This window comes from Saccopteryx leptura, chromosome 4 (assembly GCF_036850995.1).
Source record: "Saccopteryx leptura isolate mSacLep1 chromosome 4, mSacLep1_pri_phased_curated, whole genome shotgun sequence".
NCBI lineage: Eukaryota > Metazoa > Chordata > Mammalia > Chiroptera > Emballonuridae > Saccopteryx > Saccopteryx leptura.
Window position 1 is genome coordinate 179,884,554 of NC_089506.1, and position 72,089 is coordinate 179,956,642.

General features: G+C 37.4%; 1 protein-coding gene and 1 pseudogene across 1 annotated transcript; both read left to right on the forward strand.

The window, feature by feature from the left end:
* Positions 1-4,830: 4,830 nt before the first annotated feature.
* On the forward strand, positions 4,831-5,550 carry FTMT (ferritin mitochondrial). Its single transcript, XM_066379920.1, has one exon. It carries the CDS (start codon positions 4,831-4,833, stop codon positions 5,548-5,550), a length of 720 nt encoding a protein of 239 aa, XP_066236017.1.
* Positions 5,551-8,966: 3,416 nt separating this feature from the next.
* LOC136404289 (transmembrane protein 126A pseudogene) lies at positions 8,967-48,414 on the forward strand (annotated as a pseudogene).
* The last annotated feature ends 23,675 nt before the right edge of the window (positions 48,415-72,089 follow it).

Consider the following 72,089-nt stretch of genomic DNA (forward strand, 5'->3'; position numbering starts at 1 on the left):
AATGCTATTAAAAATACCAAAATATAAAATATTTTTTTCTGCTACAGACGCTTTTGACTTGTCACTGTGTTATTTTTTTATTTAATGTCATTCTAAGTTTTAAAAATCTTAAAATTTTAAGTTATAAGCATTGATTTCACTGTCTTACATCATGCAATACCTGTTTTAAACACAAATATGAGCAATTAGTTCATGAAAAATATCACTGAAATTAGATGACATCTATGCCTTTAAGGACATACATACACACACGCTCTTAAAGAATTATAACACGGTGTACTCTCAATATAAACATAGTACTTTGTCAAACAACAACAAAATGTAGTGATTTCCAAATGAGGTGATATAAGACCTTACAGAAGAGGTAATATATTTGATGAGACATTTAAAGATGATACAGATTTCATGAGGAAGTTAAAGGAGGAAAGGAAGATGAGACATAGAACCCCAGAGATTCATAAAAGCTCAGGGAGGTGTTCAGGGAAGAGAAGGAGCCATTAAAACTGAGGAAGAAATGAATTGTGAAGAGTGTGGGTTGCGGTCTACATTTGTATTTTTGGTAGAACAACATTTATTTTACTATGAATCCTAAAAATCAAAATTTTCAATAAAATAAAAATAACACCTACCCGATCCTTGCATTTTCAAAGTCTAGCAAAATAAATAATAAACATTATAATGGGAAGAAGAAACATTTTTGACAAATTAACATCGGATATCTAAATGTGTATTGTGTTTTATGGCATTGTTTTGCCTTACATTTCATCTATTGCATTGGCATTATATCTATGCTTTTTATTACCTTGGAGAAAGCATTTATATGAAGAGCATCATTTCTCCCAACACTAGTAGCAGTAGTTGGCATTTAATACTACTCTAAAGAATCATTTTCATAACCTCTCTTTAGGGAACTATATTTTAAGAATAGCAAAAGTTTGGGGGAAATAAAAGCAAAAAAAATATTAGGTATATAGAAGTAAAAAAAAAAAAAGAAACTGTTTGGTGAATATCAAGCCCATTCTACAAGCAGAATTTAAGTGCAACTAGATCTTAGGCATCAACCATTATTTATAGCACACTTTAAGAAGCTCATTTGAGACCAGAGAGCTTACTACAAAACTACAAATTTGCTATGTCCATATAATAAAAGAATTTCTACCTCACTATTCATACATAATAGCAACAATATAATATATTCTTTGTAAGTTGTGTGGTTTTTCCCATATGCAATAATATTGCTTACTGAATAATATAAAGTTATTGGTTTTGAATAATTAAATAGAAATTATCCAATAAAAAAGAACATTTTGAGTGTTTATTCTGCATCAAGCACTGTGAGAGTATTCTGCATACTTTCTCTTACTTAACTCTTTCAACCACCTACTGGAAGTATGTAGGATTCTTAATTTCCAGTTGAGGAAACTGGCCTAGAAAGGTAATCTGACTTGCCAAAAGAACTATAAGAAAGTAGTATAGAGCATAGAGCAGTTAATCTACAGATAATATGAAGAAATGAATAAAAGCAGCACTAATATCAAAGACCCAGATATTAACCATAAGAAATCAAACATCATAGAAAAGAAATGATCCAACATACAAATGGAAAAAGGATTTGAACATATTCTAGATCAAAGATATACAGTTGGCAAAGAAGCACATGAAAATATACTCAGCATCATTAGTTATTCTGGTAATGCAAATTAAAAAGGAAGTACCAGTGTATACCTAGTAGAGTGGCTAAAACTTATATTTTAAATTAAACTTAAATAATTGGCAATACAAAGTGTTTAAAAGGCTGTAAAGGAACCTAAACTCTCACACACTACTGTGGGAATGCAAAATGGTATAACCACTTTGGAAAACAAATTGAAGTTCCTTAAAGAGTTAAAAACACAGTTACCATACGATCTAGCCACTCTATACAGAACATTTATCCAAGAGAAATGAGAGCATATAACCACACAATGACTTGTACAGAATATTCATAGCAGCTTTATTTTATTTATTTCTTTTTTATTGAATTTATTGGGGTGACACTGGTTAACAAAATTATAAGGTTCCAGCTGCACAATTCTATCTACATCATTTGTACACTGTATTTTGTGTTTACCACCCCAAGTCAAGTCACCTTCCATCATTATTATAACTCCCTACCCTTTTTTTACATGCCCCTGAGTAATCACCACACTGTTGTCCATGTCCATGAGCTCTCTTTTTCCTTTTAGCTCAATCCCTCCAAACACGTACCACATTCAACGCCCATCCTCCACAGCTAGCTGTTAGCCTACTCTCTAACTACAAATCTGTTTCTGTTTTGCGTGCTAGTTCATTAGATTCCACATATGAGTGAATCATTTGGTTCTTGGCTTTCTCTGACTGGATTATTTCACTTAGCATAATGCTCTCCAGGTCCATCCAGGCTGTCTCAAAGGATAAAATTTCCTTCTTTTTTACGGTCACGCAGCATTCCATTGTGTAAATGTACCACAGCCTTTTATCCATTCATCTACTGATGTACACTTCGGCTGCTTCCAAATCTTGGCTATTGTAAATAATGTTGCAATTAACATACGGGTGCATATATTTCTTCAAATTAGTGTTTTGGGTTTCTTTGGATAAATTCCCAAAAGTAGAATCATTGGATCACTTTAGTTTTTTTTAAGATAACTCCATACTGCTTTCCACAGAGGCTGCAAAAATCTGCATCCCCACCAACAGTGCATGAGGGTTCCCTTTTCTCTACATCAGGGGTCCCCAAACTTTTTACACAGGGGGCCAGTTCACTGTCTCTCAGACCGTTGGAGGGCCAGACTATAAAAAAAAACTATGAACAAATTCCTATGCACACTGCACATATCTTATTTTAAAGTAAAAAAACAAAACGGGAACAAATACAATATTTAAAATAAAGAACAAGTAAATTTAAATCAACAAACTGACCAATATTTCAATGGGAACTATGCTCCTCTCACTGACCACCAATGAAAGAAGTACCCTTCCAGAAGTGCAGCGGGGGCCGGATAAATGGCCTCAGGGGGCCACATGTGGCTCGTGGGCCGTAGTTTGGGGACCCCTGCTCTACATCCTTGTTAACACTTGTTTCACAGTAGCCTGATTTTAATAGCAAAACTGTACACAACCAAAATGAATATCAGCAGGTGAAAGGATAAACAAGTTTACTATATACATACAATGAAATATTTCCCAGACATAAAAATGATTGAGATATATGAGATAAATATATGTGTGTGTGTGTGTGTGTGTGTGTGTGTATATATATATATATGCTGATATATATATACTGTGTGTGTGTATATACACTGATTAGTGGGTACCTGGAAAGACATGGAACAGAGAGATGCAGAAAGGAAAGATCACAAAGGGGCATGAGGAAACTTTGGGAGGTGATGAATGTGTTCATTATCTTGATTTGGTGATGGTTTCACAGATGTATTAATAAGTCAAACCCTATCAAGTTGTACACTTTAAGTATCTGCAGTTTATTTTATGTCAGTTATACCACTCTAAAGCAAATAAAATACATATGCTTGTTTTGTGTGTCTGTGATATATATACATTTTTGTTTTTTTAATCTGTGAAAATAACAATGGTTCTGAGTAGAGGAAGAATTAGGAATGTTTTGAATTTTCTTCTGTGAGTTCTCATTCTCTTAACAAACTATAATTATATTCTTTTAAAGTCAAACGCTATTTTAAATTTAATGTTTTAAAAGTTGCCTTTTAAAAAATACGTATCTGCACTAAAAAAAAGACAGAAAAGTAACAGTTCAGAGGTAGTTTATACATTCTTCCCTCTTTCCTACAATATCTGATTACTTTACTGCAAAGTTATCTTTGTATTTAAAAATAAAATAAATATCTTTGCCTGACCAGGTGGTGGTGCAGTGGATAGAGCCTCGGACTGGGACGCAGAAGATCTAGGTTAGAAACTCCAAGATTGCCGAGTTGAGCGCTGGCTCATCTGGTCTGACCAAGATTTACCAGTTTGAGCCCAAGGTCGCTGACTTGAGCAAGGAGTCATTAGCTCTGCTGTAGCCCCTACCCCACCCCACCCCCACCCGGCCAAGGCACATATGAGAAAGCAATCACTGAACAACTAAGCAGATGCAGCGAAGAATTGATGCTTCTCATCTCTCTCCCTTCCTCTGTCCCTATCTGTCCCTCTGTTTATCTCTGTAACCAAAAAATAAATAAAATGTCTTTTTGAAAGAAAGCACTGTCTTAATACAGACTCTTGAAAATCTGCCCATTATCCTGGTAATTATTTCCATACTGTAATCTGTTAAAATAATCAGAAAGTCAATTTATAAAAATCACTGTGGATATGGACTTTTGCTCAGAGATAGATTGGTCGTGATTTCCGTTTTACCCTATTTCACCGCCTTGCCGCTCTCATCCCTCAGTCCTAGGCAGAAAAAGATGGGGAAGGGTGGGCAAGCAGAGCTTGACTTAGTCCCTTTCTTGGCAAGTCCCGCCAGTGCCTATTTCTTTTTTTTTTTTTTTTAACAGCATTTTAACTTGGTTAAATAATAAATTACAAACGCCCAAGAGCAGAAATCTTTCATCCACGACAGGAGCAACGTTTACATAAGTGCAATTGTGTAACTGTCATCTGTCTGTGCCCAGCCGCGCGGCAGGCGCACGGCCTTGCAGCCACTCGCGTGGAACTCCGTCTCTAGGAGGACAGGGGCGTGTGACGCAGTCGCAGTTGCCTAGGGCCTTGTTCGGATTCACAGCTGACTCCCGGGGACACTAACCGGGCGCGGAACCGGCCTGGCCTCCGTTTTCCCACTTCTGAAGAGAAGAAGCTATGCTGTCTTGTTTCTTGTTCTTTTCCAAGCATATCAGCACTTCGCTGGGGGCCCTGAGCAGCGCGCGCTGTGGCTTCGCTTTCCCGCCGCGCTGGGCCACCCGGAGCCCCTGGGTGCCCCGGCCCGCCGCGCCGCGCCGCCCGCTGGCCGCAGCCGCCTCCAAGGGCACCACCGGGTCCTGCGCCCCCTCCCGGGTACGCCAGAACTTCCACCCGGACTCCGAGGCCGCCATCAACCGCCAGATCAACCTCGAGCTCTCTGCGTCCTACGTGTACTTGTCCATGGCCTATTACTTCTCCCGGGATGACGTGGCCTTGAACAACTTCGCGAGGTATTTCCTTCGCCAGTCCCGGGAGGAGACCCAGCACGCAGAGAAGCTGATGAGGCTGCAGAACCAGCGGGGAGGCAGGATCTGCCTGCAGGACATCAAGAAACCCGACCGGGACAACTGGGAAAGCGGTCTGAAGGCCATGGAGTGGGCTCTGCTCTTGGAAAAGAGTGTGAACCAGTCGTTGCTGGAATTGCACACTCTGGCTTCAGACAAAGGTGACCCCCATTTGTGCGACTTCCTGGAAACCCACTATCTAAATGAGCAAGTGAAGTCTATCAAAGAACTAGGTGACCACGTGCACAACTTGATTAAGATGGGGGCCCCAGCCTGTGGCTTGGCAGAGTACCTTTTTGACAAACATACCCTTGGAAATGAAAATCAGAACTAAGCCACACGCTGACTTCGCCATCACCCACGGGCTGCCAGTACTCAGAGTCAGCTATCTTCTTTCTGGCCCTTAAAATGCACTTTCCACCTTTATATTTCTCTGTTATACTGTTCCCCCAATAAAGTGATTTACAGAGAAAATGAATTTAACCCATGTTAACAAGGGCTTTTTGCCCAGCAATTTTCCCAGCTGGAAAGGTAGCAGAAGATACTATGATATACAAAAGATGGCAAAAAAGCTATTGAAAGCAGATGTAAACTAACTTTCTCCAGTTTCCAACTATATTCCAGACCACAAACCCTCACTAAAAGTCCATGATTTTTCAACTCAACAAGTGCCTGTTATTTTCAAGACTCTATGCTAAAGCTAAAGTGGAAAAATGTGTAAGATAAATATACAAATAGCCATAACAAGATGAAGCATACATATATTAATAGTACTGTCACAATCAGACATGCAAAATTCGGTGACAACTTACTCTTTTCCAAAGTATGTTCCAAAAAGTAGTAATGTCTGGAGATCTGTTTTTAAAAAGATTTTGTGATCAAATAAATTCAAGACGAGCTACATAAGTCACAGCGTATATTAATTAGTATTTTAAGGGCTCTGGGAAGGTTTGCAATTAAAAAAAAATTTGTTGTTGTTTAGCTCAATGTTTTACAAAGACATCCAATCTCAGCTAGTTGTCTATATTTTTATGTTAATATATTCAGATCTGTTTGGTTTTAGACTATGCACTTTTTTTTTTTTTTTTTTTTTGTATTTTTCTGAAGCTGGAAACGGGGAGAGACAGTCAGACAGACTCCCGCATGCGCCCGACCGGGATCCACCCACCAGGGGCGACGCTCTGCCCACCAGGGGGCGATGCTCTGCCCCTCCGGGGCGTCGCTCTGCCGCGACCAGAGCCACTCTAGCGCCTGGGGCAGAGGCCAAGGAGCCATCCCCAGCGCCCCGGCCATCTTTGCTCCAATGGAGCCTTGGCTGCAGGAGGGGAAGAGAGAGACAGAGAGGAAGGAGGGGGTGGGGGTGGAGAAGCAAATGGGCGCTTCTCCTGTGTGCCCTGGCCGGGAATCGAACCCGGGTCCCCCACACGCCAGGCCGACGCTCTACCGCTGAGCCAACCGGCCAGGGCCTAAACTATGCACTTTATCACTGAATTATACAACCTCCTTTTTTACATACCGAAAACAGTAACTATACTGCAGAAAACACTCTTCTCTGGCCTTTAAAATGGGGAGGAAAAAAACATCATAGGCTAGAAAAGTCAAGAAGGGATCCAGAATGATGGAGGCATCAGCTGGGCAGATGTTTTCTTGAGTGAATGGGAGAAGGGGCCATGATAAAATGAGTGGGAGAATATTCAATCAGGAGGCCAGACTAGACTAAGAGCACTGGATGGATGTCTGGGAAAGACAGGTTGGAGTGGAGCATGGATGTGAGAGTATGGGTTAGCCTTAACTTACTGAGCAATGGCAGGGAATTGAAGTGTTCTCAACAGAAGCATGCTGTGCTAAGAGCTGAGCAAATGGAAGTTTGGTTGTACACAATAAAAACCTGTGAACAACCTAAATGTCTGTGTTAGTTTGGGTCCACCATAAAACAGATGTCAACATAGGATATGAGTACAAGAAATGTATTAGGGAAAACAGAAAAGCCCTTGAGAGAAAATGGGGAAAAGAGCTAGAAGAAGCAGGTAAGAGTCTTCAGAATCCAGGAAAGCCTGATCCTGAGAGAAGGAAGAAAGGAAACGTTGTACATAGGGCTAATGAAAGTTCTGCAAGTCTGCAAGGCTACATGGGAGACCTCTAGCCAAAGGTGCTCAATAGAGGAATCCTAGGTCTCCAAGAAATGGGTCTGCCTAAGCACATTTCCAGTGCTCAGTTATTGACTGGGAATGATTCCGAGGAAGTGCAACTTTGCAACAAACTATTGTATGAGACAAATTGATTTTAGAGCAGCTAAGGTCCTTGGCAAATTGTGCTCCTTGTAGTCCAAGATCTGAGAGACTCATTCACATGACTGCACAAACTCAGCAAATGGTTTAGAATAGATTGAAATACTATATATGGAACACTCTGCAGCTATTAAATTGATTTCATCAAATGCATAACAATGTGGGCAGAAATTTACAATTCAGTGATGAGAAAGTGTAAAGTTCTATGATTACTTCTACATTCTCAGTGAAATAGAATTTTCAACTGACAATAAGAGGGGAAGTCTTAGAAGACTTGAGATGAGAATGTATAAAATAATTATCTAGGAAAATGGCTGTTAAATGTTTTTGACAGTGACACAGAATAAGAAATATTACTATTCAGGATGCGAATACATGAAAACACACACACACACACACACACACCGGGAATTTCAGGAAACAATGCCCTTACTTCACTTTCACTTCAATTCAGTTCTGTTTTACTAACAAAGGGTGGGTTGTGACTCGCTAAGTGATTTTATGACACCCTAACAGGTTGTAAACTATAGTTCAAAAAACACTCATCTAAAAGAATTAAAGAGGAAATTTTCTGAAGAGCTATAATAGGATTCCATGCAACAAACAAAGCCAACTTAAGGAATGTGTAGTAAGAGTGATCAGCATAATTAAAAGCAAATTATTTTTCAGTCTCGCTTCCTTCAGATTCCTGCTCAAGCGACATTTTAGACAGACTTTACTGATTATCCAATCTAATTAGTCACCACATTTCCCATCACTCTCTATCCTCTTACTTGCTTTGGTTTTTTCTATAGCACTTACCACCACCTGACACCTTATTTTTTTTAATAAACTTTTTAAAATGTGTATTTGTATTTTACTGTGTTTAGAGAGAGAAAGGGAGAGAGCAGGAGAGATACAAGAACATCTGTTCCTGTATGTCCCCTGACCAGGTATCAAACCGGCAATCTCTGTGCCTCGAGGCAATGCTCTAACCAACTGAGCTATCCAGACAGGACACCTTCTTTTATTTGTTTATACTTTCTTCTTTCCCCAGAACTTTAGCTCTGTGGGAGAGGGAGTTTGTTTTGCTCGTTGCTGTCTCCACAGCTCTAAAGCAGTACTTATTTTTTAGTGAGTTCTCAATGAATGTAAGTGAATGAGTGAGTGTGAATGAGTGTGAGTGACTGAGAGAGCAAGAGAGTGAGTGAGTAAAGATATTGAGTGAAGATATTCAGAAGCCAGTTGAAAGTGCTGGTGTGTATCTCTCAAAAAGTTAGTATCAGATAAGTGAATCGGGTAGTTATCCATATAGAGATGTTAAGTAAAACTGTGGAGAGGTTGTACTAATAAAGAAGAAAGAAGAGAGGCAGAGAGGGGTCCAAATACAGAAACATGAAATATGGAAGCTGTATATTAGGGAAGATTAGATAAAGAACCTTTGACAGGATACAAAAAAAAGAATATAAAAACAGCAAGACCAATGAAACAACGCTGGTCTTACAAGCCACGAGAGGAGAGTTTCCATGAAATGCTGAAGAACGTAGTGAGGTTATGGTTGAAAGGCCCTCAGAGTTGGAGTCAGGAAGTCATTGGTGATTTCAAAATAGTGGCTTTAGGAGTGGTGGTGCTAGGAGGCCAAATTCATAGGGCGAAGGTAAATAAGATGGAAAATACAGAATTCTCTTTTGAAAGTGTTTCTTTGTTAAATAATTGAAGGTGCAAAAGGGTTGAGGGTGAGTGTGAGTGGTGGCAGGGCGAGGAGAGAAGATGTACAAGAGGGATTTGAGAAGTAATAGAAAGACACCCTGCAGGGGGGTGGAGCATGAGATGAAGAGCACAGGAATGACCAGGAAGGATACGTCCTCCAAACCTGCAAGGACATTAAGATGGGAAGAGGGCAAACTGAAGGTGCTCAACATTGGCTGAGCCCAAATTTCTGAACAAAGTAGCAGATGAGATCCCCTACTGAGCTATGGCTACCTCTATGTACACATATTTCAATTAATTTTATTTATCAGATAGTAAATATAAGTTATTTTACAGACAGGATATAATCTTTACTCTCTCTAGTATATATTTAAAACAAAGACTGGAGCTTTCACAAATTAAGGATCATGCACCTAGAGTTGAACCAAGTGGAGGCTAGATTTCTTAACAAAAACCTGGTATTCAGAAAGAAACAGCCCCAAAGCCCTAAATATCATGACCGATCTTATGACTGTACTCTTGAACACAAACACCCAGTAATGTCAAGATCCAAGGCCTCAGATTTGCAGAAAAATATAGCATATTTCTTTCCCCACTACCAGCCCTTGAAAATCATCATCCTTCATATTTAACTGTTTATCAGGTTTTGAACAGAGTTCATTTAAATGGGGGGTGAAGGGAGGTAGAGAAGGTGGAGGAGGAGGAAGAGGACGAAAAGCAGGAAGGGAGGAAGGGAAAGAGAGAGAGAGAGAATTTCTTATTAAAGGCAAAGAAGGTTCACTTGACATTTTAAAAATCAAAATTTACCTTCAAGCTTTCCACTCTCTACAGCACTGTAACAAAGAGGTGAACGGTACACATGTGGGCAAAAGGGAGCAACGCAGGCTGCTCAGGAGACATACTTCATCCACTCGGAGAGAGATATTCAGGAAGCAGACAACTAGAAAACATGCACAATTGCTAACCAGAACTGACAAGGGCAGTATCTATGCCTACTACAGACTGCTAAACATAAACTGTCAGGCAGCACTCAGTTTATGAAATCAGAAAGGGGCAGAGGCTTTGGTATACATTGTTAGATTTCCTAAGCTTTATATTTCTATTGTGAATGATTATGACACTTAATTGGTATATTTGCTTTGAATGAATATATGAACAAATGATGTGTATGTGCACACACGTGTGCACACGCATACTCACACTCTGAGGGTCAGATGGAATTCTAATGCCTAACAAGAAGAGGCACTGCCAGGCAGAACCTGGGAACAACCCATAGACAGACACTAGGAATTGGGCTCCTTCCAAGCAACCTGGCCAATTTCCCAGTACAGATGGTGGCCAGACAGTGTCCTGAGAGATACCTAATGCTTTTGGACATACCTTAGTCTCTCGCTAACCCCCTGAGCACTATATTTTCATAGACTGGATTATCAAAAAGAATTTCCAGTACCATAAAAGGCTGTTAGACTAATAAAATGTTATTGCATGACCTATACAAAGATCCTAGACAGTGTGGTCCAGTCATTAAGAAAATTCTTAGGTGATAATAGCTATTCTACCACATACCAACTGCATGATTTTAGGAAAATTTAAACTCTCAGAGACTAATTTTCTTCTGCTGCTGTAATAATAACTTACCTCAAAGTTTATTGGGGGATTACACGAGCTAAAGCACAAAAGTTCAGCCCATTGTCTAGAATATAGGAAATGCTCAATATTAGTTGCTTAAACTTGCATTTTAAAAGGGGGGAAATTATGTGAGTCTGTTTGTAAATATGTTTGCATATGCAAAGACTACCTCTGGGAGGACAATATCAATTGCCCTCAATGAAAGGAACCTGCTACCTGGGAAAGAAGCACTAGTAAGGCTTTTTCTCATTTTTTTAATTAATTATTTTGGGAGTGACACTGATTAACATAATTATATAGGTTTCAGCTGCCCAATTCTAGAACACATCTCTGTACACCATATTGTGTGTTCACAAGACTTTCTTTCATTATATAGTGTAAGGTATTTTTCCCCGCCGAGAAGAAAGGAAGGGGCCTGGAGCCGCAAAGTGTGAAATAACAAAAAGGCTTTATTCAGTACAGAGCGTGCATCCCGCCCGGCAAGGTTCCCTGACCCCGAGGTAAGATGGAGGCCAGGGAAGTTGCACGGATTAAACCACGTGGGAGATATTTAAAGGGGTCCCTCTAGGGAAGTTGAGCTAACATGACATGGTGAAATCCCACTGGCTGGTAGATGGTCGCTTTTTTCCTAACGGTTCCTGTGAAGCTTCTTTTGGTGCGCTTGGTTGTGGGCGGTCCTAGCTAAAGTTCGCGGTCTGAGTTCCCCACGTGACCATCCCCCATTATCCACCGACCTTACATATAGCATTTCCTATCTCGTGAAAATGTCAACTACTTGAAATCATTACTTTTTGAAAATTCATAAAATTTAAATATGTATAAGCAAATAAATGGGAGCTGCTATAAATTTACTCACTTCTAAGCAGTACACATATGCTGTATTTTTCTATGTGTTCCCGCATTAAATTAAGAAGTAATACAAGTACAAAGTTAGAAGAGGACTCAGATTTCTCTTCTTTTTATCTAGCCTAAGACATTTCCCATACTTGCTTGCTTTGCTCTCTCCTTAGGCATTGGTTGAATATACAGACAGTCCTTACCTCACATGGTTTTAATTTGCATGAATTTCAATTACTAAAGTTTAGTTAAATAATAACAGTCCCTCAACAACATGGTTTAAATTTCAACTACTATGGTATAATTACTGTGAGTAAATTATATAAATATAAACAAAGTTTGCTGCTAGCCTTTTAATCCACAAATCACTATATAAATAGCAGACGGACAATACAACCACTTCTTTCAAAGTCTGTCCATGATTAATCATTGTGAATCTGTTATTCAGTTTTTCTCCAGACAGGTGTGTTGTCTTCTTATCTCTTGGTGATAAACCCAGGAAACATTTTATAACATTGAATAATCCGAAGAGAGAATTGGCCAAAAGATGAAAATGTTAACGAAAAGTGAAAAGCAATACTGCTGGGAATGAAATTGTATATTATTAGAATTTACTGACCTAAGTGAGCCACAATGATGAAAAGGATAAAGATATCCCAGAGAAGTGACACCTGCAAAAATTTCACATTAATGGAATTCTTGGAGATATTTCACAACATTGAAACCGTAAAAGATAAAATTTTGGAAGTGAATATAAATTTTGAAATGAGTATGACAATTCACAAAGACAAAAAAAATGCTGACTCCATATATTATAAGGAGAAAAAGGCAAGCACAGATCCAATTATGCTTGAATTTTTTTCAAAAAAATATAAAAACTTTAATTCTCAATGGTTCTAGTGTTTTAATTACTGTACTAAAAATATTAGTTTTATTATTTTTTTACCTTCATAGTAAAAGAGTATTCAATATTTTGACCGAAAAATAAGGCCAAACAAAAATCATAATTTTTCCCAATGATTATTAAGATTACTTTGCATGATTTTAGCTTGCAACGTCATTTTTACAGCTCTGCACTACTCTGCAAAACAGGAAGTGTCTGTATATTCACTAAAGTAGAAAACAGATTTGTCTGTTAAGAATATCATTCTAAAGATTAATTTTATGATCTTTGACAGGCATTTCCTCCACTTAAATAAACATCTTTGAATTATAATAGGTAGTAATACAGGAAAAATTTATTGTGAATGCAAAAGAACTAGAATTAGGAACAGTGTTACTGTTTAAAGTTTAATAATAGGAAGTATAATAACATTGAACTATACAATTTATAATGTATCTTTACGTACATTAACTTATTTCTCATAACAATCCCATAATGTAGGTCTTATTTTCATCTCACTGATGAAGAAATTGAGACTCATCAGTGATACTAGTAGCCAGTGGTTAAGCCAGACTTAGACACTGAGATTTCAATTTCAGGTTCTGGAAATTTTTATTATATCATTTTGCCTTCCTAGGAAAGGATTAAAGACCAAATCCATGCAGAGTTCTTCATCTGATGAATTATCTACAGTGTACTTCTTTCCCACCAGTGAATGTACACTTCATGCTTAATTTTAAAGAATAAATGATCTATTAATCCAATTAAAGTCATTAATGTAATGTGATGATGTCACACTCTTAATTATAACTTGCATTATCAGTCTCATAAATTGGCCCTAACAATGTCACATATGTCAACTGTAGCTGAGTTCAATTTCTTGATTTTTAATATTTTATTGCCAATTTAGAGCTATTCCACTGGATTATATGGTCATCTGAAAAAAATGATTTTCCACTAATTGAGAAGGATCCACACTTAAGGTCCTTTATTTTCTTCTGTATTGACATGAGTTCAGGAGAGCCTACCCATCAACAAACCAAAAAAAAATGTTTGATAGACTTGTTTCAAACATTTTGTTTACATAAAAATACAAAATATGAGGAATAACTTAACAGTTTTAGGATGGACTATGTTATTTCTGGCTACTCTGCATTTTGAAAGAAAGTAAACAAGAGCAAGATAATGGGAACTATACCTGGGTGAATTCAATGTCACAAACCTGAAGGAATTTTAATGACAACAAACTTCTGGTTGGCAGCACGCTACTTCCATCTATAACTAATTCACACAGACTGCATCCAAAGGAAAGGGTCATTAGGAAGAAGTAAGGTGCTATGTGAACAAACCTAGAGGAAGAAACTCTTGGGTGGAAATCAGTGAAATGTAATGATTTAGTAAGGAAGGAGATATATTCATTGTGCAACACAGTGAAACTGGTCAAGCGTAGATACAAAATGATGATTAAAATAAATGAGAACTTGAAAGAAGAGTTAGTGGGACTAAAAAAAGAATTAGAATAGTTGGGGGGTGCAGTCAGAAACCTAATAATTATGTTTAACATTTCTCTTTCCCTCCCTCAACTTCCATGTCCAAACTGTCACCAATGTCTGTTGGTTTTTTACCTCCAGCATATTTCTTGATAGTGTTTATTCTCTGCATCTCCACCTAGGACAAACCACCATGATCTCTCTCCCCAACCTCTGTTATCATCTTCTAAGTTGTCTTCCTGTATCCACTCTGTCCCAGTCAGCTGTCCAAGAGGATAGTGATTTTTACAAAACAGATATCTGATCCTGTTACCCACAATCAGACTTTTCTCTGTTGTTGCATTGCAATGGAATAAACACAAAATTATTCAATTTGGCATAAGAGGTCCAGAATGATCCGCCTCTGCTACCACTATAACATCATGGCCCACCTCTCCACTGGTTGCCCTGGCATTATTTTACTCTCTAGATTCACCATGCACCCTCCTGCTGCTTTGTTCCACCTGCTTGGAAAGTGCTTCATCACTTCTTCAGCTACTTATCTTCTACTTAATCTTTAATTCAGCAACTGCTACTTACACTGGGAAGAGATCTTCTGTTTGCCCCTCCCTAACCACTCTCCACTCTTCACCACCTTTCTCCATTCTTCAAGACACTAACTAGAAGAGACATATTAATGGGCTTACATGCCTGTGGTTTTATCAAAGTATTTATTCTCCCACCATACACCTTCCAATGTCATTGCAAGTTAGCAGCATCCTCCAAGGACTTAATGCCTCCTGTGAGGAAAGAAGCTTCCTTCACTAATCCCTTTTCTTTCCAGGTTCTAGTAACTTCCCCAACCTCTTGCTGCCATTAGGCCTGGGATAGAAATGCCCAACCCTTGCTTACTCTCCCACCACATCTTCGTAAAAAGCTGATTTATTACACTTTTTTCTAATTATTCTATTTGACTACGCCCATGTTTCTTCTCAGAAACCTATGATCTTGTCCCTGATTCTTTCTTCAAGATGATCTCCTGATGCCTGTGCCCTCATCCTAACCTCTACAGTTTACAGTCTTGACTACCACATATTAGATAATTACATCCCTGAGTGTACCTATATCACATTTAGAACTTCTACCTTAACGTTCACTTGCCCCAATACCTGCCCCCCAAATTCATACGTTTCCTCTGCCATGAACCTTTGACATCCTCAACCTAAACCCTTGGGTTTGTGTCTGGGTAATCATTTGTGCTCCCTTGGCACTCTGTCTATAGCATAGCTTTTATCACTCTGGCTGCCTCTTTATTCTACAAGGTACTGTTTATTTTCTAGTCCCCAATGCCTAATAAACTATATGGCATATAATAGCTATTCAATAAATGAATCAAACTACAAAGCTGTATGTATAGTCTAGCTAAAGTAGTTCAGAGCCTTAACGTAATACACTAAGGCACAGTATATTACGAAACAATTTTTTTTTTTTTTGCCAAACACAGCATCTGAATAATAGCCAAAATACAGTAATAAGTTTACAAAATGAGATAACCTCCTTCATCAACCACTTAGGTCACAGGAAGCAGAGGGACAGCTGTCAGAGGGAAGGGGGACGAGGGGACGATATCAGAGAAGGTGAAGGGATTAGTGAAATTATATATATATATAACACATAGATACAGATAACAGGACAGCAAATCCCAAAGGGAAGGGGGGAGGGAAACAAAGGGGGGGGGTAATGGGGGACAAGGGGGTGGGGTGAAGGAGGTATATTGAGTGGGACACTTGAATCCATGTTAACACAATAAATTAAAATTAATAAAAATGTAAAAAAAATAAAATCTTTAAGTTTACTTCTCAATACTCCTTTACTGAGAATTTTATCCTATGTTGTCAAAGAAAAGCAAGCATATTGAAAAGTAAAGATAACCCAGAAAATTGGGTCAAAGGTTTTGCAGGGTTTCACCAGGTAAAGCAATATGAATTTTTCATAGTATGTTACTCCTATAACACTTGTTTGTTGTATTGCTGCACATTTAAACCACTTGTTTAAATGCTTTTATAAAAGTTATTTTTTTCTTTTCCTGGGCGGCTATCTCTTTCTTTCTTCTCCCCCAATTCAACCACATTATTCCTCACCCGGTTTTATAAAGTATGTTATGGTACGCTGCCTAGATTTCCTTCCTCCTTTCAGGACTAATGTGCTTATCCCTCCAGCTGCTGGGAATGTTGACAGTTGATGACTCCCAGCTGAATCCTCCCTTGTAAGGACTATGCTCAGCCTCAGAGAGCTGCAGCTACAACCTCACACCCACTTCTCGGAAGCAGTCCTCATCCAATGACTAGTCAATGTAAAGAGTTGAGTGGATGGGGTGCAAAACAGAGAGGGGAGAGCACAAACACCCTCTGGCTCCAGTTTGGAATGACTGCAGGAACATTCCAGTTCCAGGGGTCCCCATATGATCACCTGAGCTACTGTTGTGATGGTTTCACAGCCCAGCCACTCCCTCAGCTTAATCTATTTTCCTGTAAGGGTTGATTTTAGGAGCACTCCCCCATAAACTTCCTGCATGCCCATCTTTACCTCACGGTCTGCCTTCCAGGGAACCGCACTCTGAGAGCCCTCAGGAAGGATCTCGTGTAGATGTTGGGCAGATAAAATGTATTATGCTCACTTTGTTAAAGATAACACGAGGAGGCCGTCGCCCAGGTGATATTAATGTGTGTTGGGGTGGGCTAAAGGCAGGCAGAATCCTTGTAGCCTGGGGCTTGGTTTTGGGATTAAGCCTTTCCTACCCTTTTTGATGTGGGGTGGTACAATCCAATCATGCCTCAGAAAGTGACTTTGTATTAGAGACTTCCCTATTTTGTATATTGGATTAAGGGTTTTGAATCTACACTATAAAATAGGGGTAGAACGGGAGCTTGCCCTCTTGGTTCCTGAGATTTTCAGCAGAGGAGAGAGTAGAGCCAGCAGCGGGAGGAGGCCACGTAGAGGAGGCCAGGAAAAGCAGCCAAGATGGCGGAGTGCTGAGTGAGATGCCAGTTTGTGTAGAGTTTGTATCTGGGATAAGGAAGGAGATGGGGAACTGAGGAGAATAAGGCTGGTGAGCTAGAAACCTTTGATTCTAGGAAACTCGGATAAGTCAGTAGCTTTGTGAGCACTGAATGTGAATGGGTTTTGGAGCCCAGTGTGTATTTTTACTTGCCCGCCGAATGCAAGCTAGGATTAAAGACTATGGCCCATCAGCTTTTGGCTCCATTGTTTCTTTGCCGACTGTCCGAATCCAATGGGAACCTTCATGTGAATGGCCACGATGGTGGCTTCTGGCTTTACAGTAGATAAACTAATATGAATTCTTTTATGACTATTTGGTCCTAGGCAAACATATAAAGACATATACATGTGCATATGTATTATAAATATATCTGATTTTTCTCATTTTAAAATGAGTTCTTATTATAAACTCTTTAACTTTCCTATTCTACACTACATAGTATAAATTTCGCTATGTAGTATGTATAGCTTCATAGCTTTAGTTCATTCTTTGAGCAGCTGAGTAATAATCAGGATGCAGGCACATCATAATGTATTTAAGCATTCACCTTTTAAAGGTTGTTGGTCAAATAAGTTTGTAAATATAATATATATGTTTGCTCGCTTGTGACTTATATTGGGTGTGGGGGACAGGCTATAAGCAGGCCAGGTCGTTGTAGCCTAAGGTTTGGTTTTAGGACTAAGCTTTTCCCCACACCCTTGAATGGTTGTATGATCTGGGTGGTGCACTCTCATGAGGAATCCAATTATGCCTTGGATAAGTGACTTTGTATCAGAGACTTCCTTGTTTGTATATTGGATTAAGGGATTTTGGTTTTCTACACTATAAAGTGGGACAGACCAGGAGCTGGCTCACCCAGTTCCTGCTATCACGATTGCAGGGGCTTCCCTGATCCCTTGCCCTTAATGGGAAGAGCTGGTTTTCTGCTTTTCCCTTGTCTTCTTTTGTGGTTTGCCTGTCTTGGTGAGACACCAATAAATAGGATGGCCCCCCCATCCTCTGACTCCGCCATTTCTTTATCGTCTGCCAGAATCCAATGGGAACCTGCATGTGAATGGCCACGATGGCAGCTCCTGGCCTTAAAAAGGTCATTCATTTTGTTTACAGTACTCTTTTGTTTTTATTTTGGCTTCCATGAACAATACTGAAGTAAATATTACCAAGCACCAAGGCCTGGTACTTCTACTTCTGTATAATAGGTTTCAAAGTTGGAATTATTCCAAAGGTTCAAAAATGTATTATGCTCACTTTGTTAAAGATGACGCTGCCCACGTGGAGGCCGTTGCCCAGGTGATATTAATGTGTGTTGGGGGCAGGCTGTGGGCAGGCAGAATCCTTGTAGCCTGGGGCTTGGTTTTAGGACTAAGCCGTTTCCACCCTTTTTGATGTGGGGTGGTACAATCCAATCATGCCTCAGAGAAGTGACTTTGTATTAGAGACTTCCCTGTTTTGTGTATTGGATTAAGGGTTATGAATCTACACTATAAAGTGGGGGCAGAACGGGAGCTTGCTCTCTTGGTACCTGAGATTATCATTAGAGGAGAGAGCAAAGAGGAGAGCAGAAAGAGGCCATGTGGCCAGGAAAAGCAGCCAAGATGGTGGAGTGTTGAGTGAGAGGCCAGTTAGTGCAGAGTTTGTGTAGAGAGAAGGAAGGAGATGGGGAACAGAGGTGAATAAGTCTGGTGAGCTAGAAATCTTTGATTCTAGGAAACTCAGATAAGTCAGTAGCTTTTTGAGCACTGAATGTGAGTGGGTTTTGGAGCCCAGTGTGTATTTTTTACTTGCCTGCCAGGTGCAAGCTAGGATTAGACTATGGCCCACTAGTATTTGGCTCCGTTGTTTCTTTACCGACTGTCCGAATCCAATGCGAACCTGCATGGGCCAGGCGGCTGTGATGGCAGCCCTGGCTACTGGCTTTACAATTGCCATATTTATTTCTAAAATTCTATAAACTTCGCAGTTGGACCATTAATGGAGAGAATAATTTATGAATGAAGTGATTCTATATATCACGTTGATAACATTTCTTTCTTGTCCTTTGACATTTTTTATAAACTTTCTTTTCCAGGATGAAAATATACAAAAGTTTTCAAAAACACTCTTTTTAACAACTCATGGTCTGGTAGAAGTAGAGATAACAAAAATGAAAAATATCCCTTTAAAAACAAAAGTGCTACTTTCAATTGTAGAGTAAGTTTAGATTTCTTATAAGCTAGTGTTAAAATGAAGTTAGAAGTTATTATTAGTCTACTTGATTTTCTCTAAAACCATATTTTTAATTCAGACTTTCTTTTTTTTTTTTTTTTTTTTTTTTTTTTTTTCATTTTTCTGAAGCTGGAAACAGGGAGAGACAGTCAGACAGACTCCCGCATGCGCCCGACCGGGATCCACCCGGCACGCCCACCATGGGGCGGCGCTCTGCCCACCAGGGGGCGATGCTCTGCCCATCCTGGGCGTCGCCATATTGCGACCAGAGCCACTCTAGCGCCTGGGGCAGAGGCCGAGGAGCCATCCCCAGCGCCCGGGTCATCTTTGCTCCAATGGAGCCTTGGCTGCGGGAGGGGAAGAGAGAGACAGAGAGGAAAGCGCGGCGGAGGGGTGGAGAAGCAAATGGGCGCTTCTCCTGTGTGCCCTGGCCGGGAATCGAACCCGGGTCCTCCGCACGCTAGGCCGACGCTCTACCGCTGAGCCAACCGGCCAGGGCTTAATTCAGACTTTCTTAAAAGCAATAAAATGCATCCAGCCTATTTGTCCTCCAAGATTTGTTATAAGAAATTCTCAACATTGGACAAAGGTCAGAAATTGCTATAGAAAGAAAGCCAGAGATTTCTCAGAATCTTGGAAATAAGTGTCGGTTTTTGAAAACAGAAAGCAATGGTGTTCAATTCAGGAAACAATATACATTACCATTTCAAATTTTAAATGCAGTCAAGTGCAAGATTAACTAGGCGTTACCAACCCTGATTTTAAAAGCAAACCATTATAATCATTTAAAAAACATAATAAATCTTCAATTCTTAAGTGCATCTCTGATGACTCAAAATAAAATTTACATCACACACAGTTCAGCTATTATGTCATTTGAAAATTTGTTGGGACTTGCAAAGGAAAGAGTTTTCCTCTTTGTTTTAGCTAAATTAGAAGTTAATGAACTGAGTGCTCCAGTGTAGCATTAACATAAATAAATACAAATCTATGACAAAGAGAGTTAATCAAATTGAGTTGAACAATATATTTTCCCAAGTACATTTTGCACAAAATTACAGGCCGAGGAATAATTGCTTTTATGCACGAGCACTTGGCATTTTCAACTTAAAAACATTTTTGCAAAGTCAAGTCAACTCTTTTTATTTTTATTTTTTGTAAGCTCAGCTATTGGTTGCTAATGTTAGGACACCATCTTGTGGATAAGACATCTAACTTTTGAAATCACCTAGCAAAAAGTAAAAATGTTCTAAGTATCACAGAAATTAATCAAAATCTTCACCTTTATTTTATTAGCATATCTACTTAAGAAAAGTACTGAATAATTTCTTATTAAAGAACCTTTTTCATTCATGCATCTGCTACTAACCAGCTGTTATATACAAAAATAGGTATCTGTTAGAAAAGCCTTTTAATAATTTTTTCAAAATGAATTAATAAGATCTATATTAGTAAAGGTGACATGTCATTTACCACTGTAATATAGTGCCAATTACTCTTTAGATGTAGATTGAATACTCATGTATTATGTATTTTTCCTGGGTTTCATATGATCAATATTCATAACACCATTTGAGGCATATGAGAATCTCAAATATTATATAGGTTTTCTCTTTAAAAAGTATCAATATCTTTATTAGCCTACCTATATATCTGAAATATAAAAGGCTTCCATACTTATAATTATATTATACAATTGGACTTTATAAAGCACAGGTAGTTCATTAGAGTACTGTACAAGTGCTTAGAGGGCTGGGCTCTAATCCTGCCTCTGGCAACAGCCACCTATCTTGGACAAATGAATTCACTTTTTATGTCTTCGTTATCACAGCTGTTAAAAGAAATAATGGCAGGTTATCCAGAGAATTTTCGCAAAGATATAAAGTAGTACAGGTAATATTTCTGCTTCTACCATGATATAGGAAATGAAAAGAGAAATAGATCTGATTTTATTCTAGATCAGAGGTCCCCAAACTTTTTACACAGGGGGCCAGTTCACTGTCCCTCAGACCGTTGGAGGGCCAGACTATAAAAAACCTATGAACAAATCCCTATGCACATTGCACATATTTTATTTTAAAGTAAAAAAACAAAACGGGAACAAATACAATATTTAAAATAAAGAACAAGTAAATTTAAATTAACAAATTGACCAGTATTTCAATGGGAACTATGCTCCTCTCACTGACCACCAATGAAAGAGGTGCCTCTTCTGGAAGTGTGGTGGGGGCCGGATAAATGGTCTCAGTGGGCCGCATGCGGCCCGTGGGCCGTAGTTTGGGGACCCCTGTTCTAGATCGTGGTTCTAATTTCTGACCTCTGAAACAAATATGATTGGGGGGGGATTTTTAAAATTCTGTGGATTATCTTTATATCTTTCCAACACATTTTTCTTTTTGCTTTTAGTAAACTATTTTAAGCTGGGTTCTGTTGCTTGCAATAAAACATCATGGACAAAACACCAGGCATGTTACTCTGGGAGAGTTATTACACCCACTTAATAGAGGAGGAATTAAAAATGCAGGTTTTGATCAAACTGGTCTGAGTTTGAATTCTGACATCTTCACTTACCAATTGTGTTACTTGGGATCAGTTATTGAGCTGTAACTACGTTGGTTTTCTCATTTCCCTCACTGAGTTCTGAAAAGTGCTAAATTAGTGTGCGTAAGACATTTAACACAGTGGCCAAGCTATGTCAAATACTGGTATGGCAAAAAATGATAGCTTATCACAATTATTATAAATGGATGCAATTTAATCTGCCCTCCTCCCAAGCTTGAAAATAGTCCAGAGTGTGAAATACTCATCATTAATAATATTTGTAAAAGAAATAATGCTGTTCTGCATTGATGCTCACAAACTATCCCATCAGAAGACATAAACAGTATTTTGATGAAGCCTGAAATGATGTCCTCTAAAGTCTAAACGACTGAAGCTTTAAAGCAAGTTCTAATTCCTCAACTGCACCTTAGGACAAAGGAAACAATACATTCAGCTCATCAAAATATTTAGAACGTCACAGACCATTAGTCTATGATGAAAGTCATTTTTGAGAAACTTGGACTTAGAAAGGTGACTTACCCTCCCTGTAATGGATTTTGAGGCTGCTACAGTTAATGTGGTAAGTCAAGGTTCGACAGACTGTTCAAATAGCTTAGTCACAAATGTCTTAGTGAAGGACCTAAAGAAATATAACAGATAAATTGTAGTCTTTCTCTTTGTATTATATAAATCTCTAAAAGGAAAAAAGTGCCAAATGACTATTTTGGAAATATGATAGTTCATTGTTTTCAACCATACATAAGACTATAGATTTATTGAACTAAAAATTTAGTTAAATAAAACAAAGGCATTTCACAAAGGACAAAAAAGTATCAGAAAATAAGTCATCCTGCCTCTCCTACATCATCCTTTTTTTTTTTCCTAATCCAAATCCTAAACTCCCTTGAAGGGCCAGCTCAATTATTAATATTCCCCTGAATTCTTCCTTATCCATCAAGATGACAAATTACTGTACTATGCCATCTTATACTTGATTTTTTTAATCTTATTTTTTATTCATTTTAATGCAGTGACATTGATAAATCAGGGTACACATGTTCCGAGAAAACATCTCCATATTATTTTGACATTTGATTATGTTGTATACTTGATTTTATCTCTTGTTTAGAAATCAGAGGCAAATCAAGATAGCCCAAGCAGGCTGAAAACCTAGATTCTATCAAATTCATGAATTTAATATTAATCTCAGAGGGAGGAAACCTGATTTTTTTTATGCTCATGAAAGTATAAACTTTTTTCATATTTAGACTGGAGGATTTATTACAGGCCTAATTCTTAAACTCACTTGGATTGTCTTTATTTCACATTTTCACATGTACCTCATCAATTATAACTGGATTACATTATTCACACTCAAAAAATGTTGAAGGTAACATTCAAGAATAGAGTCCAAATTTTTTTTTCCAAAGTGTGTGCAATTATTTTTTTTGTCTTTTATATCAGCAAAACATTCCAAACTGTCTATAGCTTTTGTCCTTGGTAGCGTTTTCTTATGCAATATCCTGAATAAGCAATCTCTGGGGAGGAAATGAAGAGCCTTAAATTTTAGATAAAATACTGTTTTCCAGCTGATCACATTCTTTAATTGATCGTTTATTTTCAGAATTTCCGTTTCTATGACTGCTGAGTTTAGGTGATTGCTGACTGCTCAGGGTTGGTAGCACAGCCTACAGTTGCCTTCTGCAACTACTTTGACACCTGTTTAGATGAATAGTAGCTAAAAGTGATTGAGAAATTTTGAAATTTTTAGTAGTAGAGGTTGAATTATGTCATTAGAAAGGGAAGTGTGTGGAGTCATACACGAAAATCCAAAATTACTTATAGATTTGCTGCTGGGATATCCACCCCTTAATTTAAATCTTCTAACAATGTTACCTCTTGGTATATCTTATGAATTGATCTAGCACAGGGACTTTGAAGCTCTCAAAATAACAAGTGGGCAGAGCAAAGTGGTAACTATTTTTTTTTCTGAAGCTGGAAACGGGGAGAGACAGTCAGACAGACTCCCTCATGCGCCCGACCGGGATCCACCCGGCACGCCCACCAGGGGAGACGCTCTGCCACGACCAGAGCCACTCTAGCGCCTGGGGCAGAGGCCAAGGAGTCATCCCCAGCTCCCGGGCCATCTTTGCTCCAATGGAGCCTTGGCTGCAGGAGGGGAAGAGAGAGACAGAGAAGAAGGAGGGGGGGGTGGAGAAGCAAATGGGCGCTTCTCCTATGTGCCCTGGCCGGGAATCGAACCTGGGTCCCCCGCATGCCAGGCCGATGCTCTACCGCTGAGCCAACTGGCCAGGGCAAGTGGTAACTATTTTTTAAGGTCTTCTTGGTGTGCCACATACCCTCTGGTACTGATAAAATCCTCTAGCACTTATTTGAAAAATTTATAATATATCCTGTTGCATATCATCCCTACTCTTAAAAATCATTTGCCTAGTATATTAGTACAAAGTTAAGCTATACTAGGCACTTAATATGTATTTGTGGATTTCAAAAGAATTTTTCCTGTGGATTTCAAAAAGAATTGTTCTGTTCTATTGTTTTCATGTCAATCTTAGATTTCTTTCTTCCTGTGCTAAAACACCTTCATATTATAACACTTGGCAAAAGAGTTATGTGCTTGCCTGACCAGGCAGTGGCGCAGTGGATAGAGCACGGGACTGGGATGCAGAGGACCCAGGTTCCAGACCCCAAGGTCACCAGCTTGAGTGCAGGCTCATCTGGTTTGAGCAAAGCTCACCAGCTTGGACCCAAGGTCATTGGCTCGAGCAAGGGGTTACTCGGTCTGCTGAAGGCCGCGGTCAAGGCACATATGAGAAGGTAATCAATGAACAACTAAGGTGTTGCAACACGCAACAACAAAAAAAACAAACAACTAATAATTAATGCTTCTCATCTCTCCGTTCCTGTCTGTCCCTGTCTATCCCTCTCTCTGAATCTCTCTCTCTCTCTCTGTCTCTGAAAAAAGAAAAAAAAAGAGTTATGTGCTTCAGTAGGACATACTTTGAAGTACTTCTTAATATATATCTTTCAATAATTTTAAATATTAGCATTTGGGGGGGCTAGGCTATATTAATATTTTTAAACAATACTTTTATATACACACTATACATTTCCTTTTTTATTGAAATCAGTAGTGCACTCTTTCATGAGCTGATTCATTGGCAGCAAAGATATGAGAGAAATATTCTGTATATTACAGTAATGCTTTCAATTGAATCCAGATTGATCCAGTGTTTATATACTAAGAATTCTTCATTGAAAACAATGGAGCTGAGCCCAGATTAAGAACACTCCATTGGTTTCTAAGAAATCCATCATAAAACTTATTTTTAACATTGGGGACCTCTTTCACCTCCCACCTCCCCACAACATGTGCACTGTCCTTTAATCTAAGACAATTTTTTTCTTGTTCTCATAGAATATTTCTAAAATGTATTGCACAGAAAGCTGAGGCTTGATCAAGGACACCAGATAATTATTGTTATAAACAGTAGTTAAAATAAAAATAAATGTTTAAAAATGTCTTGTTTATTTTTTTATCAATGTTCTTATAACCTTGACATTTCTACCATTTCATTTGTGTGCCACAATCCAATAGCTGGGACAATATTGCAGGACTATCATTGGGGCAAAAAACAACTCTAAATTACTCTTTCTCCAGTCCTGGTTAGGAGTTATGCTGAGTGGCCACCCATCTGATACTCATTCTCCACTATGACAGGGAACACACATTAGAATCTAGAAAGTGACAGAGAAGGTGGTATGTAACTGGAGAATGATCAAAGAAAAAAGAGAGTCTTTGAAAAAATGCATGTTTTGCATAATGTTAAAATCAATTATTTTTGCCTGACCAGGCAGTGGCGCAGTGAACAGAGCATCAGACTGGGATGCAGAAGACCCAGGTTCAAAACCCTGAAGACACCGGCTTAAGTGCGAGCTCATCTGATTTGAGTACAGCTCATCAGCTTGAACCCAAAGTCACTGGCTTGAGCAAAGGGTCACTTGCTTTGCTGTAAACCCCCTGCCCCCAGTCAAGGCACATATGAGAAAGCAATGAGTGAATAACCAAGTTGACACAGCGAAGAATTGATGCTTCTCATCTCTCTCCCTTCATGTCTGTCTGTCCATATCTGTCCCTCTCTCTGTCTCTCTCTCTCTGTCTCTCTCTCTCTCTCTCTCTCTCTGTCACACACACAAAAAAATCAATTATTTTGACTTAATTAGCATCACATTTGGACTAACAGAGTTGGGTATAATTTATTGAATTAAGCACTCTCATGTGTAGCAAGATGCTCAACACTAGAAAATAGTCAATCAATATACTAAAGATTCAGAATCATTGACTATTTTAACTGAAAATGTGTTATGTTAACCTCTCATCGTTTGCTCAAGTGAAACAAAGAATAAATAAATTTATAGCTGTTCAGATTGAGAAAAGTGAGAACTGCTTTAGAGCAGGTATTAGAAATCTCTTTTTTAAAAAAAACTGCGTACATTTAAAATGTTACATTATTATGAAAAAATTAAATATGTATTGAATTTTAAAGTCAACTGTAATAAATATCAAATTTTATTAAGTAATTCATGGTTAAAAATATTTTAAACTATAATAAGCACAGAAAAAATTGTATTGAAATTACTTTCTTCAATTTTAAGCTTCAGTTAACAATTATTAGAATTAGTTATAATTAATTTTAATCCAATCTAAATTAGAGGCTTAGGAAATCTTAGAACTGAGTTTAAGATATTGAGATTTTTAAAATCTGTTTGCAGCTCTGAAACTAGAGCTGGAGATATTTCATCTTATTTCTCTCTAGTCAAACAAAAATAATGTGGTCTCTTAGCTGGAAGATTCTAGATTCTGATTACATGAGGCAAGCAACCCAATTCTGACCAAACTTTAAATGAGAATCTTCCAAGAGAAGTCTCATAGGAAAATAATAATTTTAGATATTCTTATGTTGTCATAAATTGGAAGAGGTTTTTCTCAATGTATCCTGGCCCCAAACAGCATCAACCAGTGAGGAAGAAATGACAAGTTAAACCAGAGGCAAAGTACAGTTAACAAGCATTTTTGCCAAAATATCCATTCCAACTTCTTTTGTATGCAGCACTACTATTTTGTTTGGAAGATGTTCTATTCCCACTGACTGTGGTTTTGACAAGATGTCAATTAAGGAGCCTTGCCTTGCCCTGGCCAAAGGAAAGGGGGAAACATAGATTGATCAATCTAGACCAGTCAAACACATACAATTACTTTCAGGAATTTAACTCTCTCAGAAATTGAGCTCTGGGTTGCAAACAAAGAAAAGTTGTGGGAATGATTCATCCCAGGGGTGGCAGTATTTTGAACAAGTAGGAAATTTCTAGTCTCAGGACTGCCCTTTCTAACACCTGGTTCTATGTGCCATTTTTTTTTTCTGTCTATGTGTGAGATACTTCCATATTCTTCCAATAAACATATTTTTTTAATTTCATTTCATTTTATTTTTTTACAAGACAGAGAGAGAGTCAGAGAGAGGGATAGAGAGGAACAGACAGGAATGAAGAGAGATGGGAAGCATCAGTCATCAGTTTTTCGTTGCGACACCTTAGTTGTTCATTGATTGCTTTCTCATATGTGCCTTGACCGTGGGGCTACAGCTGACCAAGTAACCCATTGCTCGAGCCAGCGACCCTGGGCTCAAGCTGGTGAGCTTTTCTCTTTTTTTTTGCTCACACCAGATGAGCCCGCGCCCAAGCTGGTGACCTCGGGGTCTTGAACCTGGGTCCTCCGCATCCCAGTTCAACGCTCTATCCACTGCGCCACCACCTGGTCAGGCCCAATAAACATATTTTTGTCTTATTCTTATATTTGATTAAAAATGTTTCTGTCACTTTTAACTAAATATCCTAAGTGTTTTTTTTTTGTTTGTTTGTTTTTGAGAAGCTAGCTTGAGTCCAGAACTGGCCTCAAAGCAGAAGGGAAGGATGCTTAGAGCCAAAGTCAATGTTCCAAGAGCAGTATCAAAGTGATAAGATTATGTCAATCTTGGTTCTGTGAAGGCTTGACATCAAAGGAAGTTCACTCCAGGGGGAAAATGATGCACATTGGAAAGAGAACAAAAAGCAAGATCTACATTTTATATGAGCAATTGTACTGTCATTGTAGAACAATCAATCCTTTCAAAATAAGCCAGCAAGGAACAAGGATCCTGGGAGCTGACCCCAAACCAGAAGAGACTCACAGAATATTAGTGATCCCATTGGCCAAAGCTCAGTACAAAGGACCAGAGAAGAAGGTAAAAGTGGTCTGTAGCTCAGGGCTGTCTTGATTGTCAGGGCTCATCCTGGATCCAAGTTAACAGTATTGATTCTAAACTCTGCTGAGACCAAAGCAGTGAACAGTCAAGAGTGGCCCAAGGTCTAAGCAAAGATGCACTTGGTATGTAGGTCTTCCAGCTGGGGTGACCATCTGGGGCTGAGAGAGCAGGCCATAGGATAAAGATGGTTTCTTAAAAGTGGAAAACTAATTGATAAGCTGTGTCTTGAACTAAAAAAGGGAGTGATTGTATGATGTACCAATATGTTTCCCAAGAAACTACCTCTCTGCATTTGAACACATCTTCTATGTCATTGGGTTGTCCTTTTCTTTATTCTTCTTTGGTAAGATTGTTTTTTATATCTTAGATCTAGCTCAAATGCCATTTATACTCTAGGGAGAATTCTTGGCTCTACAAATGGGTTTATGCTATCTTTACATAACTCTAATTTGAGTTTAGTATTTATTCATCCTACAGGAAAGCATGAACAATTTCTAATTAATATATGGATCTGTGCACTGTGCCCTGCACATCGCAGGCATACAAGAACTAGTTGTTGAATGAATAAATGCGAAGCCCAAGAAAAGTGTAACTCCTTCTATGGATGAAATTATTTAGATCTCTTTTTAATGGTTTAAGAATTCATGAAAAATGTTTCAGCTGGAAATTAAACTTCATTAGCATCTGAGACACTGTGTGCTCTTCTTTACACACAAAATTAATTCTACTACTGACAGACATAAGATCTTCCCAAAATGAGGAGAAAGGAAGGACAATAAAGAGAAGTAGAAAGGAAAGGAAATCTATGTCTCAAGACTCAGCTATGAAAATATATTTCCATATTCCTTAGGTACTCCTCTGTGGTATATAAATGTGGTATAAAAATGTGGTATAACAACATGGCACTTTAGTTGGTATTTGGAAAATATGAATAACAAGCACATAAGTTGCCATGAAAAAGAAAGTGTGCTTAAGTGACCTAAAAACCACTATGGAAGAGAGGAGTCTAGATTCTCTGCAGCTGATGAAGAATCATTCTTTGCTTCATTCCAAATGGTTCTTTATTCCAAATCAAAGGCTTCAGTATTTTTCTTCTCTGATACCAGAAATTCTGGCTTTCAATGCCCACAGTCATCAGCAATATCTTTTTTTTATTATTATTCAGTGAGAGTAGAGAAGGCAGAGAGACAGACTCCCGCATGTGCCACTACAGGGATCTACATGGCAAGCCCACTACGGAGCAATGCTCCGCCTATCTGTGGTGTTGCTCTGTTGCTCAGCAACCAAGCTCTTCTTAGCACCTCAGGCAGAGACCATGGAGCCATCCTCAACAGGTCATCTTGCTCCAATCAAGCCATGGCTGTAGAAGGGGGAGAGAGAGAGAAAGAGAGAGAGAAAAAACCAAGAGGAGGAGGTATGGAGAAGTAGATGGGTGCTTTTCCTGTGTACCCTGACCAGGAATAAAAACTGGGACTTCCACACACTGGGCAACACTCTACCACTGATGCTATGCCCATCTGGTGTCATTGCTCCATTGCTCAGCAACCAAGCTATTTTAGTGCCTGAAGTGAGGCCATGGCACCATTCTCAGAAGCCAGGGCCAACTCACTTGAGCCTATCGGGCCATGGCTGCAGGAGGTGAGAGAGAGAAATAGAGTGAGAGAGAGATAGAGGAGGGGGAGGGGTGCAGAAGTAGATGGTTACTTCTCCTGTGTGCCCTGACCAAGAATCAAAACAGGGACTTCCACACACCAGACAACACTTTACCACTGAGCCAACTGGCCAGGCGATTTGTGCATCATTTAACTTTTTATCTCTTATCCATATAGAACCAGATTTACTCGTAATAAAAGTGGATTCTAAAATAACCATGACAGTCTATTCCCTTATAATGTATACACAGGATCAAGAGACAATAAATAAAAGTCAAGAGAGAATTTGTTTCATAAAATTTCAGATATATTTGGTTTGAGTCATTTGGAGTTCTGAAAAATATGTCGATGTCTAAAGCACATTTGTGCATCGCCTGAAAGAGTGGCCTTTTAGAAGAAATCAGACTCTGCTTCCTTTTACAGAGATAATCAGGAATATGTCCAAACAATTGTTTTCAATGAGTTTATAAACTTTCAGAAGGTTAAAGTCTCCTATTCCTGTTTCTTTGGGGATTTTTTCTATATCTTTAACAAGTTCAGTACAAGTTGCAGCCATCAAATGTGTTGTCAGTTTACAAGATAACAGTACTGGAAGTAGGCCTACATTAACACTTATCTTGCTAGAGGCTGACATTACAAAACAGCATCTCAAATTTTTCTATCAGATAATGTGGCTAGCTCATTTGTAAGACTGAGAGACTTGATTCCAAAATCACAGCGATTTGAAGAATTTTCTTTCTTAAACATCATGACCTCAAAGCAGAAATGTATAATTACTATACATTAGTACTTATACATGACAGATAAAATTCCTGCATAAACAATCTTCATTTCATTAAAACTTTGTGATAATTATGTCACATTAAGTACCAAAGAATTAGATCTAAAATGTAACCCGAGTCATCTAACTTTTTTGAAGAAAGGATTGATCCTAATTAGCAGAGGGTCGTTCTAATGATGTAGATTTTTCACCTAATTTATTGCTTGCATTCTAATTGTGTCCTTTTAGAAATGCAATGCACCACAGATTTTCAGATGGCCCCAACTTTCATAAAAACATATCAAACAATGAACTATTCCACTTCCTCTTAAATAGAGAGAAGTAAAGGTTCCCAATGCACCCCCAAATGCTCTCCAAAATTCTCTCCTTAGAAAGTCCCTTCTCTCTCTTCCAGGGAATGAAAAAAAATAGGTTCAGGAGGAAGGGTTGGGCTTTTCCTCTTCAACCACTGAAACCATAACCAGTTATAATTGATTTTACTCTTTTACTTTACTGACCACCATCCCCAAACACCCTCCAAAAGAAGATAATAAGAGAAAAAAAATAAACAAGAAAACGATTGTGGGTGGAAGAGAGGGTTTTCCAGCTCCTTTGGTGTCTAGGGAGGGCAGTGGAGTCTCAAGGATTCTTCAAGTGAATCCATCTAACAAAGCAGTGGGTAACAGCAGATAATGGGAATGGGAGCATATTCTGCAGCCTGTGAAACCATTTTACACTTTCTCTGAAATCACAGGGAATTGTATATTGTTTGTACAGTGCAAAACAATAAAATTGTCAAAATTACCTGAAAACGTATTTACGATTCCATCCCTGATTCTTAAGTCTTCAATTATAATCAAAATTGAAATTATCTCACTTGAGTACTCACGCTTTCCACATGGCAGTTTACATAAGGAAAAAGTGTATTTATAAACTTCATTTTGTCATAAGGGAAAAAAAATAGAATAAACCAGTTAGCAGTTTCTATTATTTTGTAAGCTATTTTTAGAAGGGAACATCGATTTTTATTTCTTCTGTACTTGGCACAATTTTAGTGAGGCAGCGGAAGTCCAGCATTTAAGTTTGGAGTTTTCCCCAAATTTCTCAACAATATTCTCTTCTCATTGGCCTGGCACCTCCTCTCCATTCAGACTCTAATACCACAAATCCAGTGCTTCACAAATTCCAGAAATGTACTGATTCCTTTCAATGGAAAAAAAAATCATTTTTGAGGCTTTCTGGTGTTCACAAATTATTTTTATTATTATGTTTGTTAAATATGTACAAACACAAAACTAAGTATAAATTCATTATGCTTAGTGCTTTAATTCTACAATGAAAACAAATTACCAGTATACATAAACAAAATTTAAAAAGAAGTAATATTCAAATTAACAACAATAATTTAGTGTGATAGATGATATTATTATGCTGCAACTAAATGTATATATGAAACTTAACTGCTTCAGCCCAGATTTGTCATCTTAGTTCAGAACACTTATACTAACCTGTGACATCTGATGAGTCAAGCATTCTAAGACTTTTTCCTGTTAAAAGTATTGTGAAACCTTCACCTGGTATGAAATGCATCATTTATGCATTCAGTTCCACCTCTGTTCTTTACATGTTATCCCACATTTAAAAGTAACTTTTCTCTTAAACACATTGTTGGACACCAATACACACTGGTTCTCCATGGGGTCAGTTTTGCCCTCCCTGCTACATTTGGTAACATCTGGAGACGTTTCTGGTTGGACAATAAGTAAGAAAGAGCAGTACCTATAGTATCAAAAAGGAGAGGCTAAGGATGCTGCTAAATATCTTACAAAGCACAGGTCATATTCCCACAACAAAGAATCATCTAGTCCAAAATGTCAGTAATACGAAGGTTGAAAAACCCAACCAAGGCAAATGGCAACTGCCAACAGACAAGTCCTATTTTAGTACTTGGTTATAAGTGGTCCTATAGATGATCCAAAATATGTTTATATCAATTAATTTTAAATTTTTATTTAAAATTTTAAAAGAAACTAGAGGCCATCTGTCTTTCTGGAAAATCATTGAACTTCATTAAACATTATAAAAATTGAAACTACAAGAACTCACTAAGAGCTATGATTTTGAAGATGTTAGTTCTCTTATGTAATATTATAAAATTCACATAGGCTCTAGGAGTTATGATTCTAGACCTATTTATTTTTTAGCTTGTGTATTTATGCACATGTATAATTTCTCTAAAATGTCAGTAAAATGAATCACCATGAGAAAACATTTGATAATTATTTGACTGTGGTATCATACAAAGGAACGCAAAACTCACTGCAGGCTCAATGATCTTTATAACCTAAGATTTAGATATACCTTCCCAGAAAGGGATAATGGGCATGAAAATGTTTATAAACTGAAATCAGTATAAAATGATTAGTGTTTAACCTAATCAGCATAAAATAAGATAGAAATTTAGAATCCTATTACCACCTTCAGTCTACCAAAAAAAAAAGCATTTATTATACACCTGTTATATCTTTTAAAAGCTCAATATATGGTCAAGTATAATTTTTTCTTCCTACCAGTATCCATGTTTAATGAACACTAGCCAGAATGCCTGGAAAATAAACCTTTGCCGAGGATAAAGAAATTGATTGCTTTTAAAGCCAAATTCTAGTTTGCTATAACAGAAAGTTAAGTTTCAAAATAGTTTGCATTTTAGCTCCTTTTCAACCTTTTCTACCTAGTTCCAGCAAATTATGGATTATCTCTAATGTATGCACTTATACATCTATCCTACCCCATATTGCCTTTTATTGTTGGTAACCTTGGGCAAGTTATCTGTCCTCCCTATAACCCATTTCCTCATTGCACAATAGAGATAATAATAATAGCTTTTTGATGGCTGAGTGCGGTAATATGGAGAGAGTTTTGAACAATACCTGGCACTTGAAAAGCTCTCAGTAAGTGCTTGCTATAATTATATCTTTATTTGATCTATCAGAATGAGGAATAATTAAATAATTATAAAAACAACAGGTAAAAGTTAAAACCCCATTTTTAAAACACAACTGAATATTTGAAATGAGAGGCATTATTCTGCCAGAAGTAAAGCATTTTCTTAATTCACTGAAAAATAGTTCCCCTGAAAATGTGCCCATTTACTATTTTTTAATCCAAGCATTATATTTTTTCATTAATTCAAACAAATAAATATTTACTGAGCACTTACAATATTGCAGAGGCTATTGAGTCGTGCAAAGATTCAAAGATGAATAAGGCAGAGGCTCTGCTCTCAAGAAGTTAATGGTCTAAAAGGAAACTGATATTTACACAGAACTAAATGACACAAAAAATTGCTTTAACTCGCTACCTTATTCACAGGCTTACTTTAAAAATGTGTTAGTGAACATCCCATTGCCAACGATAATGCAGAGAAAAAAATAGAGCTAAAGTATTGTATTTTCCGTATTGTTGTTTGTTAAGAGCTTTCATGTGAAGAGAGATGTCGGTATATATATATGGGGAAATCATCCCAAGCTCCTTCTGTGGATTCACAACACACACACACACATGAACTCGACACTTAAGGCATTTAGTGTTTTGATTCTAATCTCCAAAAAGATTCAATAAAATGCTCAGCAAAGTTTCACTTCATATGGGTTCCATTCTAATAGATGATAAAAATCAACCCCACTACAGAAAAAAACGAAACAAAGAATTGAAATTATAATACATTTAGAACACTTTTGCCATTTGCTTAATTTCCCAAAGGGTTGTGAAGGAGGCTTAGCCTGCTAATACTCTGTGTATTTATAGTTCTAACTAGCATCTGTAATGCTCCTAGGCTTTCTCTGCTAAGAAATCTCCAAAGGAATACTATTGTGAAGATTTGAAATAATAAAGTAGAGCTCTGTGTAGAAGGTTAGGAGATTGAAAGTTAACTTAAAGGAACAAATGAAACATCAACATGCAATTATCCTATTATTATATTCCTTGGGGAATATTTCTACCTGAAAATTCAAAGCATTATTCTTGGTTTTGTCATATTCATAATAGTAGTAGTAATAAAGTCATATGACTTTTGAAGAAAAGACAGAAACAATTTGGTATTATGTCACTGAAGAATAACTGTTTTCATGTTATTTGGTTCTATAATAGAGAATCAGTTCTTTTTTAAAAAAATTATTTATTCATTTTAGGGGGGTGGGGGAGAGAGAGGGAAATTGAAAGAGAGTGAGATAGAAGGGCAGGGGAGGAGCAGGAAGCCCAACTCCCATATGTGCCTTAAGCAGGCAAGCCTAGGGTTTCAAACCAGACACCTCAGTGTTCCAGGTTGACGCTTTATCCACTGGGCCACCGCAGGTCAGGTGGGAATCAGTTCTAACCTCTTGTATCTGTCAAAAACTGGGCGGGGGGGGGGGGGGGGGGTTTGACTCTTCCTCAACTTGGAAACCTACAGGTTAGCCTTCCACAGTTTCACAGGCACAGTTCAAGATACAGTGTGTCCGTAAAGTCATGGTGCACTTTTGACCGGTCACAGGAAAGCAACAAAAGATGATAGAAATGTGAAATCTGCACCAAATAAAAGGAAAACTCTCCCAGTTTCATACCTATTCAGTGCAGTTCGATGTGGGCTCATGCACAGATTTTTTAGGGCTCCTTAGGTAGCTATCCCGTATAGCCTCTACAGACTCGTCAGTAACTGATGGCCTACCAGAATGGGGGTTCTCCACCAAACTGCCGGTTTCCTTCAACTGCTTATCCCACCGAGTAATGTTATTCCTATGTGGTGGCACTTCGTTATAAATGCACCGATATTCACGTTGCACATTGGTCATGGATTCAAATTTAGCGATCCACAGAACACACTGAACTTTCCTCTGTACCGTCCACATCTCGACTGGCATGACCATGGGCTGCTCTGCTGTATACATAGTGTTATGTCATCATCTGTGCATGCGCACATGCTGCCATATCATCCTACAGAAACTGGGAGGGTTTTCCTTCTTTTTGGTGCAGATTTCACATTTCTATGGTCTTTTGTTGCTTTCCTGTGACCGGTCAAAAGTGCATCATGACTTTACAGACACACTGTATTTTACTCTTGAGTCAGAAACAAAGTCCGATTCTTCACTCACAGCACTAGCAGTAGCCAAAGTACCATCATTTTTGCTCCACTTCTCTGAGTCCCAGTTCCCATGGGCCACTGTAAAGAAAACTGGAACAAACCTGGACATAAAGTGGGGCATATTACAGGAAAGGGACTTTGACTTCAGGAAACCCAAATCTTTTCTAATGGGCAGAAAGCTTATGTAAACTTTGCTCCAAGCAGATGTTATCTTTATTATAGTGAACAGTAAACCAATCTGTCCTTTGTGCTGGAGCTAGACCTTGTCCTTTGCCAAAGTTACTGCTATGTGAACATCCTTAAACAGTCTAAGATAAGGTAGACAGTGTTTTTTTGTTCCTAAGATAAGTAGACATGCAAGAAACCCATGGAGAGTAATTGAAATGAAAAATGTGAAGTGTCAAATACCAAAATGAATTAAGTTATGATTATAGTTTCTGTCCTTTGGGGTCAATTCAACCATTGAACCAATTTGGTTTCCACTCTTTTATTAACTGAAATCTAGAAAAATTTCAACAGAAAATTTCTTCCCCCTTGGCCTCTAGTACATCTTACCTTGATTTCTTTATAATGAGGGATTTTATACAGCCTAAAGCTTGATTTATTGTTGTTGAGAGTAGAAACATTCTTCTCATATTCCTTCCTATCCCAATGATAATGCTAAAATGGAAATTGCTTTGTCTAGAAGCACACATGCACACACACACACACACACACACACACACATACAGGGTGGGAGGGTCAAAGTGGGTTTACAGTTGTTTGTATGGAAAAAAATACATGCTGATTTCACATAAATCTATTTTGATCCTATTCAATGACAATAATTTGTAGAGGGTGCACTGATACAAAAATGAGAAACTTATTCCTTGCCTTTGAAAAGTTAACATAGCAGGAGGCCTGTTAACTGAGGAGAATAAAGCAAGTGTACACCAACCTTAATACAAAGCAGAAAAAGGAACTACACTATAGGCTATAAACAAAGTCTTATGTAAAACATCAATTTTATTCTAGGCTAAATTAAAGCAGGCTAAATTAGTAAATATGTGCTTCATAGACTTTGTTAAAGATTAATAATTGAATTTCTGTTCCATGATGGCTTACTGAGCAAAAGAAAACCTTACTTATGCACTCTTCTAAAATCTTCAAAATGATAGAAAAATATGAAACTAAGGTTTGGTAGAAAAGAACTTGGGTCAGAGTAGTCAGAATAGAATTTTGACTTATTATTACTCTTTTTCAGAAAAGCTGTGTTTGAAAGATTCTAGCTACTTCTACCAGTGCAAACAACAAATCAACAAATCATCCCAAATTAGGGAAAATACACTTGACTATAAAAAAATGCTACAGGCCCTGGCTGGTTGGCTCAGTGGTAGAGCGTCAGCCTGGTGTGTAGAAGTCCTGGGTTCGATTCCCAGCCAGGGCACACAGGAGAAGCGCCCATCTGCTTCTCTACCCCTCCCCCTCTCCTTCCTCTCTGTCTCTCTCTTCCCCTCCCACAGCCGAGGCTCCACTGGAGCAAAGATGGCCCAGGCGCTGGGGATGGCTCCTTGGCCTCTGCCCCAGGCACTAGAGTGGCTCTGGTCGCAACAGAGCGACGCCCCGGAGGGGCAGAGCATCGCCCCCTGGTGGGCAGAGCGTCGCCCCCTGGTGGGCGTGCCGGGTGGATCCCGGTCGGGCGCATGCGGGAGTCTGACTGTCTCTCCCCGTTTCCTGCTTCAGAAAAATACAGAAAAAAAAAAAATGCTACAGTATCTGACATAACTTCTCTTTTTTCAGTCTAGACCTTAAAATCTTCTTTTACAGTGAGTTGGAAATTTTAGGGTACCAAAAGATAAAGAGGAGGCAAGTCAAAAGAACTGCATCCCTTGTTGCAGTATGTATAATAATTCCATCTGTGTGGAGATACACAACAAGCTTTACCTAGGAAGAATAGTTGAGTTGGTAAACTAATTTGTATCCTATGAGAAAGATGAATTGGCATGTCATGCTATTAAACACCTCAGAGATTTTTCTGAAAGTCTCCTATAGCACCACAGACCATTATAAATGCTATGGAAGATACTAATTTGCTGACGAACACAGTGAAGAAAAATCAGTTCTTCATTTCTGTTACAGCTGTCTAGTTTAGGCCATCATGCCTCATGACTGCACAATTTCAATAGCTTCCAAATTAATCTGATAGTCTGCAATTAATTTTAAAACCTGCCAACAGTCTTCCACACTTTTGCCAACGTTTTAATTCTAAAAGTGTAGCTCTAAGAATATTTATTTATTTTAATTTTTCTCAACTCTTTCCTACTGTCTACAGCAGTGGTCCCCAACTCCCGGGCCATGGACCGGTACCGGTCCGTGGGCCATTTGGTACCGGTCTGCAGAAAAAGAATAAATAACCTACATTATTTCCGTTTTACTTATATTTAAGTCTGAACAATGTTTTATTTTTAAAAAATGACCAGATTCTCTCTGTTACATCCACCTAAGACTCACTCTTGACGCTTGTCTCGGTCATGTGATACATTTATCCGTCCCAACCTAAAGGCTGGTCCGTGAAAATATTTTCTGACATTAAACCAGTATGTGGCCCAAAAAAGGTTGAGGACCATTGGTCTACAGGAAGAGTTTAAAGTCCTTAGTTTGATACTTTATATGACTTAGGTCTAATTCACCTTTCCAGTTACATTCTTCTTTATTCCCTGTCACGCCCATCAAGCTGAACTACTTACCCTCCCTCTCCCTCCCAAAAAACAAGCAACACATTTTACATTCTGCATTTGATTTCTAAGACATCTTTATACTTGAAAATCATGGGCTCTGTGTTGAAGGTCACTTATCAAGTTCTGTGATTTATGTCACAAAATAAGAATAGAAAGCAAGTATAAGCAAATCAGACATGTGGATGTCTGTAGGGTTGGGTGATACTGTAGAAGAAATGCCTCCCCAAAGTTAAAGGGTGATAGAACATGAGATAGTGACTAGAAGAGTCTAGGTTGAATGGAGAGACAATTGAAATTTAGAAATGGTTGGTGGCCTTGGCCAGTTGGCTCAGTGGTAGAGCGTTGGCCCAGTGTGTGGATGTCCCAGGCTCAATTCCCGGCCAGGGCACACAGAAGAAGCACCCACCTGTTTCTTCACCCTCCCCCTCTCCTTTCTCTCTATTTGTCTCTCTCTTTCCCTCCAGCAGCCAAGACTCCATTGGAGTAAAGTTGGTCCAGGCGCTGAGGATGGCACCATGGCCTTGTCTCAGGGGCTAGAATGGCTCTGGTTACAATGGAATATCTCCCCAGATGGCAAGAGCATCCTTCCTAGTGGATATGCCAGATGGATCCCGGTAGGGCACATGTGGGAGTCTGTCTCTCTGCCTCCCTGCTTCTCATTTCATAAAAATTCAAAAAAACAAAAAAGAAAGAAAGAAAAAAGAAATGGTTGGACAACTGGGAGAATAGTAAGGCAGTGAAGCAACTGATGGTTAAGTGATGGAAAAACATAGGTCCCATGACAGAAATAAAATAAAAAATTTGAAATCAAAGATATGAGATCAATAAAACTGACAAGTAATGACAAGTTCTGCTGTTGAGTGGGAATTGCTGAAATTGAACAAATAGCTAAGATTTTTAATTGGAGAACGTCAAAAGACCACAAACCTAGAGTTTTGAAAAGGTCATATAGATCATAGCCAATGAAGGCAGTGGATGGAGTGAAGAGGAAAATCTTGTCCTCGATGCCTCAGTGGCTGTGCCAACCCACAGAGATATGAATAGATTTTTATTTGACATGTATTAAACAAACTGAAAATATTCTAGGCTGTCTGTCAAAGAAAAGAAAGGTGGCATAAATCATTATATTGCAAGAGATAACTACGTTATTTCAGTAGACACCATAGAAATGGCTATCACTTTAAAATCAGCATTAAAGCCTATATATGATAACCAGATTTTACTACTAGAGTTGTTTGTCTCTACCTTCAAAAGTGAACAATTGTTTTAAAAATTAAGGAGTATATAAATTAGGTAAAAAAAAAAAATATATATATATATATATATTTGACAAGTATATTCAAATTCAGGCACAGTTCTAGTAATAGCCAATGTTTTACAAATTATTTCCATTAACTGAGACATTGTAGATTGTTGATGATGTTAATAACAGCTGGATAATAATATCTTTCAAGTTGAACATTCTCAAAACCTGGAAGGCAACAGGTAAAGAAAGTGCATTGCAAAATCGTTTGTTGATGATATAAGAAACTGGGAAATAAAACAATAAAATTAATATGATAATTTAATATTTTCAAAAACCATTTTTTCTATAACATGGTGATAATCTAAGTGACCACCTACAGTTAGAAAATGTACTGTTCATGCTTACCATTTTATGGTTATTAATAAGTTATAAAATTATGGTATTTTCATATCATTTCTCTATCAATAAATTGCTATTTAGGGTGCTATACAATTAGAAAGATATTTTAATTTATGTAAATAAAGAAGTGTTGACTTGTTTTTATTTCTATTTACCCATATAGTTTTTATTCTTTTTATATAAATTTTATTTTAATTTCATTTATATTTTTTATTTAATGAGGGGAAGGGAGGTAGAAACAGACTCCCACATGCGCCTGACCTAAGTCCACCTGGCAAGCCCACTAGAGGGCGATGCTGTGCCCATCTGGCGCCTTTGATCTGTTGCAGCCAGAGCCATTTTTTAGTGTCTGAGGCACATACCATGTAGCCATCCTCAGAGCCCAGGGACAACTCGTTCTAATCAAGCCATGGCTTCAGGAGGGGAGGAGGAAGTGGGGGGGGAGTAAAGTGAGAGGGAGAAGGGTGGAGAAGCAGATAGACACTTCTTCTTTTTGCCCTGACCAGGAATCGAAACTGGGACATCCACATGCTGGTCCAATGCTCTACCACTGAGCCAACTAGCCAAGGCCAAACTCACAGTTTTAATTGTACCGTAAGAAATAGTATGATTATCCACAGATGATAGAGTCCCCTTTGTGCATTCAGGTGCTACAAATTTTATCTCACTGAAGCTTTACAATAATCCTCAGTGAAAGATGTGATACATGATCTCTGGTTTCAAAGAGAATCATGATAAGAAGCAGTGGCTCCACCATTCACAAGCTGCGTAATTTAGGGCAAGTGTCTTAACCTCTCTGAGCCCCTGATCTTTCATTGGTAATGCTATCTCCTTGGGTTATTGTGAGATAAAGTTTGCTAAACCTTAGCAAAATACCTGACTTTTAGAAAATGCTTAAAAAATGGCAGTTTGTAATATCATTATTATATGAAACCAGTAAGTGAGACAGGACAGGCATAAAGGGAAATAAATACCAAGAATAAATAAATGTCAGCAATAGATGTAACAAGCATTAAAGAATTTATAGCAAGAGGAAAAGTCAGGAACAAGGCAGTTCCCATAGATGCTTTTCTTGAGATCTTGCTTCTTGGTTGGCCTTCAAAGGCACAAGAAAGCTCACCCAGAATGAGGGATGGAGGGTACACCAGACATGATAAAGGTCATAAGACAAAGGTATATGATGTGGTTGGGAACAACCTCAGTGTGGCCAGAAGAATGCTCTTGGGAAAGATTCTAAGACTTGCAATTGAAGCATAATATATAAATAAGATAGGAAAAGGTTTACCATATTTTCACTCCATAAGACACACCTGACCATAAGACACACCTAGGGTTTAAAGGAGGAAAATAAAAAAAATTCTGAACCAAATGGTGTGTTAAAATATTTAATAAAGTATCATATTTTTCACTCCATAAAATGCACAGACATTTTCCCCTCCACTTTTTTTGGGGGAAAAGTACATCTTATGAAGTGAAAAATATGGTATATTTAGCCCTTGAGAAATGAACAGTTTTCTAAAGCCAGAGTTTTTATACAAGTGCATTTATGTGGACTGCTAAATTAATTAATGCACACTGTCAAAAATTATTTCATGAGATTTCTCAGATTGGACTTATATTAAAGGGTAGAAAATATAAGATAAAGCTTATACAATTAATGCAGTTCACAAAGTTTAGCACATTGTAAGTACTCAACACATGGTACTTAAATTATAAATGATTTTAGTTGATAATAATGAAAAATAAGTATGTATACATAAAATTTTACAGTATAACCCTAAAAATTATGTTTTCCAAGAGTTTAATCTTTCCTTATTCTAGCAGCCCACAAGGAGGAAAATCTGAATGATTAGAATGCATCTCTTCTCTCTTCTTCTATTGGACATGGTAATGAACAGAGAAATAACAAAAAACAGGAATGAGGGCCAGAGGTGAAGTCAGTAAATGACAAAAAAGCAAGTCACAAAAATGAATAATCACTCTATAAGTAATATAAGTTGATTGTGTAGCATTATGGATAGTTACCCTTTCAAAAGCACTTTAACAATGAAAATCATTTGCAAAGTGCTATCACTTACATAGTCCTGGAGGGCTTACATCCTGATTGCCTATAATTGCACTTGTTACTGCCAAACTAATATATGTGCAACAAGAATCTCAGTGGGCTGGGTCTTCTCTAATTCAAGGATATGACTGGGGCACATGAAACTCCATCAAGTGTTAAATAATATGAAGAGGCAATAAAGAGTAAGTGGAAAATCGCATAGACACGGGAGCCAGACTGTCTGGGTCAAAGCCTGACTCCATCACACACTGATCTTAGGCAAAGTTCCTTAATCACTTTGTGTCTGAGTTTCTGATTTGTAAAATGTGGGTATTAATGCTGCTTTCTGCAAAAGTATAAATAATACATATAAAATATTTATAAGAGTGTTGAGAATATGACAAAATTCCATGAATGTTAACTATTATAATTACCTGTGTGAACAAATTATATAGGCTTTTCAGAGCAGGGGGTATTTACTTCTATCTATGACAAGGGATGGGAGTCAGGGAAGGCATCAAAGCAGGGAAGTGGTTAGGACCAAAGTTTTGTTAAGAAGGAAAATGAAGAAAAAGCAATATAGTCAGGGAAAAGCAAAACAAGCAAGATAGAAAGACACAGAGATTCCTGGTGTACTCTAACCATGGGGAGTATATTTTTCTTCCAAAAGTGGTGGGAAATGAACGCAAAACATTGGAGATTGAAATACAGATTAGTAAGGATCTCAAATTCCACAAAACTTTAGGCAATTGGAGATTTTGAAGCCTTTTAAGCTTAAGAAGGACTAGACTAGACACAAGTTTTGCAGACTTGGGAAGCATTATGCAGGCTACTTGAGCTAAAGGTGAGATAACTGTTGCAACCCTATTCGTTTAAAGATCAATGAAACATAACAGAGAACCCAGAAATAAACCCACAGCTCTATGGACAACTGATATTTGACAAAGGAGGTAAGGAAATACAATGGAGTAAAGACAGCCTCTTTAATAAATGATTTTGGGAAAATTGGACAGCTACCTGCAAAAAAAATGAAACTAGACCACCAACTTACACCATTCACAAAAATAAACTCAAAATGGATAAAAGACTTAAACGTAAGCCATGAAACCATAAGCATCTTAGAAGAAAACATAGGCAGTAAGCTCTCCAACATCTCTCAGAGCAATATATTTGCTGATTTATCTCCACGGGAAAGTGAAATAAAAGAGAAGATAAACAAATGGGACTATATCAAACTAAAAAGCTTTTGCGCAGCTAAAGACAACAAGAACAGAATAAAAAGACAAACTACACAATGGGAGAACATATTTGACAATACGTCTGATAAGGGGTTAATAACCAAAATTTATAAAGAACTTGTAAATCTCAACACCAGGAAGACAAACAATCCAATCAAAAAATGGGCAAAAGAAATGAATAGACACTTCTCCAAAGAGGACATACAGAAGGCCAATAGGCATATGAAAAAATGCTCAACATCACTAATCATTAGAGAAATGCAAATTAAAACCACAATGAGATATCACCTCACACCAGTCAGAATGGCGCTCATCAACAAAACAACACAGAATAAGTGCTGGCGAGGATGTGGAGAAAAGGGAACCCTCCTGCACTGCTGGTAGAAATGCAGACTGGTGCAGCCTCTGTGAAAAACAGTATGGAGATTCCTCAAAAAGTTAAAAATTGAACTGCCTTTTGACCCAGCTATCCCTCTTTTAGGAATATACCCCAAGAACACCATAGACATACTCCAAAAGGAGAAATGCACCCTATGTTTGTGTCAGCATTGTTCACAATAGTGAAGATCTGGAAACAGCCCAAGTGTCTGTCAGAGGACGAGTGGATTAAAAAGCTTTGTTATATATACTATGGAATACTACTCAGCCATAAGAAATGATGACATCGGATCATTTACAATAACATGGATGGACCTTAATAACATTATACAGAGTGAAATAAGTAAATCAGAAAAAACTAAGAACTATATGAATCTATACATAGATGAGACATAAAAATGAGGCTCAGAGACATGGACAAGAATGTGATGGTAACGGGGGGTGGGTGGGAGGGATGGGGTGGGAAGGAGAGAGAGAGAGTGGGTGGGGGGAGGGGAAGGGCACAAAGAAAACCAGATAGAAGGTGATGGAAGACAATTTGACTTTGGGTGAGGGATATACAGCATAATCAAATGTCAAAATAATCTGGAAATGTTTTCTCTCAACATACGTACCCTGATTTATCAATGGCACTGCATTAAATTTAATAAAAAAAAATTTATATACTATCAGTTTACAATAGCTGGAACCTTGTCTTCCTTATATTTATATACGGTCTACCAGAAAGTTCTGTTCGTTTTTGGAATAAAGTCTATGACTGTATACTCAAGGTTATCACAGCAAGTTATTTAAATCTGATGATGTATCCGACACAAAGCAACTTTGTAAAATAATAATTTGCCATTATTGATATTAAATAAACTAAAGATCAACAAGTTTAAGTGATCTTCCCAAACAAACATAGCTAGTAAGAGGCAGAGCCGGGTCTTCAAACATCCCAGTCTGTTGGACACCAAAGCCCTCCTTCTTTCTACAACCTCCTCAATCTGTTCTATGGCATTAATTTAATACACTCAACAATAAAGGCCCAAACAAGAGTAGCAGCAATGTAAATGAAGAATTGATGGTTGATTCTAAAAACATTTGGTATTTAGGACTTATACATGTTTTGACCATGGATTATGTGAAAAAAAAAAGATGTCAAAAGCAATTCTAATTTTCTAGCATGAGTAATGAGCTGCTGAATAAAAGGAGGGTGTTCAATGAAAAAGATAAAGTTAGTTTAAAGATATGGTGGGTTTGAAGTACCTGTGGGACATCCTTTTGGAAAAATTCAGCTGACAAGTAGAAATACAGTTTGAAGCGTAGTAGAGAAGTTCATCTGCAGAAAGACTTATGAGATATAAAGCATTGAGAGTTATAGTTGAGAATAAAGAAACAGAGGTTTTCACATATAAAACATGTAAAGGAGTAAGAAAAAAGAAAGAAAGAGCTTTTGTGGAAGCAAGCAATCTACCAGAAAAAGAATACAAAATAATGGCTACAAGGCTGCTCAAGGAACTTAGAGGAAGAATGGATGAACTCAGTGAGAACTTCAACAAAGATAATAAGCATGAAAAAGGACATAGAAACTATAAAAAAGTCAGAAATAAAGAATACAATAACTGATATGAAGAATACATTAAAAGAAATCAACAGCAGATTAGATGAAGCAGAGTATAAAATCAGTAATTTGGAAGACAAGGTAGCATAAAACACCTAATCAGAACAGCAAAAAGAAAGAATTTTTTTAAATGAGGATAGATTAAGATCTCTGAGACAACATCAAGCATAGCAACATTCACATCATTGAGACACTAGAAGGAGAAAAGAGAGATCAAAAAATTGAGAAACTGAAGAAATAATGATGAAAACTTTCCTATCCTGGTGAAGGAAACAAATATACAAATCCTAGAAGCTCAAGATGAACCCAAATAGGCCCACACAAAGACACATAATTTAAATGGCAAAGGTTAAAGACAAAAACAAAAACTTAAAAGCAGCAAGAGAAAAACAGTTAGTTACCTACAAGAAAGATTCTATAAAGCTTTTCTAAATAGAAAATTTCATGCCAGAGATATTGGCATGAAATATTCAAACTGATGAAAAATAAGAACTTACCATCAAAGTTACTCTACCCAGCAAGACTATCATTTAAAATTGAAGGAGAAATAAAAAGCTGCCAAGATAAGTAAAAACTAAAGGTGTTTATCTCCACCAAACCAGTATTACAAGAAATTTCAAAGAGAGTTCTTGTTAAAAAGAAGAAGGAAAATAAAAGGAACATAATATGAATAATAAAAAATAAAAGACCCACTTCACATCAAAAGACACACAGAGACTGAAAGTAACAAGATGGAAAAAGATATTTCACTGTAAATGGAAAGAAAAAAAAGCTAGGGTAGCAAATTTACATTAGAGAAAATGGACTTTAGATCACAAGCTATAGTAAGAGACAAAGAAGGGTGCTATATAATGATCACGAGATCAGTCCAACAAGAGGATATAACCCTTATAAACAACCATGCACCTAACAGAGGGGTACCTAAATATATAAAGCAAACATTGATGGACATAAAGGGAGAGATCGACAGTAATACAGTCCTAGTAAAGAATTTAACAACCCGATGACATCAATGTATAGATCTTTTAGATAGAAAATCAACAAGCAAACAGTGGCCTTAAAAAACATAATAGACCAGATGGATTTAATTGGTATGTTTAGTGTATATCACCCCAAAGCAGGACAATGTCAATTATTTTCAAGCGCACATTGAACACTTTCCGGGATAGATTAAATGTCTCAATTTTAAAATGTTAAAATCATATCAAGCATCTTCTCTGACCACAATGGTATGAAATTAAGAATCAATTACAAGAAAAAACAGAAAAACACACAAATACTGTAAATGAAGGCTGAATAACATGTCAGTAAGCAATGAATGGATTACCAATGATATAAAGAATTAAAAGAGGCCCTGGTGGGGTGGCTCAGAAAATAGAGTATCATCCTAGTTCAGGGGCCGGGAACCATTTTGGCTGAGAGAGCCATGAATGCCACATATTTTAAAATGTAATTCCATGAGAGCCATACAACGATCCATGTACGTTACATATTATTCAATAAAAATTAGGTATTGTCCCAGAGGACAGCTGTGACTGGCTCCAGCCAGCCGCAACCATGAACATGAGTGGTAGGAAATGAATGGATTGTAATACATGAGAATGTGTTATATTTTTAACATTATTATTTTTTTAATTAAAGATTTGTCTGCAAGCCAGATGCAGCCATCGAAAGAACCACATCTGGCTCGTGAGCCATAGGTTTCCAACCCCTGTCCTAGTTCACCAAGGTCACAAGTTTAGATTCCAGGGTACCTACAAGAGGCAACAATGAGTATACAACTAAATGGATAAAGTAAATAGAGTGACAAATTTATGCTTCTCTCTCTATCACTCTCTCCCCCTTCTCTCCCTCTCCTTCTTTTCTCTTTCTCTCAAATCAATGGAAAATTTTTTTTAATTAATTAATTAATTTTTTTACAGAGACAGAGAGTGAGTCAGAGAGAGGGACAGACAGACAGGAACAGAGAGAGATGAGAAGCATCAATCATCAGTTTTTCATTGCACATTGCAACACCTTAGTTGTTCATTGATTGCTTTCTCATATGTGCCTTGACCGTGGGCCTTCAGCAGACCGAGTAACCCCTTGCTGGAGCCAGTGACCTTGGGTTCAAGCTGGTGGACTTTTTGCTCAAACCAGATGAGCCTGCGCTCAAGCTGGCGACCTCAGGGACTCGAACTTGGGTCCCCCGCATCCCAGTCTGACACTCTATCCACTGCGCCACTGCCTGGTCAGGCATGGAAAAATTTTTAAGAAATCTTATGACATTTTAAGATAACGAAAATAAAAACATATAGACACAAAATCCATCAGATACAGTGAAAGCAATTTTAAGAAGGAAATTCATAGCAGTACAGGCAGGCCTACCACAAGAAACAAGAAAAATCTCAAACAGTCTAACCTTATACCTAAAGAAACTAGAAAAAGAAGAACAGGGAATAGTCACATGACAGCCAAAGATGGCTGTGCCCTGTCTAGTTGAGCAAAAGTTGCAAAGAACTTTAGCAGCTGAGGAAGACCAAAGGAAATAAAGACTGCTGGGAAGACAGCATAAGGCTCAATATAAAAAACCATGAACTAGATTACATAGTCAAGGAGAAAAAAATTTTAACATCATAACCAGAAAGATTAACCAACTTCCAGAAGGAGAAAGGGGTCCTCTTGAACATGGACGACCATGCATTGGACTTAGTGCTGCTTTCTGTGGCCTAACAGCAAACAGCCTTTTGGGGAACATCTTAAATGTGACACAAGTTTGGATAGTTGCTGACTTATCAGTGGAAGTGATCCATTTCTGACAACAAATGTATCTTACGAAGATTTATAAGTTTTCCATTGAATACAGGTGACTTAAATTGTGAAATCTGTACCATAACATAGGGTAGATTGGTTGGTCTTATTTTTGGTTGTCTGTTCCCTGTTTTCTCAGCTGAAACCTATGAATAATGCCCTGGCAGCCAGGGATGCATCAGCCATGCTACCAGAGAAAGAAAACATCTTAACCTATTGGATGAAAATTTCTAAGCCTATATTTAGAAAGATGTTATTTCCCATTTAGCATACCTTGGTTATAGACAATACAAACTACTTATAACAACTCCAGTTACTCAATCATAGCCTAGAAATCCAGTCATTGTTAAGCAACTATGTACACAAAGACAAAACTGTGCCTGATCAGGTGGTGGCACAAGGGATAGAGCATCAGCCTGGGATGCTGAGGACCCAGACTCAAAACCCCAAGGTCACAGGCTCAAGCGTGGGCTCATGAGCTTGAGTGCAAGGTCTCTGGCTTGAACATGGGATCATAGATATGACCTCACAGTGACTGGGTTGAGCCCAAGATTGCTGGCTTGAACAAGGTTTCACTGGCCCAGCTGGAGGCCCAGCCCCCAAGGCATGCCTGAGAAAGCACTCAAAAAACAACTAAAGTGCCGCAACTACAAATTGAGGCTTCTCATCTCTCTCCCTTCCTGTCTGTCTGTCCCTGATTTCCTGATTGTCCTTTCCTCTTCTCTCTCTCACTAAAAAAATAAGTAAATAAAATACAATAAATAAACAAAATTGTAAAAATAAATTTTAAAAAAAACCCCACAAAACCTAAAGTAAGTAGAAGGAAGGAAATAAAGATCAGATTGCAAATAAACAAAATATAAAAATACAATAAAAATATCAATGAAACCAAGAGCTGGCTCTTTGAAAAGATAAACAAAATTGATAAACCCTTAACCACAATAATTAAGTAAAACAAATAGATAAAATCAGAAATGAAATAGATGTAACAAATGACATCACAGAAATACAAAGAATCATAAGGAAATAGTATGAGCAATTATATGTGAACAAATTGGACAACATAGAAGAAATTAATAAATTCTTATAAACATACAAAACCTCCAAAAGCTTCACAGGTGAATTTTAGTAAAACAAATTCAGCTATACATGAAAAAATCCTACACCACAATCAAGTGCAAAGTTGGTCCAATATTTACAAAGCAATTATCATGATAGACCACATAAGCAAAATGAAAGATAAAAATCATATGATCATGCTTGATCGGTGGTGGTGCACTGGATAAAGTGTCAACCTGGAATGCTGAGGTTGCCAGTTTGAAACTCCAGGCTTGCCCAATGAAGGCACATACAAGAAGCAACTACTATCAGTTAATGTTCCTGCTCCTTTCCCCTGTCTCTCTCTCTGTCCTCTCTCTAAAATCAATCAATAAAATATTTTTTAATTATATAATCATATCAATAGGTGCATAAAAAAAGCATTTGATGAAATCCAGTATCCATTTATGATAAAAATTCTCAGTAAAGTGGGAATAGAGGGAACATACCTCAACATAATTAAGACCATATATGACAAACACACAGTTAATATCATACTCAGTGGGGAAAAGACAAAAGTATTTTCCTTGAGATCAGAAATAAGACTGAGCTGTCCATTTTCACCACTTTTATTCAACATAGTATTGAAAAAAAATAAAACTGTCATTATTTGTATATGGCATGATATTTTATATAAAGAACTATAAAGGTTCCACCAAAAAGCTACTAGAACTGATCAATAAATTCAAATATTAGCTGAATAAAAATTAATATCCAGAAATCAGTTGCATTTCTATATACCAATCATGAAAGGGAAACTAAGAAAACAATTTCATTTAAAATTGCTTCAAAAAAATAAAATATGTAGGAATAAATTTAACCAAGGATTTAAAAGACCTGTACTCAGAAAAGTTATAAGATACTGAAGAAAGAAATTAAAGAAGATACAAATAAATGGATGCATATACCATACTCAGGTATAGAAAGAATTAACACAGTTAAAATGCCCATACTGTCCAAAGAAATCTATAGCTCAAAGCAATTCCTATCAAAATAGTAATGGTGTTTTTCACAGAACTAGAACTAATAATCCAAGAATTTATATAGAACCACAGAAGACCCTGAATATCCACAGCAATCTTGAGAAAGAAGAACAAGTTGAAAGTATTACGGTACTGATATCAAACTATACTACAAGGCTTTAGAAGTCAAAACTGTATGATACTAGCATAAAACAGACACATACATCAATGGAACAGAATAGAGAGCCTAGAAATAAACACGTATCCATATATCCAAGACATTTATCACAAAAGACGAAAAAATATACAATGAAATATAATATGTTTAATAAATAGTGTTGAGAAAATTAAATACATGCAAAAAATGAAGAAACTAGACTACCTTCTTATACTTTACACAAGAATAAACTCTTAAATAAACAACTTAAATGTTAGATTTCAAGCCATTAAAATCCTAGAAGAAAACATAGGCAGTAAACTCTCTGATATTTCACATTGTAATAATTTTTCTTATTTATCTCCTGGGACATAGGAAACAAACAAACAAAAAACAACCAAATGGCATTACATCAAAATAAAAGGTTTTTGCATCTGACCAGGCAGTGGCACAACGGATACTGCATGGGACTGGGATGCAAAATACTCAGGTTCAAAACCCCCCCGAGGTCACTGGCTTGAGTGCAGGCTCGCCAGCTTGAGCATGGGGTCACTGGCTTGACTGTGAGATCATAGACATAACCTCAGCTCACTGGCTTGAGTTCAATGTCTCTGGCTTAAGCCCAAGTTCACTGGCTTGAGCAAGGGGTCACTCACTCTTGACCAGGGGGGGTCAAGAGTGAGACACATATGAGAAAGCAATCAATGAACAACTAAGGTGCTGCAATGAAAAATTGATGCTTCTCATTTCTCTTCTTTTCTGTCTGTCCCTGTCTGTCCCTCTCTCTGTCTCTGTCACATACACACACACACACACACACACACACACACACACACACACACACAATGGTTTTGCACAGCAAGAAACCATTAACAAAACAAAAAGGCAACTTATTGAATGAGAAAAGTATTCACCAATGATACATCTGATAAGAGGTTAATATACAAAATTAATAAATAAAACTCATACAACTCAAACCAAAATATCAAACAATTTAATTAAGAAATGGGCAGAGCACCTGAATAGATACTTCTCCAAAAAAGACATAAAGAGGGCCCACTAGACATATGAAATGATGCTCAATTGTATTAATCAACAGAGAAATGAAAATTGAAACCACATCAGATAATACCTCATACTTTTCAGAAGAGCTATCATCAATAAATCAACAAACAGGCCAGTTGGCTCAGTGGTAGAGCATCGGCCTGGTGTGCAGGAGTCCCGGGTTCGATTCCCTGCCAGGGCACACAAGAGAGGCGCCCATCTGCTTCTCCATCCCTCCCGCTCTCCTTCCTCTCTGTCTCTCTCTTCCCCTCCCGCAACCGAGGTTCCATTGGAGCAAAGATAGCCCAGGCGCTGAGGATGGCCCTGTGGCCTCTGCCTCAGGCACTAGGATGGCTCTGGATGCAGCAGAGCGACGCCCCAGAGGGGCGGAGCATCGCCCCCTGGTGGGCATGCTGGGTGGATCCCGGTAGGGCGCATGTGGGAGTCTGTCTGACTGCCTCCCTGTTTCCAGCTTCGGAAAAATGCAAAAAAAAAAATCAATCAATCAATCAACAAACAAGTGTTGGTGAGAATGCGAAAAAAAAGGAACCTTTGGGCCTTATTGGTAGGAACTGGTGCAGCAACTATGAAAAAAGTATGAAGGTTCCTCAGAAAATTAAAAATAGGACTACCATGACTCAGCAATTCCACTCCTAGATAAAATATTCATAGACATAGAATTCCTAATAAAACTTTCATTTCAAGGTCACTGACACATGCAATTAAAACACTTAAGGTAATTCAGTATCTGATTTAAGAGTCTGAAGAACTAAAATAAGCATGTTGAAAAGCACTAGATGCTAAATTATTCGTTCATGTTCTGACTAGAAAACTGAAATTAGCTAGTACCCCAGGCACATATACATTAAAGTTTTAATATAAAAATTTCTGCTATGACTTTGCCCTAATGACTTCTTGTCACTCATATAGAATAAAGAAAAAGAAGGAAAAAGAAATAGAAAAGAAAAAAGACTATATGGGAAAGCACACCAGGGCATGAGCAATAAGTAATTAACTGCACCTCACTCAAAATCTTTTATCATACAAGAAATTCTGTCTCCTAATAACATTAACTTACTTAAAATGAATAATACATGACAAGGAATGGGTCCCTGAAGTTCAGAAAGGGGGGTTGGCTCTCTTTTAGTGCATTGTACAGACAAGGCAAGGGCAATTCTCATTAAGGTGTGGAGCATATAGTCACAGACCAGTGATGCACAGAATAACTACACATACCTCCTCAAAGACAAAAAACATTGATAATGTCACTTCATACATACCAAAACGATCAGAACTGAAGAAAGTGATTGCAACATAGAGTAATTATATCTAAATTTCCTGTAGGGGATCTGATTAAATTTTTATGATAGTGTGAGAGATTCTTTTCTTTCATATATTTTAAAAAGATGGGCCCTGGCCGGTTGGCGTGGATAGAGCATCAGCCCAGAGTATGGACATCTCAGGTTCTATTCCTGGTCAGAGCACACAGGAGAATTGACCATCTGCTTCTCCCCCCTTCTCTCCCTCTTCTACTCCCACAGCCAGTGGCTTGATTGGTCCAAGCATGGGCCCCGGGCTCTGAGGATAGTTCCCGTTTTGGCTGGTCTGAGCGTGTCATTCTCATGCACTAAAAATAGCTCAGTTACAAGCATCAGCTCCAGATGAGGTTGCAGATAGATCCCGGTTGGGCGCTTACAGGAGTCTGTCTCATTATATCCCCTCTCGTCAGTTAAAAAAAAAAAAAGATGAATATATGAGTTTATGGGAAGATGAAAATAAAGCGAAAAATGACATTTATTCCTTTGTTTCATTGATTTACTGAATATATAATTTATTTATTCCATTGTTAAATATGTAATTTTTAAATTTACTTCTATATTTTTTAGAGACAGAGAGAGAGAGAGAGAAAGAGAGATAAGAACATGGAGCTGCTTCTGTAAGTGCCCTGACCAGGTATCCAACCAGCAACCATTGCACTCCAGGATGACAGTCCAACTAACCAAGCTATCTGGCCAGGGTTATTAAATATCTTATATATTTATGTAAATAACATTTAATACAGTTTTTTAAAGGGTAACTACTAAATAAAATTAAACTTAACATTAATCTCATTATTGGCTAAAATATCTGATTGCTTTCTGTGAACACTGCATTGGCAAATGTAAGCATATCTTAGACAATGTTTGATAGACTTCTGCAGTTAAAATATTTTATAATGTTCACTTTGGTGTTTTAGTATATCTAAACAGTTTACAACATAATTCTTTTCTTCATTGGGATTTTGAACAATTATTCATTAGTTAAAATAGCATGTATTCAAAGCAACTATTTATTATAAATTCATATACATTTTAACAGAAAACATATTTCTGCTTTTGGATAATATTTTAATATAAAAATTAATGACAAATGAAGAAATAATAAAAAGAAAATTTTTATGAGAATATATTTTAATAAAATTCTTTTTTTTTTTTTTTTGTATTTTTCCGAAGCTGGAAATGGGGAGGCAGTCAGACAGACTCCCGCATGCGCCTGACCGGGATCCACCTGGCATGCCCATCAGGGGGTGATGCTCCGCCCATCTAGGGCACTGCTCTCTTATATCCAGAGCCATTCTAGCGCCTGAGGCAGAGGCCACAGAGCCATCCCCAGTGCCCGGGCCAACTTTGCTCCAATGGAGCCTTGGCTGCGGGAGGGGAAGAGAGAGACAGAGAGGAAGGAGAGAGGGAGGGGTGGAGAAGCAGATGGGGGCTTCTCCTGTGTGCCCTGGCCGGGAATCGAACCCGGGACTCCTGCACGCCAGGCCGATGCTCTACCACTGAGCCAACCAGCCAGGGCCTACTATCTTTATTTTTTAAAGTGGATCATCTGAAATTTGTCATAACAGCAATATATTTTTTTTGTCAATGATCTCAATGAGATATCTAAAACTTCAAAATATAACTTTCTTTCTTATGAAATCAAAAGTTATGAAGGCATGAATTTCTCATGCAATCTCTTGAAGATAAAGATTTTGCTACATTGTTTTGTCCTGGAGAATTGTATTGCAGCACGGGATGTGAAACAGACCAACGTGAATCCAGATATGTGTTCATGCAGAAAAGTTAATTAATATCACATAGCACTCAGGTTAATAGCTATTAGTTTCTCTTCATCAAAAACTCTCATCAGACATTTTAATATTTATTTAAGAAACTTTTTTAATTTCAAAAGCAAAACAGAAAGAATGGCTGTGCTTTTGTATTATTACGTATATTATTTTTTTAATATGCAATATCAGTAAACGACTCATTAAACACCAATGATGTGAAAGGAATCCTTTGTTAGTTATTAGAAAGAGAGATGCCAAATGTTTATGTATAATCATATTTCCCCATTCTAAATTGGCATTGTTTTAGTAGAGACTGGGAAATGACAAATGATAATTGTTTTCTTTTGAACATCTGGACATATATCACATCCAGCTTTGATTCACTATAGTTGAATTCGGTACAACTAGCTAATTCATTTTCTTTTTTGCCTGGAAAAAAAGGTAGAAAATGAATCCTTAGTCAACCAGTTAAACAGTATTGGGGTTAGAAAACAATTTTAACTTTAAATTAGATAATGAAATGCCTGAAAACTCTTCTCTTACAACCTTAGTTGAAAATGAGTAATAAAACTGTAGTTATTCATAGATAGATCTAATAGATGGTTGTGCACATTAAAAAACCTAAAAGAATGCACAGAATAACTATCATAAGTAATGTGTAAACTTATCATGGCTATGTATTAAAAGGTCAATGTTCCATAAATTGCCTTTCTGAATAACAGCAACAAACAATGAAAAAATAAAAAAAATTTAAGCATTACTTTTACAATAGCATAAAAAATAATAAATGCCTAAGAAAAAACAATAAATACCTAGAAATAAATCTAACAAAAAACGTACCATGTGTTTATAAAACATAATTGAGAGAAATTAAAGAAGATGTAAATAAATAGAGCAATGTATTATACATACTTGTGGATTTAAAGTTAATATTGTAAAGATTTTAAATTTATCCAAATTAGGGTATAGATCAGGGGTCTCAAACTCAACTCAGCATGTGGGCCACAGAGCAAGATCACAGCCATTCGGCGGGCCACACTAGGTCTACAAAAGGCAACTGTTACGCAACACTTTTCTCACTGCAGTTGAAAACAAAAAAAAATCAGTACAACAAGCACAATCGTACATGCAGTTTACTCAGTGTCACAAAACGACCAGAAACTGTAGTTCGCATCACAACTGCTGTTAACTAAGCTAATATCTAGTTAGGATGCTAGAGAAATGAAAAATACAAGTAGGCCCCTAGGCTTACTTAATTTTATCCAAAATATTTTGAACTTCGTGGATTAGTCTGAGGGCTGCACAAAATTGTTTGGCAGGCCGCTTGCGGCCCGCAGGCCGCGACTTTGAGACCCCTGGTATAGATTAAATCCTGTCCCCATAAAACTCCTAATAAAATAATGGTGGTAATTGATAAAATAATCTTAAAAATTATATAAATATTTATAGATAAGGAGATATGAGCAGCACTTCATGATTTCTTAAACAGAGTTCCATGAGATTAAACTCTAATGACCTAAAAGTTCCATTTCAGGAGTTAACTTTCCTTCTATGCATCTAAAATGGTATCATATGTGAGAGAATTGAGAAAATTATCACTCGAATCATTTTGTATGTTCTCTAGTCAAATAAAGAACATCAGTTGAGAAAGGCTAGTATAAAATTTTGAAGAAAAGACAAACAATGGCTATTACTAAATAATAAGATTAATTCTGAAACCACAGAAATTAAGTCTTTAAGGTGGGCATGGCAGCAAGAGATAAAAAGAGATAAACAAACTAATAGACTAAACAAGCTAATAGAATAGAAAAGACTATTCTGCCTGACCTGTGGTGGCGCAGCGGATAAGTGTCCACCTGGAACACTGAGATCACCGATTCGAAATCCAGGCTCACCTGGTCAGGGCACCTAAGGGGGTTGGTGCTTCCTGCTCCTCCCTCCTTCTCTCTGTTCCTTTCTCTCTCTGTAAATGAATACATTTTAAAAATATTTTAAAAAAGAAAAGACTATTCTCGCATGACCAGGCAGTGGCACAGTGGATAGAGTGTTGGACTGGGATGCGGAGGACCCAGGTTCGAGACCCCAAGGTCGCCAGCTTGAGCGCGGGCTCATCTGGTTTGAGCAAAGCTCACCAGCTTGGACCCAAGGTCACTGGCTCGAGCAAGGGGTTACTCGGTCTGCTGTAGCCCCACGGCCAAGGCACATATGAGAAAGCACTCAATGAACAACTAAGGTGTCGCAAAGAAAAACTAATGATTGATGCTTCTCATCTCTCTCCATTCCTGTCTGTCTGTCCCTATCTACCCCTCTCTCTGACTCTCTCTGTCACTGTAAAAAAAAGAAAAAGAAAAAGACTATTCTCAAATGAACCTGTGTATTTATAGACCCTTAATGTATGACAAAGAAGCCATTGCAAACAGTAAGAAAGGATGATCTTTCAGTCTATGTTGCTGAGTTAATTGGATGTCTATGTCTGTATTAATCTCTAGATAGATATAGACAGATAGATATACAATTTTGCTCTAGTTTTTTTCTAATGACCAAAATCAATTCCACATGATGTGTAGATATAAATATAAAAGATTAAAAAATATTTCTGCAGTAACATTAAAAAAATATCTCATTAACTTAAGATAAACAAAGATTTTTCAACAGAACTCAGAAGTAACGCGATTAAAATTTTTAATAAATTAAGCAATACTAAAATTAGGAACACAGATTCATCAAAAAATACCATTAAAATTGTGAAAATATATAGACTGACCAGGCAGTGGTGCAGTGGATAGGGCATCGGACTGAGATGTGGAGGACCCAGGTTTGAAACCCCGAGGTTGCTGGTTTGAGCATAGGCTCATCTGGTTTGAGCAAGGCTCACCAGCTTGAGCCCAAGGTCGCTGGCTTGAGCAAGGGTTTACTCGGTCTGCTGTAGCCTCCTAGTCAAGGCACATATGAGAAAACAATTAGTGAACAACTAAGGTGCTTCAACAAAGAATTGATGCTTCTCCTCTCTCTCCCTTCCTGTCTGTCCCTATCTGTCCCTCTGTCACACACAAACACACAAAAAAATTGTGAAAATATAAACTACTCAGTGGAAAATATATCTGCAATACATACAACTGCAAAAGGGTTCTGTAGCATGCAGAGATGTATTTCCCCTTCAAAAAAGGACTCACCAGTTACTAAGAGTGTGGTTAGCTGACAGCCTCCAGCTATTAACATTTTCAGAGTCAACATCACACTATTTTCAGGGATATACTGACCAAGAAGTAGCTCAAGTCACATTCTTCTTGGTGAGGCCCATATCTAATGACTTTCCAAAATGTTACTCTTCGATAAAACTTTTGTATATTTAACTTTTTCAGTGTCTGCTTCCCTAAGAAACAAACAGATTCATGTACAAACTACACAAGGAACTTATAAAGATCAATAAGAAAAGGACAACTCATTTTTTAATGGGAAAGAAATATGAATAGACATTTCACAAAATATAATAATAAAAATTTTTAAAAAGATGCTCCGCCTCACTAGTCCTCAGGCAAATACAAGTTAAAACTACAATGATTAACTATTGCAATACCCACCAGAATGTTTAAAATTTAAGACACTGAAATATCAAGTATCAGTATAAACTTTGGAAAATTCTTTGGCAATATAGACTAAAACAGGAAATACATACATACTATTACTTAGCAATTCCATTCTTAGATATAGAACCAAAAGATGTGTGTGTGTATCAAAAAACATTAGATTGCACATATAAAAATGTCCTTAGCAAGAATAAAAGTCTGGAAATAACCCACAAAACAACATCTAAATAGATAAAAATGTATATTACATTATCTGACGCAGTGATTTTTAACCTTTTTCATCTCCTGATACACATAAACTAATTGCTAAAATTTTGTGGCACACACATAAACTAATTGCTAAAATTTTGTGGCACATCAAAAAATGTATTTTTGCTGATCTGACAACAAGAAATAGGTATAATTTTAATTCATTCACACAAGACGATTATTGTTATGTTTGCTGTTGTCATTTTTTTATTTGATAATCTAAGAGAAAAGAGGTCAGTGCCCCTGACTAAATAATCAGGTATTGCATGTTTAAAAATTCTTGCGTCACATCTGTTGAAAATTGTTGATCTAATGAAATACTTAAAAGTAATAAAAATAAACAAACTACTTCTACACACGATAACATGGATGAATCTCATAATGTTAAGCAAAAGAAGTCAGACATAAAATAATCATACTATGTGATCTACACATATAAGCAATTTTTTTTCATATCTCCATTGGTTTTAACCGATTGTCAGTGCTTCCAAATATTACCTATAGAATCATGGTCATCCTCCTCAATTCATTTTCTTTTAAAGGACTTTGATCAGCATGAGGAGAAATAATACCTTATGATTATAAAAGAAGTTTAAAAGATCAGAATTTCAGTGTCACCTTTGACACTAGCAAAAAAGGAAAAAAATAGGACTGCAAAGTAATTCAGTAACCTCCTATGTCTTGAGATTTCTCATCTGTAAAAAGATGATCTAAACTACATTTTTTTTCTTTTTTGACAGAGACAGAGAGAGAGAGAGAGAGAGAGAGAGAGAGAGAGAGAAAGGGGACAGACAGACAAGAAGGGAGAGAAATGAGAAGTATCAATTCATCATTGCGGCTCCTTAGTTGTTCATTGACTGCTTTTTCATATGTGCCTTCACCAGAGTCCTGCAGCCGAGCGAGTGACCCCTTGCTCAAGTCAGCAACCTTGGGTTCAAGCCAGTGATCATGAGGTCATGTCTATGATGATACTCAAGCCAGTGACCCTGCACTCAAGCTGGTGAGCCTGCACTCAAGCCGGATGAGCCCACGCTCAAGCCAGCAACCTCAGGGTTTCAAACCTGGGCCCTCTGCTTCCCAGTCCGATACTCTATCCACTATGCTGCTGCCTGGTGAGGCTAAACTACATTTTATTAAATGCTAATATTTCTAGGTATTAAAATACTCTATCATAATCATTTTTAAGGATTAATGAAGTCACTTATCTAGAGAATCTTCTATAGTCTAAAGTAGGTATATACAACTATTAACAATCTCTAAAAGTGGAAAAACTAGAAAAGAAATACATAAAATAGAAATTATGATAAAATAAGTCTAGTTCTTAATAAATTTGTTTGAACCTCTCAAACAAATTGTTTAATTAATTGTTGCTGAATTTTCTAAGCGTTTTGTAAATAACTAAAACTCCCAGTCAGAATTTTCTTACTTATGCCTTTTGTTGAAACACTACTTATTTTGATACAATATCATATACACTGTATTAGTAACGCTGTAGAGATAGTAACACAGCTCACAAACTCTCCGTGCCCCAATCTTGTTTTAGAGCTTTTTAAACCAGATGTTAGGACAGGGGTTGGGAACCTATGGCTCGCGAGCCAGATGTGGCTCTTTTGATGGCTGCATCTGGCTCGCAGACAAATCTTTAATAAAAAAAGTAATGTTAAAAATATAAAACATTCTCATGTATTACAATCCATTCATTTCCTACCACTCATGTTCATGGTTGCGGGTGGCTGGAGCCAATCACAGCTGTCCTCTGGGACAACACCAAACTTTTATTGGATAATGCGTAACATACATGGGTCGCTGTATGGCTCTCACAGAATTACATTTTAAAATATGTGGCATTCATGGCTCTCTCAGCCAAAAAGTTTCCTGACCCCTGCTGTAGGAAATATTGGGTAGGATAATAAATATTTGTGATGAGAACCTTGTCTTCATTAATACTATGCTGTACATTTTCATGTTATATGAAATTAAATTAAAGGATTTTCTTTTTCCTTCCAGCTAGATAGGAGTAACTTGACATTAACAACAAAATTGAAATAAAGTATGGACATACACATTTTTGAAGTTGGTAGTCATATTTCACTAGGCTATTTGAAAGGTTTCAGTTTCTTAGATATGAAGAAGGAAGAAGTCTGCCAGCTGTAAATGCAAATATTGAACACTGTATTTAAAATATCCTTTAACATTCTCCTATCACAGAAACCTTCCTTCCAAAACTTCTGTAAGACAGAGATGATCAGATAGATAGATGATAGATAGATAGATAGATAGATAGATAGATAGATAGATAGATAGATAGATAGATTAAAAAAAAAACATATAAAAATAGGCCCTGGCTGGTTGGCTCAGTGGTAGAGCATCGGCCTGGTGTGCGGGAGTCCCAGGTTCAATTCCTGGCCAGGGCACACAGGAGAAGCGCCCATCTGCTTCTCCACCCCTCCCCCTCTCCTTCCTCTCTGTCTCTCTCTTCCCCTCCCGCAGCCAAGGCTCCATTGGAGCAGCATTTGCCAGGGTGCTGAAGATGGCTTTGTGGCCTCTGCCTCGGGCACTAGAATGGCTCTGATTGCGGCAAAGTGACGCCCCAGCATCACCCCCTGGTAGGCATGCCAGGTGGATCCCAGTCGGGCGCATGCGGGAGTCTGTCTGAGTGCCTCCCCATTTCCAACTTCAGAGAAGTGGAAAAAAAAAAAACAGAAAAAAAAACATATAAATATATCTATATACTTTTTGTATTAGGATCAACAAACTCCCAGGCTATTTAGTTGACAACTTAGAAATGTCAGACTGGTTCAAAATATAAAACCCAGGAAAAATAAATTCTGTCAGTAAACCTGACAATATAAATATCTAGGTGTCCTTAACCAGGAGAAAGTGATCGTAAATTATGGGATTTTCCTGGATCTGAGACGAGGTTAATATGTCATTGGTCAATAAAGATATAATCAAAAGTCCTGGCCAGTTAGCTCAGTCAGTTAGAGTGTCATTCTGAAACACCAAGGTTGTGGGCTCAATCTGTGGTCAGGGCTCATACAGAAAACAACCAATGAACCTACACCTGAGTAGAACAACAAATGAATGTGTCTCTCTTTCTCTTTCTCTGTCTCTCTAAAAAAGAAAATTAAAATAATCAAAAAATAATTTTAAAAATATATAATTAGAAATGCGATATATAAGAGGCAAGGATTTTTCAAAAAGAGACCCAGATAGGCTGGCATTCTAGACAAAGAGAAAATATGTGTGAACATATGGTATACTCCATAAAAACCTGCACCAGCCCAGATTCCTGGGTTAATTCTGGAACGGTATTCTTCAAGTTCTTCTAGGAAGTAGGAGGCACAGCTCTGGGAAACAGTTGCGGATTTGGTTAATGTGTGTGCTAGGCTGACTAGAAAAGGAATGGACATCAGAAAGCAGCTGTTGAGGTGTGAGATGATGTACAGCTTGGTACTGAATTGGAGAGTTAACGTATCAGGTTTAGGTTTGGCTGAATTGGAGAAAATAAAATAATACTGGCTTACACAAAATGGAGAATTTTTTTTCCCCTTCTCTCATGTAAAAAAAGTCTAGGAATAGATAGTCAGGGCTGGTAGAGCACTCCACAGAATCAGTGAACTACTCTTCTTCTATCCTCTTTCAATCATCTTCAGCTCATTTTCATTCTCCCAGATCAAAACAGCTACTGGAGCTCCAAGCATCACATTTGCTGTCAAAACAACAAAAAAGTAGGAAACAGCAATCTCTCCCCCCACCAACTCCTTTTAAAGAACAGTTTTAAAAAAACTTTTGTTTATATCTCTTAGCAAGAACTTAGTCATTTGGCTAAGACCAGTTGTAAGAGAAGCTGAAAACTAAAATATTTTTTCTATAGTCATACTTACTACAAATCATGAGTTTTATCGTTAAGGTGAAGGAACAAACAAATGCTGGAGAGAGGTAACGAGAACCTTCTGCCCTGGTTCTGTGAGTATTGGACACTTTAGAGATAAAGCAGTTCTGGATGATAATGAGGTCTAGCAGCATTAGTTTGCTAGAGTGTAGGGAACAGAAAAGATATTGATGCTGAGAAACTTGGGAATACTTGAGTTGAGGAAGTTGGATAGACACTGAAATCACTAAGGTTAAAAGTAGGGTTTGCAAAGACTAGATGCTGAACCCAATCCAAAATCCTTATTAAATTTTGGCAGAGAACTGAAAGCCAGTAGCTGTATAATCAAAGGGTGTACAATCAAGGGGTATGATACAAAATAGGTGAGTATTTTGTGTCAGGATAAGAGAATCATGGCACAGAGTTGGTAGATTTTTAACTCCATCTCTCCAGGTCAGGAGAAGCAGAAGCTATGGGTTAATGAAGAGCTTGAGTTATCCCAAGAACGACAAAAAGTGTGGGCCAGCAGATTTTGGATTTAATTACAACCTGGCCATTCAGTCGTTTTGTCCAGGTACAAAACCATCTTATTTCCTTGTTTATTAATTGTGAATAATTCCTACCTCAAAGTAGATGGTAAATATTAAATAAAATAACATTAAAATCACAGTAGATTTTCCCACACATTAGTCACATGCACTACGCCACCTGACACTCGCCAATCTTTCTGTACATAAGTTTATTTTTTATTTTTGAGATCCTAATCTGTTCTTGAAAATTTGAGAACAACAATACCATTAATTAAAATGCATCAAATAAATGTCAGTTATCAAGGCTCACATTAGACATAATTTGTGATGAATTTATAAGTCTTTGTAAGGTCATAAATTCAGTCACTTGTTTTTCTTAGAACCCTCTAGTGGTCATTAGGAGAGAAAGGGTGTTGTGAATCTCAATGCCATGTAGAAAGAAAAATCAGACATCCTCCCGGGGTTCCACTTTGCTAAAAGCCTGCCGTATGCCCACAATGCACTGAAGCATTAACAGCACATCTCATTTTATATCCCCACTTGACAAGCACAACTTAAAGCAAGGCTGAGCTTGCACGTGTGCTTGCCTAATTCCCGTTATTGCTAATTATATGGACACAGCAGGAAGACCACATCTCTTCAGAAGAAGACTTAACTTGTAAAAGTCAGCCAATGTTCAAAGTAGCAAATGATTTCTTACACTTATGGGCACTTTACATATCTGTGGGTACTTTATTTTATAACCTCAACTGTGATTCAGTTGTGGCCACATACCTTATATGAACCTTTAAAAAATAACATCATTTTAAAACTATTGCCTGGCAAGACTTAGTGGCAATTTGTCCTCATAAAGAACCCTTGCCATGCCATTTTCTGAATTGCAAAGTAGAAAAATTGTCTCAAGGCTAAAATGTATCAGTGAAAGGAATGAAATTCCTAAAAATAAAAATAAAAAAACCCTTCGTATATATTTTTATTTGAATTACACTAACATAGACCATGACATTTTTTAAAAGAGGTAAGAAAAAGTTAAGCCAGTTTTACAGATAATTTTCTATTTTGATCTCTCTGAATGTACAAGGAAGTATTTATGAAATGCTGGGATCATAACAATGTAATACATGATATTTCAGGACACACTACAAACACATTTCTCCATGCAGTTTCCTCCAGGATATTTATGATGCAAACAAATGTCAAAATCTAACCATTTTTTCACTCTTTCATCCTGGATTATGTATTTTTAAAATAGTTAAGGCTGTAGAACATTGGAGAGAAAATATATTTAATAAGATTTAAGAACATATTGTCAAAGCTGCCAAGCTTCCCATCCTCACGAGGGCAAATCAAACAGAACACATTCTTTCACCAAGAGGTGCCTACATTTTAGAGAAATCCAATTTTTTAAGGAATATCTAATTGTAAAATAAAATTCCTTCCCACGCCACAACGCAGGGAGCAAAATAAGTCAAAACATGATGCTTGAGGACATATGTTTATACTTAATTAACTTCTTTATCACAAGTTTACTGGATACATTATTTTTTCTCCAAGTCCCAAGTTAACTCTCAATCTCTACAAATTGCTTAAAGCTACTGTGTTTTTTTGCCAAATGATCTTTTAGCAGATTCCAATCTATGGGAATTTTTCTTGAGGTTTTACATTTTGAGTCTCTCCTTTTTAAATATTATCATTAGGAGTGTTTGAAGCACCTTTACGGAAGGAAAACTTCATGTCTGCCAAATGTTGCCTTTAAAGTAAATTTTCATAAAGGTGTGTCCTCAGTCAAGTGAAGCATGATTATTACTCTCAGTTCACAGAGAGGGTAAGTAACTGCCACAGAGGGAAGAGGAGAGACAGTAAGGATTAAATAAATTTTCTTTTTAACCTAGCCCTCCTTTCTTCAAATCATACCCAGTTTCATCTGTGCGATCTTCAACATAGAAGAATAGCAGCCCTGGTCTGTTGGCTCAGCGGTAGAGCATTCGCCCGGCATGTGATAGTCCTGGGTTCAATTCCCAGTTAGGGGCACACAGGAGAAATGACCATCTGCTTCTCTACCCCTTCCTTTCTCTCTTGTCTCTCTCTCTCTTTCTTCCCCTCCTGCAGCCATGGTTCAAATAGTTTGTGCCCCGCCCCCCTAAGCTGAGGACGGCTCCATGGCCTGCCTCAGGCGCTAAAACAGCTCAGCTGCCAAGCAACAGAGCAATGGCTCCAAATGGGCTGACCATTGCCCAGTAGGGGGCTGGCCAAGTGGTTCCTGCTTGGGACCCATGCGGGAGTCTGGGAGTCTGTCTCTGCCTCCTGGACTCTCAATTAATATAGAAGAAGGAGGGGGGAAGGCGGAGAAGAGAGAGGGGAGGAGGAGGGGGAGGGGGGGAGGGGAATGGCAAAGGCAAAAAAGCATTATTTGTCTTTTTCAGCTGGTTAAGATTTTCTGCTACTGTTAACACAAGACGGGATGGAAATGAAAATCTCAATTAGAAAGCAGGTTCATTGTCGGTATAAAACAAACCCAAAAACTTCAATTAATTAAGAAAATATTTACCTTTCCTCTACTTCAAAATATTCATTCTTCCCAACCCCAAAAGATCACCATCAAGTGTATTTTCTGGACCAGCTTTAGGACAAAGCGTAGAACTCTCCAGCACAGCACACTTCTATCCAACCACTGAGAGTCTATTCACTAAGCAGCTTCTACAATTAAAGATACAAATGTGAATGCAGATTGGGGGGACATATTCATTCTGCCCATACTGCAGGGTAAGCAGGATAAGATTTTCAAGACCAAACAAAAAAGCAATTGTGGACTAGCAAGACTTCCTTCTTAAACTGTGTAAGTACAATTTAATGTTTTAAAGAGACCTGGAATTGATTCAACCTGGTTATCTAGGCAGAAGTGGGATTAGTTAGGTGATCCTTTCTTCTTCTTAAATGAATTACATAAACACTCAGAAATTGGGGCTACAATTCAAACTTCTAGAAAGAATATAAACAAGCCACTGTGAAGATGTCTCATTAGGGGCACAGCCAAGTTACCTGGCTCCAGTCTGGCCCTTTGACTCACACTATTGACCACCTGCCAAAACGCTCCCTGGAAGATACCGTTAGGCTGCTGGCTAAATGGCAGGAATTACCATGTAAACAGCCTTTTCTACATATTTCTTCCCTACCTCAATAACAGCCCTAGAGTGTTAGCATTATTAAGAAACATGAAAAACTAAAAATAAAAATGAAACAGGTTTAAAAAAATTAATGTGATTTCTAGACAACAATAATTTACATTTCTTTCAAATAAGCATATTTACAGGAAAAAGACTAGATATCGTCTACATTTGTATTAAATAAAATCTGTCACATAAATTTACCCACTTAATATTAGGCATTACTATTTCCTTTAAAAATAAGTTTTTATTAGCTGAACTTCATAAACCACATTTATGTCTAGCCAAAAATGTACTCTTCTTGGTATGTGTCCCCTAATTGTGATGGTAGCACCAAACACCCATCCAAATGCAAAGCTTTCAAATCACTTTTACGTTCCTGTGGGGTATTCTTTTTATTATTATTTATTTTTAAATTATAGTTTAGTTACAATATTACATTAGTTTCAAGTGTACAACATAGTGATTAGATATTAATATACCAAAATCTTTTCTTTATTTTTAAATTTATTGAGGTGACAGTGGTTACTAAGATAATATAGGCTTCAAGTATACAATTCCATAATACTTTTGCCACTTCATTTATCCTTACATCTAACCCCAGCCCTCCTTTATTATTACTAGAATTATTCTCATTCAAATTGTTCTCAGGTCTAGTAACAGTCTCCACGACAACTTCTCTGACTCTGATATCTCCCTGTGGAAGTGAATTGTGAGCATTCCTAACAGTAATCGTTCCATGTCCTGTTTCTGGCTATATCTCCCGTTCAAATGCTTCAACAGTTTCTGCAAACCTATGAAATAAAGTCCAAGTATGTTGGTAAGTACTCAAGGAAAACATTCAAGTTCACTATCTGATCTGAATCAACCATCGCCCATACTTTTTCCCATTGCTCCCTTTCAAATCATGCTATAATCCAAACAGTTAAATGGCTCTTCTGAATCTGTACTGCGGGCCCCTCTTTGCCTTGTTCCGTCCACCGTATCCACTGCCTGAGATGCTTCTCTTCATATTATCAGCCTCGTCAGTGATGCCATAAACGAGTTCCTTGAATTCTTTGCCACCTGCCCTCCTTCAGGTCTCTGCTCAGATACCATCTCCTCAGGAAAGTCTTTGTTGAAAACCAGAATAGGTTAGCTCCACTGTCTCATACTCTCCTGACGTCCATGTTTCTCCTTTGCAGGGCTCATAGCATGTTCGATTAATTAAATATTTTCATAATTACTTATCTAATTTTGTTTATGCTGCAAGACAGCAAACACCATAAAGGCGAAGACTGGAATCTATTTATTCTCTGTATCCCCAGCACTTAGGGTTATAGTAACCATTCTCCCTTCTTAGCTCCTACATGCGAGTTTTCTGTTTATGTAGCAGAGTAGTGCTCAAACAAAATGTACACTGCAGTAACGTCCCTTTGATGATGTGTGTACGCATCTTGTCTGCAGCCTTCTTGCTTTCTTCGCCTTTGTCTCCCTGACAGCACCTTGCACAAATCTGTACAGCTAGTGTACAGTTAATGTTTGTTTAATCTAGTGGAAAAATCATTGAATAAATGCTTTTTTTAACACTGTGAAACCCAAACATAAAAACTGACCTTTAGCACATCGGGATTATTAGCTCTGACTTCAGATGATCAGTATAAATTCCTGTCTAAGTGAGAAAAAGTGAAGTTTACATTTCTTGCCATTTCATTAAAGTGAAGGTCTGAAACACTGAACCTCTCTAATCTCTTCAAAATAAATTCGTTTTTATGTTTATTGTGTTTACCCTGCAAATTGAGTGTCTTTTACATTTATATAGTTCAAGTTCCTTTCCAATTCTATTAAACTCTCTCTTTTCTATTTATATGTACTAGACTTCTTCACATAGAAATATATTAGTATGCTAAAGGACCAAATTGTTTCAGCAACATGAAATATTTGTTAGCTCTATGGTGGGTCTCCTCGTGTCAAGTCCATCATATGATGTGAATGAATACCAACATCAGGATAATTGACACACTCATCACCATCACCTCACAGAGTTAACCTTTTTTTGTAGTAAGAATGCTGAAGATCTACTCTCAGCAACTTTCAAATATGCAATACCATATTATGAATTATAGTCATCATGCTGTATATTAGATCCTCAGAACTTACTTTTCTTATAACTGGAAGTTTGTATCCTTTGACCTACATATTTTCCTTTTTCTCTCAGCCTTTGGCAACCATTCTAGTCTCTATTTCTATGAAACCAACACATTTTTTTATTTAAGATTACACATATAAGTGATAGCACACAGTATTTGTCTTTCTCGGTCTGGCTTATTTCATTTATACAGTATAATGCCTTCCATGGGTCACAAAAGATGGAAGAATTTCCTTTTGTTTACAGCTTAATAATATTCATATACACACTTACACACACATCTATATATATATACCCATACATACAGACAGACACATATAGTAGACCCCTTTATCCACAAGGGATATGTTCACATGTTCACAGATTCCCAGTGGATGTCTGAAACCAAGGATAGCACCAAACCCTATGCATACCATGTGTTTTCCTATACATACATACCTTTGGTAAAATCTTATGATAAGTTAGGCACCGAAAGAAATTAACAACAATAATAAAATAAAACAATTATAACAATATACTGTAATAAACGCTATGTGAATGTGATCCCTCTCTCTCTTACAGATCTATAATGGGTAGGTAATGGATACAGCTGTGAATACACGACTAAGGAAGTGGCATTACTCAAGATTTTACTACACTACTCATAACTATGCACAATTTAAAACTTATGAATTGCTTATTTCTGGAATGTTGCATTTTATATTTTCAGATTGTGGTTGACTGTGAGTAACTGAAACTGCAGGAGAACCCACATATAAGGGAGACCATTGTCCTACAGTTTCTTTATCTATTGAAGGACATTTAAGTTGCATCCATAGTTTAACTATAGTCAAAGTATATAGTCAAAGAAATAATTAAAATACATTAAATGACTATATAATCAATGAGCTATTGTGAATGTGTCATAAACAAGGATATTCGATATCTTTGTCAAGATACTGAATTCATCTCCTTGAGAGGAAACCGTTTTTCATTCTTCCCCAATCAACAACCCTGTAAAGAAGGTAGTATACTATTTACTAATAAGGGACTGAATATTCTATTACCATGGGTGAAAATACTAATTTATATTAAGTTCAAATTTAAAATAATTTTTATTAATAATTATTGAAGTACCATCCAAGTGTAAGATCTAATAACTATCTTCTCTGACAAATGAATGGAAGTCTTCTTTAATTCAGAGAAGCAGTGCTTTCCTGATCTGCATCAATAAGTATTATGTAGTAAATCATCTTATAAATATATTTATATGTGATTTTGTCTCATTTCTGGCCTCCTAATTAAAACCTTTGTAAAAGAGAAAAAAAAATTGTAGCTGCTTCTGTTTGCATTCACTACAACTGCTGAACCAAATTAAGCAAGGGAGCGAGGGGAGAGCTGAGCAGAGATATAACCCATGTCCTGCCCACTGAGTTTATCTTTCTGCTCCTTCCACCCGTCAACCAGATTGCCCAAACAGCATTTCTCAAGGAGGCTATGTGAGTTCTGTCCATGATAATTTGTGTTTGTGTGCACGACAGAGAAACAGAGACAGAAAAAGGGACAGATAGGGACAGACAGACAGGAAAGGAGAGAGATGAGAAGCATCAATTCTTCATTGCAGCTCCTTAGTTGTTCATTGAGTGCTTTCTCATATGTGCCTTGACTGGGGGGGTTACAGCAGAACGAGTGACCCCTTGCTCAAGACAGCAACCTTGAGCTTAAGCCAGTAACCATGGGGTCAAGTCTATGATCCCACACTTAAGCCAGTGACCCTGCACTCAAGCCAGATGAGCCCACGCTCAATCAAGCCTGCGACCTCAGGGTTTCGAACTTGGGTCCTCACGTCCCAGTCCAACACTCTGTCCACTGTGCCATCACCTGGTCAGGACAGCCATGATCATTTTTAAGTGATGTTTTTATTTTGATAAATAATCTAAAGTTTTGCACATAAGCATATTCTGTATATCAGTCTCATACTTGGAGTACAGCTTTATCGTTTCAGCACCCATTTCATTCATCTTTACCATCACATTGAAACCAAATGGTTCACTTTATTTGTTGAAACTAATAACAAAAACACAGATGTGGACTTAATCTACAAATTTCTTCATTCCAAATTAAGTTTAAATGGATATCACTGAACATTCACAAAGCAATGATTATGAATCTGTTTAAACAAAAAAAAAAAGTGGAGGAAAGTTTTAGCTATCCCTGAGCATATGGTAGTGTAGGCACGCCAGACTTAGAAGACCCTGCTTTGTTGCAGCTGGTTTCATATTTACATTTGGAGCAAAATGATTGAATTTCAGCAAACATCATCATCTATCACAGTCACGGAATGTTTTAAAATAAACTTTTATGGGTTTTTTAGTTTTGTTGGTGTTTACTTAGTAAAATTATTTCAGAGATTATGACAGAGAAGGGTTATGGGGAGCTACGCTTCACCCCCCATTACCAAGTGATAGTGCCACTGGGCAGGTCAGCAGAAACACAGTTACTGTACTGTTACATGTGATTTTTCATGTTGTTTTAAACCAAGAAACAAAAATTGGTCATCATTTTATATCCTTCCCCCTTCAACAACCTTATAAAAGTAGGTAGTATATTTATTAATAAGCACAAAATTCTTGAATTATAGAAATATTGAAAATGATAAACAAAAATAATTTTAAACTACATTGAGGAAGGGTGTGATTATTCTTCTTCGTTTGAAAGAGGCAATGCATTTCTCAACTCTGAAAAACACTGCCTGTAGCTGCCTAGCATCTTTTAATGCTGACTTTAGTAATATAATTCCGCTCTTCCCTTGGAAAACACTCCTCTATTCCACATGGAGCTAGTAGAACTATAAATCATGCTGCTGCTGCTTCCTTTATCCAAGTTACGGGCACATGACTCACAGAGAAATCAAATTGTTTCTCCCAGGAATTTGACTATTGGGTGGAGATACATAAAGACATAAGACAGAATTGAGGTAGTTTCAGGGAAATGACTGAGATCCCTGAAGCAACAGTAGGTTTCTGTTCTTTCCTGAATCCTTGTTAAATCATTTATATTATGAGTAGTGCATTATCCTTTCTAAAAATTCTTTTTTTTTTTTTTTTTTTTTTTGGCTTAAGTTAGTCAGTTTCTATTGGTCATCACCAAGAATCCAAAACTAATCCAAACTCAAACATCAAAGAACACCAAAAAGCACTCAGGAGTTTAGAAGAAGTTGGAGAAGAGGAAAAGGAACATGACAAATAACCTTCTTTTCTTTCTCTGACTGACATTGAATTCACTTATTAATACATTTTTAAATTGTCATGTATTCAGCTTTATAATATACTACACATGACTAAATATTTCTTAAAAGCAAGAATTAAATCTTAGTCATATGATATCTCTAGCATCTCACAAAATGTTTGGCCACACATAGTAGGGAGTAGATAAATATGTTTTGAACTAATGAAAGGTTCACAATTATAACAAACACTATATCAATAAACAAAGTTTAAAAATTCATGGAGTTTCTTGTAAAGAGAGACATAGATGAATTTTCTAGTTATTGAAGAATGATCTTTAAAAAGGTCATTATTACTGTCATAAACATCCTTCTCTCTAAAACAAGCACCTTTAGGTTAGAAAACAGTTTTCACCTTCATATCACAGAAGCGCTAAGTGTCTGGTATATATCTGTCATTCAATGATGGTTTTTTTAGTAAATTAATGTACATTGAAACTACATAGACCATTCTAGAACTTGCATGATATGAATTAAATGTAATTTGAATTTGAAGACACTTTTTATGTCCTACTCAGTTCACATCTAATGTTCTGCTCAAACTAAACTATTGGTATTACTTAACTAATTTCCTTCTTAAGAGTATCAGGTTTGTCATACAGTAGTACCAGTTCTTCAGTTCTCTAACAATATACTTAATCTATTGAGATCTAAGGAGAAAACCATGGAGCACTCAATATTAATTTAATTTGTAGCACTGATGCTCTCTCAGAAGTACTGCCATTATGTTGGGCAGATAAAATATATTATGCTCACTTTGTTAAAAATGGTGCTGCCCACGTAGAGGCCCGTCCCCCAGGTGATATTAATGTGTGTTGGGGGCGGGCTGTGGGCAGGCAGGATCCTTGTAGCC

What these genes read in the sequence shown, in the direction of transcription:
- FTMT (XM_066379920.1), top strand. Translation starts at nt 4,831, where the DNA reads ATGCTGTCTTGTTTCTTGTTCTTTTCCAAGCATATCAGCACTTCGCTG.